The 72,089-nt window shown below is 43.5% G+C and overlaps 1 protein-coding gene across 1 annotated transcript; it reads right to left on the bottom strand.

Moving 5' to 3' along the window:
* Nucleotides 1-35,105: 35,105 nt before the first annotated feature.
* Nucleotides 35,106-66,330, bottom strand: LOC132818631 (vesicle-trafficking protein SEC22b). The gene is made up of 5 exons (XM_060829640.1): nucleotides 66,086-66,330; nucleotides 62,777-62,886; nucleotides 52,077-52,237; nucleotides 39,337-39,483; nucleotides 35,106-35,790 (listed from the first exon to the last, which is right to left on the bottom strand). Exons 1-5 carry the CDS (start codon nucleotides 66,158-66,160, stop codon nucleotides 35,636-35,638), a joined length of 648 nt encoding a protein of 215 aa, XP_060685623.1. The 5' UTR covers nucleotides 66,161-66,330; the 3' UTR covers nucleotides 35,106-35,635.
* Nucleotides 66,331-72,089: the final 5,759 nt, after the last annotated feature.

Genomic DNA, 72,089 nt, shown 5'->3' with positions numbered 1-72,089 from the left:
ACCCGGGTTCAATTCCCGACTGTGTGGAATTTGTACGTTCTCCCCGTGCCTGCGTGGGTTTCCTCCGGGTGCTCCGGTTTCCTCCCACAGTCCAAAGATGTGCAGGTCAGGTGAATTGGCCACGCTAAATTGCCCCTAGTGTTAGGTAAGGGATAAAAGTGTTAAAGCTCAATTGGAGTACTGTATAAAGTTCTGGGTGCCACACTTTGGGAATGATGTGAGTGCAATTGAGAGAGTGCAGAAGGAGTTTACAAGAGTGACTCCAAGAATGAGAAATTTCAGTTCTGAGGATTGTTTGGAAACAATGGGATTGTTTTTCTAGGAGAGGAGCCAACTAAGAGGGGATTTGATCAAAGATTTGAAAATCATGAAGAACTTATTCAGAATAGATAGTGAGAAACTGTGGGCCTTCCCATGGCTTGCCACTTCAACACACAATCCTGCTCCCAAGCCCACGGCACGGTGGCACAGTGGTTAGCACTGCTGCCTCACAGCACCAGGTACCTGGGTTCAATTCCTGCCTCAGGCAACTCTCTGTGTGGAGTTTGCACGTTCTCCCTGTGTCTGCGTGGGTTTCCTCCAGGTACTCCAGTTTCCTCCCGCAGTCCAAAGATGTGCAAGTTAGGTGAATTGGCCATGCTAAATTGCCCATAGTGTTAGGTGAAGGGGTAAATGTAGGGGAATGGGTCTGGGTGGGTTGCTCTTTGGAGGGTCGGTGTGGACTTGTTGGGCCAAAGGGCCTGTTTCTACACTGTAAGTAATCGAATCTACATGTCTGTCCTTGGCCTGCTGCAATGTTCCAGCGAAGCTCAGCACAAACTGGAGGAACAGCATCTCATCTTCCGACTAGGCACGTTACAGCTTCAACAACTTCAGATGATTATCCCATCTTGACCCCTCTGTTTTCATTCTGCTCTGTACTTTTATTTCATTTATCCTTTTTAAATTTTTTTTCACTATTCTGTATCTCTTTCTTGATTGTCTCTCTTTCTCTCGCTCCCCACTCTCTCATCCCCTTCTTTCTCTCCTCTTCCCCCTTTGCTACCCTTCTCCCCTGTTTTCCATTTTGCATCTGCTTCATCCATCCCCCCCATAGCACTGGCTTCAGCTTTGGTCATTCACAGCTCTTAATCTCCCTATAATCTCTCTATGCAATGTCATTATCACCTCTTTCTTGCTACCTTTGCTTCTGGAGCCATGACTCACCTTCTCTCAGCCTCTATAAATACCTCCCTATTTCTCCCTTTTTAAAGCTTTGACAAAGGGTCAGTTAGACTCGAAACGTCAGCTCTTTTCTCTCCTTACAGATGCTGCCAGACCTGCTGAGATTGTCCAGCATTTTCTCTTTTGGTAGTGAGAAACTGTTCCTGCTCATAAAAATCTTGAGAAAGGGGCTGCACAGACTTAGAGTGATTTGCAAAAGAAGCAAACGTCTTGTGAAAAAAAAAATTTTTCGCAGGGTGATTCGTTAGGTTTGGAATAGACTGTCTGGAAGGATGATGGAAGTATGTTCAATTGATGCATTTAAAACGTCACTGGATTACTATCAAAATGCAAATGGGTGGTGAGAAAAAGGCAGGAGAATAGCAATGAGTTATGAAGCTCATTTAGAGAGCGAGTGCAGACACAATGGGCCAGATGACCTTCTTCTGTACCATGATAACTCTGTAATTCCAAGTAACTTACCTCCCGTGTCTCCAAATCCCAGACAAAATCAGGAATCTGATACTTTGCTCGGTGTAGCTTCAATCATGCCAAAACACAATACTTGCCAGGACAAAGCAGCCCGTCAAATTCCATCAACAATCACCAACGTTCAGTAACAGCAGTCTACATGTTTACTATGCAACATCTGCATTATGCACAGCAGCAACTTGCCAAAGCTCCTTCAACTGCACCTTCTAAATCCACGACCTCTACAACCAAGGAGGAGAGGGCAGCAAATAAATACCTTTGAATACTGGACACTAACAAGCTATTAAAATAACCTTTTATACGTTCGGTGATTGCTGCTAAAAATCCTTTGGCATTCGAGGTACCTAACTAAATATGAATAAACGTCCAGAGAGTTCACAAACCTGTTTGTTTAAGGAAGGACCAACATAAAAGGACAGTGGAATTTATGGTCTGGCTATTTGTTTCCTAGGAGAAAGTGAGGACTGCAGATGCTGGAGATCAGAGTCAAAAGGTGTGAAGCTGAAAAAGCACAGCAGGTCAGGCAGCATCTGAAGAGCAGGACATATGTCCTTCATATCTCAGACATACGTCCTTCATCGAGAATGTGGGGAGGGGAGAAGGGGGCGAGGAGAAAAATAGGAGGGTGGAGGTGGGGCTAGGGGGAAGGTAATTTGGAAGGTGATCGGCAGATGGAGGTGGGGGAAATGTGATAGTTCGGAGGGGAGGGTGGAGCGGATAGGTAGGAAAGAAGATGGACAGATCAAGAGGGTGGTGCCGAATTGGAGAGTTGGATCTGGGATGAGATGGGGATAGGGGATGACGAAACTGGTGGAAACAATGTTGATGCATGTGGTCGGAGGGTCCCAATGTGGAAAATGAGGCCTTCTTACTCCAGGAGTCAGGTGGCTTGGATTTGGTGTGGAGGAGGCTGAGGACTTGCACATACTTGGCAGAGTGGCAGGGGGAGGTGAAGTGGTCGGCCACGGGGTGGTGGGGCTTTTGGTGCGTATGTCCCAGAGATGTTCTCTGAAACATTCTGTGAGTTGGCATCCTGTCTCCCCAATGTAGAGGAGACCATATCAAGAGCAACGGGAACGGTAGATAAGGTGTTTGGACGTGCTGAAAAATCTCTGCTGGAAGGATCCTTTGGGGCCTTGGATGGAGGTGAGGGGGAAGGTGTGAATGCTGGTTTTACACCTCTTGTGGTGGCAAGAGAAGGTGCCAGGAGTGGAGGGTGGGTTGGTGGGGCGCGTGGACCTAACAAGGGAGTCGCGGAAGGAATAGTCTCTACGGAATGCTGATAAGGGTGGGGAGGGGAATATCTTTGGTGCAGTGGACTCTGATTGTAGATGCTGGAAACCAGATTCTGGATTAGTGGTGCTGGAAGAGCACAGCAGTTCAGGCAGCATCCAAAGTGTAGTGAAACCGACATTTCAGGCAAAAGCCCTTCATCAGGAATAAAGGCAGTGAGCCTGAAGCGTGGAGAGAAAAGCTAAAGGAGGGTGGGGGTGGGGAGAGAGTAGCATAGAGTACAATGGGTGAGTGGGGGAGGGGATGAAGGTGATAGGTCAGGGAGGAGAGGGTGGAGTGGATAGGTGGAAAAGAAGATAGGCAGGTAGGACAAGTCCGGACAAGTCATGGGGACAGTGCTGAGCTGGAAGTTTGGAACTAGGGTGAGGTGGGAGAAGGGGAAATGAGGAAACTGTTGAAGTCCACATTGATGGCCTGGGGTTGAAATGTTCCAAGGCGGAAGATGAGGCGTTCTTCCTCCAGGTGTCTGGTGGTGAGGGAGTGGCGGTGAAGGAGGCCCAGAACCTCCATGTCCTCGGCAGAGTGGGAGGGGGAGTTGAAATGTTGGGCCATGGGGCAGTGTGGTTGATTGGTGCTGGTGTCCCGGAGATGTTCCCTAAAGCGCTCTGCCAGGAGGCACCCAGTCTCCCCAATGTAGAGGAGACCGCATCGGGAGCAATGGATACAATGAATTATATTAGTGGATGTGCAGGTAAAACTTTGATGGATGTGGAAGGCCCCTTTAGAGGTGAGGGAGGAGGTGTGGGCACAGGTTTTACAGTTCCTGTGGTAGCAGGGGAAAGTGCCAGGAAGGGAGGGTGGGTTGTAGGGGGACGTGGACCTGACCAGGTAGTCACGGAGTAGGTGATGGAAATGGCAGAGGACAATACATTGTATTCAGAGATTAGTGAGTTCGAAGGTGAGGACGAGAGGAGCTCTATCCTTGTTACGGTTCAAGGGGTGGGGTTCAAAGGCGGAGGTGCTGAAAGTGTAAGAGATGCGCTGTAGGGCACTGTTGACCACGTGGGAGGAGAAACTGCCGTACCTGAAATAGGAGGCCATCTGGGACGTCATAGTAAACAAATAGTGAACAAATTCAATCTGTGTCAGATACGTGAAAGGACACTATTAACTTTAGATGATATTACAATGGATTTCTCATCTGAACTAAACTGGATAACAATCAAATGTATTTAATAATGCAGGGTTTTGGAATCAGCATAAACACTACCCCTTATTTTGGATTGGGACTTCGAACTTGGAAAAGTGACATGAAGAAACCATGTCATAGTAATAGAGTCATAGAGTTATACAACACAGAAACAGACCCTTCGGTCCAACCCGTCCATGCCGACCAGATATTCCAACCCAATCTAGTCCCACCTGCCAGCACCCAGCCCATATTCCTCTAAACCCTTCCCATTCATATACCCATCCAAATGCCTCTTAAATGTTGCAATTGTACCAGCCTGCACCACTTCCTCTGGCAGCTCATTCCATTCAGGTACCACCCTCTGCGTGAAAAAGTTGTTCCTTAGGTCTCTTTTACATCTTTTCCCTCTCACCATAAACCTAGAACACCAGAACTAGAAAAGACTTTGTCTATTTGTCCTATCCATGCCCCTCATGATTTTATAAGCCTCTATAAGGTCACCCCTCAGCCTCTGACGCTCAAGGCAAAACAGCGTCAGCCTATTCAATCTCTCCCTATAGCTCAAATCCTCCAAGCCTGGCAACATCCTTGTAAATCTTTTCTGAACACTTTCAAGTTTTGCAACATCTTTCCGAAAATGAAGGAGACCAGAATTTCACGCAATATTCCAAAGGTGGCCTTACCAATGTCCTATACAGTTGCAATATGACCTCCCAACTCCTGTACTCAATACTCTGACCAATAAAGGAAAGCATACCAAATGCCTTCTTCACTATCCTATCTACCTGGGTCTCCACTTTTAAGGAGCTATGAACTTGCACTCCAAGGTCTCTTTGCTCAGTTACACTCCCTAGGACCTTACCATTAAGTGTATAAGTGCTGCTAAGATTTGCTTTCCCAAAATGCAGCACCTTGTATTTATCTAAACACCACCTGCCACTTCTCAGTCCATTGGCCCATTTAATCAAGATCCCGTTGTAATCTGAGGGAGCCTTCTTCGCTGTCCACCACACTTCCAATTTTGGTGTCAACTGCAAACTTACGAACCATATCTCCTACATTCACATCCAAATCATTTATGTAAGTAACGGAAAGTAGTGAACCCAGCACCAATCTTTGGGACACTCCACTGGTCACAGGCCCCCAGTCTGAAAAATAACTTTCCACCACCACACTCTGTCTTCTACCTTTGAGCCAGTTCTATATCCAAATGGCTAGTTCTCTCATGGTTACAAAACAGTCTCCCATGGGGAAACTTGTCGAACGCCTTACTGAAGTCCATATAGATCACTGTGCTCTCATCAATTCTCTTTGTTACTTCTTCAAAAAATTCAATCAAGTTTGTGAGACATGATTTCCCATGCAAAAAACCCTGTTGACTATCCCTAATCAGTCCTTGCCTTTCCAAATACATATACATCCTGTCCCTCAGGATTCCCTCCAACAACTTGCCCACCACTGACATCAGTCTATGGTTTCCAGGCCTTTCGTAAACCACCTTTCTTAAACAAACCACGTTAGCCAACTTCCAGTCTTCCGGCACCTCATCTGTGACTATCAATGATACAATATCTCAGAAGAGGCCTAGAAATTACTTCCCGAGCTTCCCACAGAGTTCTAGGGTACACCTGATCAGGTCCTGGGGATTTATCCACCTTTCTGCGTTTCAAGACATCCTGCACTTCTTCCTCTGTCATGTGGACATTTTTCAAGATGTCACCATCTATTTCCTTACGTTCTATATCTTCCATGTCCTTTTCCACAGTAAATACTGATGCAAAATGCTATCTTTGAGAGGCCCTATTCTCTCCCTAGCTAACCGTTGTCCTTAATGTATTTGTAAAAACCCTTTGAATTTTCCTTATCTCTATTTGCCAAAGCTATTTCATGTCCCCTTTTTTCCCTCCTGATTTCCCTCTTAACTAAACTTCTACTGCCTTTATACTCTCCTAAGGATCCATTCGATCTATCTGTCTATACCTGGCATATTCTTCCTTCTTTTTCTGAACCAAACCCTCAATTTCTTTTGTTAACCAGCATTCCCTACACCTAGCAGCCTTTCCTTTCTCGCTAACAGGAATATGTTGTCTCTGGACTCTCGTTATCTTATCTCTGAAGGTTTCCCATTTTCCAGCTGTCCCTTTACCTGTGAACATCTGCCCCCAGTCAGGTTTTGAAAGTTCTTGCCTAATACCGTCAAAATTACCCTTCCTCCAATTTAGAACTTCAACTTTTAGATCTGGTGTATGCTTTTCCATCACTATTTTAAAACTGATAGAATCATGATTGCTGACCCCAAGGTGACATCTCAGTCACCCCAAGAGTAGGTCACGTTTGCACTTTCTCTAGTAGGTACATCCACATATTGAATCCAGTAGAGTCCTACAGCATAGGGACAGGTCTTTTAGCCCAAATTAGTCCATGCTGACCAAAATGTCTGTCCACATTAATCCCATTTCTCTGCACTTGGCCTGTATTCTTCTAAACCTTTCCTATCTATGTATTTGTCCAAATGCTTTTTAAATGTTGTTAACATTCCCACCTCAACCACTTACACTGCCAGCTCATTCCATATGCATACCATCTTCTGTGTAAAAAGGTTGCCCCTCAGGTTCCCTTTTATTCTTTCCCCACTAACCTTAAACTGATGTTCTCAAGTCCTTGATTCCCCAGCCCTGGGAATAAAGACAGAATGCATTTACCCTATCCTTGCCTCTTATGATCTTATACACCTCAGTCTCCTACACTCAAAGAAAAAAACATTAGCTTGTCCAACCTCTCCTTTTTACTTAGACAATTGAGTCCAGGCAACACCCTTGTAAATTTCATCTGCACTGTCCGGTTTAATAACACCCTTCCTATAACAAGGTGACAAAAACTGAACTCAATACTCTATTACCTAGTTCCATTATCTCGAAAATACATTGGACTTAATTAAGATTAAATATCTATTACTGTTAGCTACGTGAACGCAGCATCTGAATAACTTTGAGATATCCTGAAAATGGATGAACACAGGTTAGTTCCTCCCAAAATTGCTATTGTACCTTGATGGTTAGCACTTATCTCACAGAATCAGTTAATCCTTTCAGGTAATGACTGTCTGAAACCAAGTATTGTATAATACCACCTTGTAGTGTTCAGTCGAATTCTGTTTTTAGAAGTGCTCCCTCCAAAGCACTTTGAGGTGTTTTTGTTATTTCAATGCCAGTTGTTGTTGGGAGATGACAAGTAACAGTTTGGTGTAAACTGTCTTTTAAACTTCTGCTTATTTCTTTGTTTGCATACTTTGGTACATTTTTAAATGTCCATTGCCGTTTACAGGTTGTAAAACCCAGAACATATCTGAAAATTCAAACTTGTTAAAATGTGTAATTCAAGGTTTGTGGTTAAGCAGTCAGCCAGATCAGGAACTACTTTTTCACAGTCCATTTTATCTGGTAGAATTCATCCATGCGCATTATAACAACTGAGTCAGGTTTTGGTTCTGGTTAAAATTGAACTGTGCCAGATTTTCCTTCCCAAAATTATAATTGTTTTCAACACTGAGGAAAGATGAAAGAAACAAAGGTTGTATCAATAGATGAGATGCTAATTTGCCTTGTAAAGTAAGTACTGGGTTGGAGGATTGAGCTACAGGGAGAGGCTGAATACGCTGGGGCAGTTTTCCCTGGAGCGTTGGAGGCTGAGGGTTGACCTTCTGGAAGTTTATAAAATCATGAGGATAGGATAAATAGACAAAGTCTTTTCCCTGGGATTGTGGAGTCCAGAACTAGTCGGTATATGTTTAGGGTGAGAGGGGAAAGGTATAAAAGGGACCTAAGGGGAAACTTTTTGCGTGTATAGAATGAGTTGCCAGATGAAGTGGTGGAGGCTGATACAATTACAGCATTTAAAAGGTATCTGGATGAGTATATGGGTAGGAAGGGTTTAGAGGGATATGGGCCAAGTGCTGGCAAATGGGACTAGATTAGGTTGGGATATCTGGTCAGCATGGACAAGCTGGACTGAAGGAGAAAGTGAGGAATTCCTGAAGAAGAGTTCATGCCCGAAACATAGATTCTCCTGCTCCTTGGATGCTGCCTGACCTGCTGCGCCTTTCCAGCAACACATTTTCAGCTCAAGCTGGACTGAAGGGTCTATATCCATGCTGAACATCTCTATGACTCTATCATTCTAAATGCAGCCTCACCAATGTTCTGTTTAACTGCAATGTAACTTCCCTACTTCTGCACTCAATGCCCTGACTGATGCAGACCAGTGTGCCAAAAGCCTTCTTCACTGCCCTGTCTACCTATGACTCAACTATCAGAGAACTGTGAACCTGAACTCCAAGATCCCCCTGTTCCACTATTTTCCACCACTCATTATGAAACTGCTACATTGATTTGACCTTCCAAAATGCAATACCTCATACTTATTTATAAAAAGAAAACTCCATTTGTCATTTCTCAGCCCACTTCCCCAGATGATCAAGGCCCTGCTGCAATTTCTCACTGTTCACGATACCTGGTATTTTAATATCATAAGCAAATTGAGTAATCATGCCTTGTACATTCTCATCCAAATCACTGATATAGATAACAAACAGTAATGAGCCCAGCACTGCCTCCTGAGGCACTCCACCAGTCACAGACCTCCTTCTCAAATCAGCCAGTAGCTGTTTGTTAGTCAAAAGAAGAAAATGGACTGATATTCAGTGCTCCAATCATTGAGAACCAATCATTATCTGGCTGCAAGTCTCCAAATAGTCAAAATGATTTACCAGGAACACTTTGAAATTGGAAGATCTCAACACAGAAGGACTCCCCACAAACTGTTCAGTGGTACAGGTTCACCTGAGATCCAACCTCCCTGAAATTTGACAAGAATACTCACAGCCTGTTGAGGAATGTTTCATTTTACAAGACTCCAGTCTTGATTTTAATGCATCAAAGTTACCAAAGAAACTATAGGCCTGCTACATATATCATAAATCAGGCACTGGAATAATTATAAACTGTAACAGTTCATTACCCTCATCTGTATCTTATCATTCAGTGTGAGGGCCTTTTGTTTAGTTCAGTCTGTGAGTCAGTGATCTTCTTTGTGTACTCTGAAAAAAAATTACTTCTCTTGCATCACAAAAAATACTGATTACAGACCATTGGAGAGCATGTGTATTCTGCCCGTGATTTTAAAATTACTTTGTTTTTTGTGCATCCCAGATCACATTAACTCAGCGTCAAAAACCATATTTCCTCAGAGTCAAATGGCATGGAAACAAACCCTTCAGTTCAACCAATTCATGCTGAATATAGATCTGAACTATCTAAGTGTTCCTTAAACATTGTAACTGTGCCCGCATCCACCACTTTATAGGTTTTTATTGAGATGTCTCTCTTGATTAGACTTTTAAAATATAAAAGGATGGGTACTGATCTGTATTTTTAGATCAGTAAGACTTTACTATTTTCTGGGTCTGTAGATAGTTAGGGTGCAAAGATGGCCTTTAGTAGAGTTATGTGCTCTTCCTGTTGATGTGGGAGATTAGGGTCAGTTTCCATGTTACTGATGATTATGTCAGCAGGAAGTGCGTTCGGTTGCGATTCCTATTGGATCACATTGATTGGTTGGAGAAGTAGTTCAAGCAATGAGGAAGTTACAGGAGCTAGGGGATGTGATAGATGGCAATTCCATGGAGAGAGTTAGTTGGGTTACATCCAGGAAAGATAGAAGCAGGAGGCAGGTAATAAGGGAGTCTCCTGTGGTCGTCCCCATCTCAAACAAGTTATGCTGTTTTGGAAAATAAAGAGGGTGATGGACTCTCAAGGGAATGTAGCACTGACATCCAAGTCTTTGGTACCAAGACTGGCTCTAATATAACAAAGGGGACCCTCTAGTCAGAGACAAAGACAAACATTTCTATGGCCGACAGTGAGACATCAGAATTGTGTGTTGCCTCCCTGGTTGAAGAGTGTGGTGCTGGAAAAGCACAGCCAAGCAGGGAGCATCCAAGAAGCAGGAGAGTTGACTTTCGAATGTTGTTCCTGATGAAGAGCATATGCTAGAAACGTCGACCCTCCTGCCCCTTGGGTGCTGCCTGACCAGTGGTGCTTTTCCAGCACCACAGTCTTCAACTCTGGTCTCCAGCATCTGCAGTCCTCACTTTCTCCCTGTTGTCTCCCTTGTGCCAGGATCAAGGATATCTTGGAGAGGATAGAGAATATGCTCAAAGTGCAGAGGGACCAGCAGGAATATTCTTATAACTAACAACATAGGAAGAAAAAAGGATGAGATTCTGAGGAGAGAATACAGGAAGTTAGGCAGGAATTTAAAAGTAGGTCCTTGAGTGCAGTAATTAATCCTGTGGATTAAGAGTGGATTAATCCTGGTGCCATGAGCTAGTGAAGGTAGGAGGAGGAAGATAGAGCAGATAAATGTGTGAGTGAGGAGCTGGTTTAGGGAAGAAGGATTCACATTTTCGTATCATTGGGATATCTTCTGGGGTAGAAGTGACCTGTATAAAAAGGATGGATTGCACCTGAATTGGAAGGGAACTGATCCTCGTGGGGAGATTTGCCAGAGCTGCTCAGGAGGATTTATAAAAAAGGGGGTGTGGAGGGAAGAATCATTCAGATAGTGAGGAAAGAGAACAGTTTGATACTGGTGCAGTTCGGAAACGGTGTGATTCAAATAGTCAGGGCAGGTAGAAACAAAGCAGAGAACGAGGTAGGACTGATAAATAAAACTACATTTATTTCACTGCAAGAGGCCTAACAGATAAGGCAGCTGCTGTCAGTGCATGGTTGGGAATGTGGGACTGGGATATCATAGCAATTCCAGATATGTGGCTCAGGAACGTACAGGACTGGCAGCTTAAAGTTCCAGGGTATAGATGCAAGAGGAAGGATAGAAAGGAGGGGAAGAGAGGAGGGGGAGTGGCATTTTTGATTAGATAACATTATGGTGGTTCCTGGGGGGATATTCCAGGGAATATATCCAGGGAGGTTATTTGGGTGAAATCGAGAAATAAGAAAAGGGTAATCAACTTACCGGGATTGTACTGTAGACCCAACAACAGTCAGCAGGAAATTGAGAAACAAATTTGTAAGGGGATCTCAGTTATCTGTAAGAATAATAACTTTTCAAATGTACTCTGGGAATGCCGTAGTGTTTGGGTGAATGGGCTTGGATAGAGAGGAATTTGTTCAAAGTGCACAAGAAAATTTTCTGATTCAGTATGTGAATGTACTTACTAACAGAAGGTGCAAAACATGATCTATTCTTGGGAAATAAGGCAGGGCAGGTGACGGACCTGTCAATGGGGGAACATGTTTGGGCCAGTGACCATAATTGTATTAGTTTTAAAATAGTGATGGAAAACGATAGTTTGGATCTAAACATTAAAGTTCTACATTGGAGAAAGGCCAATTTTGACAGCATTAAGCAAAATCTTTCAAAAGTTGATTGAAGATGGATGTTTGCAGGTAAAGGGACAGCTAGAAAAAGGGATAATGAGAGTCCAGAGACCGTATATATCTTTCAGGATGAAGGGCAAGTCTGATACGTGGAGAGAATGCTAGATGACCAGAGAATTTGAGGTTTTGGTTAAGAATAAGAAGGAAGCATATGTCAGGTATAGACAGAAGACATAAAAAGAATCCTGAGAAGGCTATAAAGGCAAAAGGAGTATATTTAACGGGAAATCAGGAGGGCAAAAAGGCGCCATGAGATAGCTTCGGCAAATAGGGGAAGGAGAATCCAAATGGATTCTACAAATACATGAAGGACAATGGGTAACGAGGGGGAGAGTAAGGCCCCTCAAAGATCAGCAAGGCAGCCTATGTGTGGAAGTGCAGATGACAGGGGAGATATTAAAGGGGTATTTTGCATCAGTGTTTACTATGGAGGAGGACATGGAAAATAGAGTATGCAGGGAAATAAGTAATGATATTTTGAAAAATATCCATATTTGAGAGGAGGGAGTGCTGGATGTCTTAAAACGCGTAAAGGTGAATAAATCCCTCGGACCTGATCAAGTATACCATAGAGCTTTGTTGGAAGCTAAAGAAGTGATTGCTGGGCCCCTTGCTGAGATATTTATATCATCGACAGCCACAGATGAGGTGCTGGAAGACTGTAGGTTGGTTAACATGGTGCCATTATTTAAGATAAATGGGAAGGAAATGCCAGGGAACTAGAGACCGCTGAGCTGAATATTAGTAGTGGGCAAATTGTTGTAGGGAATCCTGAGGGTCAGGATTGCTTGTATTTGGAAAGGCAAGGATTGATTAAGGATAGTCAACATGGCTTTGTGCCTGAGAAATTAGTTTTCACTAACTTGATTGAGTTTTTTGAAGTATTAACAAAGAGGATTAATGAGGGCAGAGTGGTAGACGTGATCTATATGGGCTTCAGTAAGGCGTTCGACAAGGTTCCCCATGGGAGGCTAGTTAGCAATGTTAGATGTCATGGAATACAGGGAGAGCTAGCTATTTGGATACAGAAGACAGAGGGTGGTGGTGGAGGGTTGTTTTTCAGACTGGAGGCCTTTAACAAACAGTGTGCCACAAAGATCGGTGCTGGGTCCACTTCTTTTCACCATTTATATAAATAATTTGAATGTGAATATGGGAGGTATGGTTAGTAAGTTTGCAGATGACACCAAAATTGAAAGTTTATTAGACAGTGAAGATTACCTCTGAGTAAAACAAAATCTCAATCAGATGGGCTCATGGGCCAAGGGGTGGCAGATGGCGTTTAATTTAGATAAATGTGAGGTGCTGAACAAAGAGAACTTGGAGTGCAGTTTCGTTAGTTCCTTGAAAGTGGGGTCACAGGTCGATAGGACAGTAAAGGCATTTGGTATGCTTGCCTTTATTGGTCAATGCATTGAGTATAAGAATCGGGAGTTCATGTTGGGGCTGTACAGGATATTGGTTAGGCTACTATTGGAATACTGCATCTAATTCTGGTCGTCCTGAATGTTGTTAAACTTGAAAGGGTTCAGAAAAGATTTACCACGATTTTGCCAGGGTTGAAGGATTTGAGCTATCGGGAGAGGTTGAATAGACTGGGGCTGTTTTCCCTAGACTGTTGGTGGCTCATAGAGTGTTGGTGACCTCAAAGATGCTTATAAAATCATGAGGAGCATGAGTAGCACAAATACACAAGATCTTTTCCCCGGGGTAGTGGAGTACAAAACTGGAGGGTAAAAATTTAAGGTGAGAGGGAAAGATTTAAAAGGGACCTATAGGTCAATATTTTCATGCAGAGGGTGGTATTGAATGGAATGAGCTGCCAGAGGAATTGGTGTAGATTGGTACAATTGTGTTGATGCTGCTCCTTTAAGCATGTATTGTCCTTGGTTGTTTTTCAAAAGTGTTTTACGAGATACTGGTTCCAACATGTCTGGCTTGATCCATAACAGATTGGGGACTCTTTGCGGGATTTATTCTATCATTCCAATTTGGAATTAGATTGCTGGATTCGAAGACAGCGAGTGGTCAGTGTTAGTGTCTTTTCTGGGAATTGAATTCAGTTGGTTTAATCAGTGCTTGGGATAAGACCGGCTCTTTCAGTCACTGAGAGGGTTTTGGGGGTGGAAAAGGTGATTAATGCCAAGCTGCTGGAATTAGCAGACAAGCTGCGGTTGGAGCTGCCTCCTTCCGTGAGGAAAGGAGAGATAATTACAGCAAAAGCTCAGCATTTGAATTTCCTGGGAATGCTATCAGAATCTTTAGAGATGGCTAAAACTCAATTGAAAGTGAAGCAACTTGAGTTAGAGGAAAAAGACAAAGAAAGGGCAACAGAAATGAAATGCTTTGAATTACAGTTAAAAGCAGAGGAAATGGAAAAGAACAAAAACAAAAAGACAAAGAGAGATGAGAGAGGGAAAAGGAGATAGAGGAAAGGAAGAAAGAGAGGGAGGTCGAACTTCAGAAACTGGCACTTAATCAGGAAAGGCAGCTGAAGAGAATGGAGATGAGGGCTGGAGGTAAGCTTAGTGAGGAACAGAGCAAATTCATGGCAGCCAAAGGCCTGGTGAGGATCTGTTTCAATATATTCATGCATTACCTAAATTTGGTGAGAAGGATGTGGAAGCCTTTTTCACCTCATTTGAAAAGGTGGCTAAACAAATGCAGTGACCAGTGACCATGGGGGTTTTGTTGATCCAAACAAAACTTGTACGTAGAGCTAGTAAGGTATTTGCATCACTATCAGAGGAGGTATCTGGGCGTATAAGGAAGTGAGGAAAGCCACCTTAAGTGCATATGAACTTCTGCCAGAAGCCTACAGACAGTCTTTCAGGAATCTAAGGGGGATCCTGGTCAAACCTACTTTGAGTTTGAAAAGATTAATCCCCTTATCCACCTGCTAAATTCATTTTGGTAGGTGGATAAAATGATTAAAAGTAGAGCAAATCTATGACAGTCTTAGAATGAGAGTTATTGTGGAGGAGTTGCTGGTGTAGTGAGAACCCGTGGGAGAGCAGAGAGTTAAAGCAGGAAGATCAGCAGGTGAAATGGCTAATGATTATGAGTTGGTTCATAACTCAAAGTTTGGCTTCCAAAATCAATTTCAATCTGTGAGGAATAGGAATTGGGGAAATTGATATATCCTCATGTGGATTTCAGTGATGATCACGAGGATAACTTACCACAGGGGAAGAAGGAAACGCTTGAAGGAGAAAGAGAAGCTAAAAAGCTCCAGTGTTTTCACTGCAATAAAACAGGCCACATGAAATCAAAGTGTTGTTGGGTTAGGAAAAGCACTGGGAAGGCAGATGTAGGAAAATAGGATAAGCCAGTGAATTTTGTTAGAGTAGTAATCTCAATCTTTGATATTGAAAGATAAGGAGATACCTACTTCTGAATAATTATTGCCAGAAAAGGTGCTAGTATTAGGAATTCACAGGGAGACAATAAGTGTTCAATTATGTAGAATGTGAGAATGTCCAGTGAGGACTGGACAAACTCTCAGCTCCAGGAATACGATTTGTCCTTACTAACCATATAGCTGGTTCACATGTGGGAGTGCCACCTATTGTGGTTGAAAAGCCAGTGGAAATGCAGGCAACTGAACTATTGCAGGACACATATCCTGGGATTTTACCTGACTATGCGGTAACAAGGTCACAAAGTCACCAGGAGAGATAAAAGAGTACAGATAAGAAAGTTGGAATTAGCAGAGACCCTGTAAGATCAAATGGTTGACACAAAACAGGAGCAAATAGATGCAAGGCAGACATTTTTAGCTCAGATAAATTAACCGAGTTACAGCAGAAAGGTGAAAATGAGTTTTGAGAAGATTTGTAGTTCAGATTGAGGTACTGGATGTAAGCTTGCTCACTGAGCTGGAAGGTTCGTTTTTACACATTAGGTCACCATACTAGGTGACATCATCAGTGAGCCTCCAGTGAAGCACTGGTATTAGTGACCCACTTTCTATATATGTGTTTAGATATCTTTGGGCTGGTGATATCATTTCTTGTGGTGGTGTCATTTCCTGTGTGATGTCATTTCTGGTTCTTTTTCTCAGAGGGTGGTAAATGGGGTCTAAGTCAATGTGTTTGTTGATAACATTCTGGTTGGAGACAAAATGCATCCAAAAATTCTAGCCACTTTCCCTACATCAAAGACATATTGGAAATGACTTTCAGACTATTCAGACCTTTTGGCATCATGGTAGTCCACAAACCCACCACTAAAACAATAGTTAATGAACTTGAACGACCCGATACAGACAACTAGTAAAAGTAATGTTATTTACAAAATATCTTGCAAGAACTGTAACAAACACTACATTGGACAAACAGGCAGAAAACTAGCCACCAGGATACATGAACATCAACTAGCCACAAAAAGACATGGCCCTCTCTCATTAGTATACCAGGGCATTCCAAACTAAACTCTATCAATAATCACATTGACTTTGACCCCATTTACCACCCTCTAATAAAAAGAACAGGAAATGACATCACCAACCCAAGGAAACCTAAACACATAAACAGAAAGTGGGTCACTAACACCAGTGTTTCACTGCAGGCTCACTAGTATGGTGACGAAACATCTGAAAATGAACTTTCCAGCTCAGCGAGCAAACTTACATCCAGAAAGATGAAAATTTAAATCAATTGGATCAAAAGGTATACACAGAGAAAGAATCTACATGTATTCCTGTATGCTATTATCTTAGAAATTATGTCTTAATGAGGAAGTGGAAGCCATCACATATTCAGGCAGATGAAAAATGGGCAGAAGTTCACCAAGTCGTATTGCCAGTGAGTTATAGAATGGAGGTGTTGCGGGCGGCGCATGATATACCAGTTGGAGATCATTTAGGGGTGAGAAAATGTCAAACTAAAATACAAAAACATCTTTACTGGCCTGGACTGCATAAGGATGTAGGTGAATTTTGGCAGGCATGACATATATATCAGGTAATTGGAAAACCACAGGCAGTAATGAAACCCACACCTTTAATACCCATTCCTGCAGCTGAGGAATCATTTATCTTAATTGATTCCGTTGGACCCCTACCTAAAACAAAAAGTATGAATCGCTATTTGTTAACAATAATGGATATTTCCACTGGATTTCCACAGGCCATTCCATTACACAAAATCACAGCTAAAAGGCTTGTAGAGGAATTAGTCAAAGCTTTCACCAGATACAGACTACCTAACAGGTATACAAACAGAACAAGGGTCAAACTTTAAATTAAATTTATTCAGGGAAGTTATGGACAGCTTAGGAATAAAACAATTCAAACCTACTGTGTACCATCCAAAGGGGCAGAGCGCTAGAAAGGTGGCATCAGACATTAAAGACCATATTGAGTGCTTACAGTTAAGACAATCCACAGGATTGGGATAAGGGAATTCTGTTTGTATTTTTTGCCATCAGAGGTGCGCCAAATGAATTGATAAAATTCAGTCCACTTGAATTAGTTATTGGGCAAGAAGTGAGAGAACTGCGAAAATTGATTAAAGAGAAATTGCTAACCCAGAATTCTGAAACTGCATATTTGGACTGCATGTTAAATTTTAGGGAACGATTAAATAGAGCAGGAGAATTGGCTCATTAGCACTTAAAAGTATTACAGCATACAATGAAATGGGAAGCAGACAACAAATCAGAAACTCTCAATTTTGATATGGGAGATAAGGTGTAAGTGCTACTTCCAGTGATACCTTTAAAAATAATTTTTAGTGAACTTTATCAACTCAAAAGGAAATTGAGTGAGGTGAACTATTTGACACAGACTCCAAACAGAAAGAAATCTCATAGAGTGTGTCATGGTGAATATGGTCTCAAGGCGTTTTGTTAGGGAAGGAAAGCAAGAGGAGACTGTGTTATTGGTTACAACACAGAGGGAAGAACTATGTTCAGGGGTTTCTGAATTAGATATTCCTCAAATTAAATTGAACAATGAGGAAGTTGTCAAAAATTGGGATCAATTATTGTGTTAGCTTCCAGAAGAAAATCAAAATAACCAGGAAGAGTTATTACTATCACATTACTATTATATATGTGGAAATAAGCTGGGAAGTACTAACCTAATTGTGCATAATACAGATAAAGGAGATGTTGTTCTGATTAAGCAACATTCTTCGAGGCATAACCCTCTGAAGGTTAAAAAGGAGATTGAACATATGCTCCAAGATGGCAAAATCGAATTGAGTTACAGTGACTGGAGCTCACCCATAGTAATGGTGCCAAAACCAGATGGTACCCAATGGTTATGTGTGGACTGTTGAAAAGTCAATGCATTCACAAAGACTGATATATATCCGATTCCATGTTTGGAAGACTGAGTTGAAAAGATGGGACAAGCACCTCATATTTTTAAGTTGCACTTGCTCAGAGGGTACTGACAGGTAACGTTGTCCGAAAAAGCGACACCAAATGGACTGGATCAATTTAACGTTATACCATTTGGTATGAAAAATGCGCTAGCTGCATTTCAGAAACTAACCAAGAAGGTCATTGGCTGATTACCCAATTGTGTCATATATACAGATGACCTGGTGATTTTTAGTCACACATGGAAGGAACATGTACAACATATATCTGAATTATTTGATTGATTTTGAAAGGGAGGCTTGGTGATAAACCTGGTTAAAAGTGAATTTGCCAAAGCTCAACTCACCTTCCTGGGCCATGTTTTTGCACATGGACAATTGGCCCCACGGAATGCAAAAACAAAGGCAATTGGGAGTTTTCCTGCCATTGACAAAAACAGCAGTATTGCGATTCCTGGGATTCAGTAGATTTTATCGAAAATTCATACCAAATTTTGACAGGGTGGCTGCTCCACTCACTGAATTGCTAAAGAAAGGTAAGAGATTTCGGTGGACAGCAAACTGCAAGAAGAAATTTGGTAGTCTGAAAGCTGTGTTAATCATTTCCCCAGTGTTAGCTACACCCAATTATGCAAAGCCATTCAATGTGGCTGTCGATGTGAATGATATGGGTGTTGGTGTTGTGCTCTTACAGGAAGGCGATGAGAAAATAGAAATAACTTTTGGGTATTTCACCAGGAAACTGAACACTCATCAACAGAAATATTCAACAGTTGAGAAGGAGGCTTTCAGCTTGTGTTGGCATTACAATATTTCAATGTTTATCTTACAGAAATGCATCTGAGACAATCATATACACTGATCATTACCCAATTAGGTTGTGGAAAAATTTAAGGACAAAAATTCCAGACTGTTTAGGTGGAACTTGTTGTTACAGCCATTCCATATGACAATTGTGCAGGTAGCAGGATGAGAAACCACGATTACCGACGCATTGTTGAGACTTGGATAAGAAACAGAGGTGTACTGACAGTGTAAGATTAAGGGGTTTTAAAATGAAGCCGTCTTTGGATAATGACGGTTCTTTTTTTTTAAGGGGGAAGGTGTGATGATGCTGCTCCTTTAACAAGGTTGTGTTTTCCTTGGCTTTTTTCAAAACTGTTTTATGAGATTTGGGTTCCAAAATGTCTGACTTGGTCTACTTGAAGAAGCTTTTAAGTTTAAAAAAAAATGAAAGGGGAGTGGCCGATTCTCTGGTTGGGTTTGGTTTGCGTTTTAGCAGTCTGGCTGGGTCAGTCAGCTTTGAGGCTGCTGGTCAATGAAACAGCGACATGGAAGGTGTTCCATGCTGAATCTCTGGAAGACCCTGTATTTGATTTTACCTTTTTGTCCAAGGGATGTTCATGGGGATTGTTGCAAATATTTGGGATAGCCTGTTGGGTTTTCAGATAAGTTAAGTTTAGATTAGATTAGACTTACAGTGTGGAAACAGGCCCTTCGGCCCAACAAGTCCACACCGACCCGCCGAAGCGCAACCCACCCATACCCCTACATTTACCCCTTACCTAACACTACGGGCAATTTAGCTTGGCCAATTCACCTGACCCGCATATCTTTGGACTGTGGGAGGAAACCGGAGCACCCGGAGGAAACCCACGCAGACACGGGGAGAACGTGCAAACTCCACACAGTCAGTCGCCTGAGTCGGGAATTGAACCCGGGTCTACAGGCGCTGTGAGGCAGCAGTGCTAACCACTGTGCCACCGTGCCGCCCACAAAGTTATTCTATGTTCTGTTCTATTGAGTTGTGTTTCATTCAATAATCTTGCAAATACATTCTGTTTTTTTTCTAACCAAGTGGTTAGGGCAGCTGCAGCAGTCCTGGAACATCCTGCTTAAAAAAACTTGAAAACTTAGAGTTGGGGTTACCTTCTTGAAATGTTTCGAGGGGGTCTGGCCAGGTCCATAACACAATTACAACATTTAAAAGGCACCTGGATGGGTATATGAATAGAAGAAATAGAAGAATATGAGCCAAATGCTGGCCAGATTAGATTAGATTGCTTACAGTGTGGAAACAGGTCCTTCAGCCCAACAAGTCCACATCAACCTGCCAAAGCACAACCCACCCAGACCCATTCTCCAACATTTACCCCTTCACCTAACACTACGGGCAATTTAGCATGGCCAATTCACCTAACCTGCACTTTTTTGGACTGTGGGAGGAAACCCACGCAGACACAGGGAAGAATGTGCAAACTCCACTCAGAGAGTTGCCTGAGGCAGGAATTGAACCTGGGTCCCTGGCGCTGTGAGGCAGCAGTGCTAACCACCGTGCCACCTTGCAGCTCATAGATTTATTTTGGATATCTGGCCAGCATGGATGAGTTGGACTGAAGGGTCTGTTTTCAGTTTATATCTCCATGACATATTCCACATGTGAACCACCCTTTGTGTAAAGAAAATTGCTCCTCATGCCTTTTATAAAATCTCTCTCCTGTCACCATCAAAATACATCCCCTCGTCTTGAAATCTGTCAACCTTGGGAAAAGACACCATTCATTCAACCTATCTATACCCCTCATGATTTTATAAACCTCTATAAAGTCACCTGTCAACCTTCAATGCTCCAAGGAAAGAAGTCCCAGCTTATCCAGCCTTTCCTTATAACTCAAACCTTTCATATCCATTTGCCCCTGACTCTTTTGTTGACTTATATTGTCTGGTTCCTGACCATTTTTGCCATTGGAAATTAAGACTTTTTATTTACTCCATCAAAATCCTTCCTAATTATGAAAATAATTCCTAACTTCTCTGCTCTGAGAAGAACAATTAATTTCTCCGACTGTCTATAGTCCCTCATTCCTGGTTCACCGCCTCTTCTATTTCCTAACTATGCTTCCCAATTTGAGCACAATATAACCATGCACTGACAGACATTTAATATTAAGTCAGTATAACTTCCTTCTGTGCATTACTTGTTCCTGTATTAGTGAGGATCCCAATGCCTTATTTTAACAACCTTCTCTGATTTGTATATGCTCCCCACCAAGATTCCCTGTTCTTCCATCCCTTACAAATTGTGCCATTTAGTGTATATTGTCTCTCCACATTCTTGCTACTAGAAAGGCAAAATCTTGAGTGTTGTCTCCAAAAGATTCCTCCATCACTCACTCTAGTCTGTCTGAGATGAGTGACCATTTTATTCCACTTCCATTTTCTAAGCAGGGATATTATGTTTGCAGTTCTTCAATCCTCTATCCCCATTCTCATGATTGGAAGACTTTGATCACAGCACCTCAACTACCTCCCTCAGTCACCTCAGGCATGCCCATCCAGATTAAGTTAACTTTCCTCCATCTTACTCAATTTCACAGTTACCTCCTCCACTAAAGTGTGGCACGGGTGTGATTTTCTTCAGTATCAGCAGATGCAATGTATGCAATGTATTCTTACACCATCCACAGAAATATTGAAAGTAGGAGAAGGAAGAGGCCATTTGGCCCTTCAAGCCTGCTCCACTTTTCAAAATGATCATGGCTGATCATCCAACTCTCCCCATACCCTTCGATCACTTCTGCCCTTAAAATCAGGAATATAGAGCACAGAACAGGAACTTCTGCCTACGATATTGTGCTAAAATCCCTCCATTCCTTGCACGTCTAAAAGTCCCTTTAACACCTCCATCACACTTGTCTTCATCACCATCCCGCCAGTGCATTCCATATTCCCACCACTCTGTGTAAAAAGTGTGTCCCTCACATCTCCTTTGAACTTTCCCCTTGTCACCTTAGATGCATGCCTCCTAACTTATTCTATAATCTAACATCTTCTTGAAAACATTCATTGTTTGTCATAAGCTGTTTTTGTTTTCTGTTTCCATTTTATGTCTAGCTTTGGATATCCTTCCTTCCACTTACAGGAACAAATTAACTTTACACCAGAACTGTGTCTTCTTTGAAGAGATACGATCGATTGTTCCAACCCATATGGGACAGATTATTTTTGAACTGACTGGCCTTAGCTCTGCTCCACCTCAGGATCTTCACAAGTTTGGCTTTTGACTCTGTCCAAAACCAAACCTATGGAAACTAGCTAAGGATTAGGAGAGGGGCCGAGAATAGAGGAATTAATCATGACTCTCTGGGTCTCCAAAGAATCCTTGTTGCATTTTAACAGCACTCTCAACCCATCCTGCCACCTGAAAGATCTGTGCAGGAGCAACACAACTTAATGGACAGAACAGAGAACAGAGACCATTATGGCGCAGGACAGGCCCTTCGGCACTCAATATTGCGCCGACCTGTGACACCAATCTAAAGCCCATCTTATCTACATTATTCCATTATCATCCATATGTTTATCCAATGACCATTTAAATGGCCTTAATGTTGGCAAGTCCACTACTGTTGCAGGAGTGCACTCCACGCCTTTAGTACTCTCTGAGTAAAGAATGTACCTCTGACATCTATCCGACATCTATCACCCCTCAATTTAAACTTCTGTCCCCTCATGCCAGCCATGACCATCTGAAGAAAAAGGCACTCACTATCCACCCTATCTTATCCTCTGATCATCTTGTATGCCTCTATTAAGTCACCTCTTAACCTTCTTCTCCCTCTGGGCGGCACGGTGGCTCAGTGGTTAGCACTGCTATCTCATAGCACCAACGTCCTGAGTTCGATTCCTGCCGGTCTGTGTGAGTTTGCATGTCCTCCCTGTGTCTGCGAGGGTTTCCTCTGGGGCTCTGGTTTCCTCCCACAGTCCAAAGATGTGCAGGTCAGGTGAATTGGCCATTCTAAATTGCCCACAGTGTTAGGTGCGTTGGGGTAAATATAGGGTAGGGGAGTGGATTTCTCTTTGGAGGGGCGGTGTGGACTTGTTGGGCCAAAGGGCCTGTTTTCACACTGTAGAGAATCTAAAACATCTGTCTCAAAAAAACAGTCTCAAGTCCTTCAGTCTTTCCTCATAAGACCTTCCCTCCATATCAGGTAAAATCCTGGTAAATCTCTGTACCCTTTCCAATGCCTCCACATCCTTCTTATGCAATCAGAATTGTACGCAATATTCCAGCTGCGGCCGCACCAGACCCTTGTACAGCTGCAACATGACCTCTTGACTCCTGAAACTCAATCCTTCTACCAACAAAAGCTAACACACCATAAGCCTTCTTAACAATTTTATCAACCTGGGTGGCAATTTTCAGGGATCTACGTACATGGACACCGAGATCTCTCTGCTCACATACACTACCAAGAATCTTATCATTAGCCTAGTAAACTAACTTTCCTGTGAATACAGAGTGAATCACCTCACACTTTTCCACATTAAACTCCATTTGCCACTTCTCACCCCAGTTCTGCAGCTTATCTATGTCCCTCTGTAACCCACAAACTCCTTCCGCACTGTCCACAACTCCACTGACTTTAGTGTCATCCACAAATTTACTAACCCATCCTTCTGCGCCTCATCCAGGTCATTCTAAAAAAAAAACTGGATTAACCAAGGTAAATATGGGGTCATTGCATACAATCATTTTCTACCATCATGCTAAACCTTATGATATAAGGATTGCAGTCGACTAAATGCTTCCACACTCACACTTGCACTACTTGATCAATTTTGGTTAAAGAATGAGGTCTAGATCTATCAGTGCATTTCTTGTTGTAAGACCATAAGACATAGGAGTGGAAATAAGGCCATTCGGCCCATCGAGTCCACTCCACCATTCAATCATGGCTGATGGGCATTTCAACTCCACTTACCAGCATTCTCCCCGTAGCCCTTAATTCCTATAAGACCAACCATTCCTATAATGGATATGAATTGCTGCAGGAAACTTTCCTGAACACAATTGAGGAACACCTGCACAACACAGCTCTTTCCAGTACACTATTCTGGTCTGTAGATTGGAAGGAACAAAATGGCCTTTAGTAAAGTGACATGCTCTTCTTGTCAGATGTGGGAGTTTTTGGAGAGTTTAAGGGCTACTGGGGATTATATCTGCAACAAATGTCATTGGTTGCAAATCCTGTCATATCGAGTGGATTGTTGGAGAGACAGTTACAGGCAATGAGGAATTTACAAGAGTTAGGGGGTGTGATGGATGGCAGGTATAAGAAGGGAGAAAAGCTGCAGATACAGTCAGGTAGATAGGTTAACTCCTAGAAAGGTAGGTGAGGTAGACAGGTGGTACAGGAGTCTACTGTGGCTATCCCCATTTCAAACTAATGTGCTGTTTTGGAAAATGTAATGCACTTTCAGGAGAATGTAGCATGAACAGCCAAGTTTCTGGTATCAAGACTGGCTCTAATGCAATGAGAGGTACATTGGTTTCTAAGCGATCGATTGTGTTAGAGTACTCTAGTCAGAGGCACCGACAGACGTTTCTGCAGCCAGTAGCGAAAAATCAGAATGGTGTGTTGCCTCCCTGGTAGCAGGATCAAGGATGTCTCAGAGAGGTTGCAGAATGTTCTCAAAGGGAAGAGGGACTAACAGGAGGTCATTGTACACTTTTGTACCAATGGCATAGGAAGGAAAAAAGGATGAGATTCTGAAGGTAGAATATAGAAGGTTAGGCAGGAATTTAAAAAGAAGGCCCTTGAGGTTAGTAATATCTGGATTACTCCCAGTGCTAGTGAGGGTAGGAACAGGAGGATAGAGCAGATGAATGTGTGGCTGATGAGCTGGTATATCAAATTTTTGGATCATGTGCATCTTTTCTGGGGTAGAAATGACCTGTACAAGAAGGATGGATTGCACCTGAATTGGAAGGGGGCTAATATATTGGCAGGAAGATTTGCTAGAGCTGCTTGGGAGGATTTAAATTAGTAAGGTGGGTGGGTGGGGGCGGGGGGAGGTGGTATTGGTGGTGGTGGGGACCCAGGGAGATAGTGAAGAAAGAGATCAATCTGAGACTGGTACAGTGGAGAAAAAAACCGAGTCAAATAGGGCAGGTAGGAACAAAGCAGAGAATAAGGTAGGACTGATAATTAAACTGCATTTATTTCAATGCAAGAGGCCTAACAGGGAAGGCAGATGAACTCAGGGCATGGTGAGGAACATGGGACTGGGATATCATAGCAGTTACAGAAACATTGTTCAGGGAAGGGCAGGACTGGCAGCTTAATGTTCCAGGATACAAATGCTACAGGAAGGATAGAAAGGGAGGCAAGAGTGGAGAGGGGGAGTGGTGTTTTTGATAAGAGATAGCATTACAGCTGTACTGAGGGAGGATGTTCCCCGAAATACACCCAGGGGAAGTTATTTGGGTAGAACTGAGAAATAAGAAAGGGATGATCGTCTTATTGGTATTGTATTGTAGGCCCCCTAATAGTCAGAGGGAAATTGAGGAACAAATTTGGAAGGAGATTTCAGTTATCTGTAAGAATAATAGGGTGGTTGTCATCAGGGATTTCAACTTTCCAAACATAGACTGAGACTGCCATAGCGTTAAGGGTTAAGATGGGGAGGAATTTGTTAAGTGTGTACAAGACAATTTTCTGATTTGGTATGTGGATGTACCTACTAGAGAAGGTGCAAAACTTGACTTACTCTTGGGAAATAAGGCTGGGCAGGTGACTGAGGTGTCAGTGGGGGAGCACTTTGGGGCCAGTGACCATAATTCTATGAGTTTTAAAATAACAATGGAAAAGGATAGATTGGATGAAGTTCTAAATTGGAGGAAGGTTAGTTTTGACGGTATTAGGCAAGAACTTTCAAAAGATGATTGGGAGCAGATGTTCGCAGGTAAAGGGACAGCTAGAAAATGGGAAGCCTTCAGAAATGAGGTAATGAGAATCCAGAGACAATATATTCCTTTTGGGGTGAAAGGAAAGGCTGGTAGGTGTAGGGAATACTGGATGACTAGAGAAATTGAGGGCTTGGTTGAGGAAAAGAAGGAAGCATATGTCAGGTATAGACAGGAGAGATAGATTGAATCCTTAGAAGAGCATAAAGGCAGTAGGCATATACTTAAGAGAAAAATCAGGAGGGCAAAACATTGACATGAAATAGTTTTGGCAAATAGGGTTGAGGAGAATCCAAAGGCATTCTATGAATACATTAAGGACAAAAGGATAACTAGGGGGAGAATAGGACCCCTCAAAGATCAGCAAGGCGGCCTTTGTGTGGAACCGCAGGAGATAGGGGAGATACTAAATGAGTATTTTGCATCGGTGTTTACTGTGGAGAAGGTCATGGAAGATATAGAATGTGGGGAAATAGATGTTGACATCTTTAAAAATGTCCATATTACAGAGGAGGAAGTGCTGGATGTCTTGAAATGCATAAAGGTGGATAAATCCCCAGGACCAGATCAGGGGTACCCTAGAACACTGTGGGAAGAGTGGGAAGTGATTGCTGGGCCCCTTGCTGAGATATTTGTATCATCGAAAGGTGAGGTGACAGAAGACTGGAAGTTGGCTAACGTGGTACCATTATTTAAGAAAGATGGTAAGGACAAGCCAGGGAACTATAGACCGGTGACACTGACGTCGGTGGTGGGCAAGTTGTTGGAGGGAATCCTGAGGCACAGGATTTGCACGAATTTGGAAAGGCAAGGACTGATTCGGGATAGTCAACATGGCTTTGCGCAAGGAAAATCATGTCTCTCGAACTTAATTGAGTTTTTGAAGAAGTAACAAAGAGGACTGATGAGGACACAGCAGTGGACGTGATTTCAGTAAGGCATTCAACAAAGTTCTCTATGGGAGACTGGTTAGTAAGGTAAGATCTCATGGAATACAGGGAGAACTAGCCATTTGGATACAGAACTAGCTCAAAGATAGAAAACAGAAGGTGGTGGTGGAGGGTTGATTTTCAGACTTGAGACCTGTGACCAGTGGAGTACTACAAGGATTGGTGCTGGGTCCATTACTTTTTATCATTTTTATAAATTATTTGGAGATGAATATTGGAGGTATAGTTAGTAAACTTGCAGATGACACCAACATTGGAGGTGTAGTGGACAGGGAAGAAGGTTACCTCAGATTACAACGGGATGTTGATCAGATGGGCTAATGGGCTGACGAGTGGCAGATGCAGTTTAATTTAGATAAATATGAGGTGCTGCATTTTGGGAAAGCAAATCTTAGCGGGACTTAGACACTTAATGGTAAAGTCCTCGGGAATGTTGCTGAACAAGGAGACCTTGGAGTACAGGTTCTTAGCTCCTTGAAAGTATAAAGAAAGAACAAAGAACAAAGAAATGTTACAGCCCAGGAACAGGCCCTTCGGCCCTACAAGCCTGAGCCGATCCAAATCCACTGTCTAAACCTGTCGGTCAATTCCTAAGCATCTGTATTCCTCTGTTCCCCACCTACTCATGCATTTGTCCAGACGCATCTTAAATGAATCTACTGTGCCTACCTCTACTACCTCTGCTGGTAACTCATTCCAAACATCCACCACCCTCTGTGTGGAGTACTTACCGCGTGTATCCCCCTTAAACTTTCCATCTCTCACCTTGAAAGCGTGACCTCTCATTATTGAATCCTTCACTCTGGGAAAAAGCTTGTCTCTATCCACCCTGTCTACACCCTTCGTAATTTTATAAACCTCAATCAGGTCCCCCCTCAATTTCCTTTTTTCTAATGAAAAATAAACCTAACCTACTCAACCTTTCTTCATCTTCCATACCAGGCAACATCCTCGTAAACCTTCTCTGCACCCTCTCCAAACTGTCCACATCCTTTTGGTAATGTGGCGACCAGAACTGTACACAGTATTCTAAAGGCAGCTGAACCAATGTCTTGTACAATTTTAACATGACTTGCCAGCTCTTATACTCAATACCCCGTCCAATAAAGACAAGCATACTATATGCCTTCTTGACCACTCTATCTACCTGTGCAGCAATCTTCAGGGTACAATGGACCTGCACTCCCAGAGCTCTCTGCCCATCAACTTTTCCCAAGGCTCTTCCATTCATTGTATAATTCGCTCTAGAATTAATCTTGCCTAAATGCATCACCTCACATTTGTCTGGATTGAACACCATCTGCCACTTTTCTGCCCAACTTTCCAGTCTATCTATATCCCTGACAGTCCCTTTTGCTTTCTGCTACTCCACCAATCTTCATGTCATTTGCAAACTTGCTGATCATACCAACAGTGCTCTCTTCCAGATCATTTATGTATATCACAAACAACAGTGGCCCCAGTACTGATCCCTGTGGAACACCACTGGTCACCTTTCTCCATTTCGAGAAATTCCCTTCAACTACTACTCTGTCTCCTGTTGTTCAACCTGTTCTTTATCCACCTAGCTAGAACACCCTGCACACCACGTGACTTCACTTTCTCCATTAGTCTACAAACGCCTTACTAAAGTCCATCAACAGCCCTTCCTTCATCTATCAACTTAGCCATTTCCTCGAAGAACTCTATTAAGTTGGTAAGGCATGATCTCCCCCGCACAAAACCATGTTGCCTATCACTGATAAGCCCATTTCTTTCTAAATGTAAATAGATCCTATCCCTCAGTACCCACTCCAGCAACTTACCCACCACCGATGTCAGGCTCACTGGTCTATAATTACCCAGATTATCCCTACGACCCTTCTTGTACACAGGGACAACATGAGCAACCTTCCAGTCCTCCGGCACCTTACCTGTGTTTAAGGATGCTACAAAGATATCTGTCAGGGCCCCACCTATTTCCTCTCTCGTCTCCCTCAGCAACCTGGGATAGATCTCATCCGGTCCTGGGGATTTGTCCACCTTAATAACCTCTAACCTACTCAACACATCTTCCCAACTTACGTCAACGCGATCCAGACTAATCAAAATTCTATCTCTAATCTCAAGAATCATCATGTTCCTCTCCTCAGTGAACACTGGATGCAAAGTAATCATTCAGAATCTCACCCATTCTCTCAGGTTTGACACACAGCCTTCCTTCATTATCCTTTAGTGGACCAATCCTTTCCCTCGCTTCTTATATAAGAATAAAATACTTTGGGATTCTCCTTAATTCTGCTCACTAAAGCTATCTCATGGCCCCTTTTCGCCCGCTTGGTTCCTCGGTTAAGACTTGTCTTACTCTTTCGATATCCCTCCAGAGCCCAGTCTGTTCTTAGCTGCCTAGACCTTATGTATGCTTCCCTTTTCCTCTTGGTTAGTGGTACAATTTCTCCTGTCATCCATGGTTCACGAATCTTGCCCTTCCCATCCTTTGCCTTCAACGGGACATGCCTATCCTACACTGCCGTTAAACTATCCTTGAAAGCCTCCCACATCTCAAATGTGGTCTTCCCTTCAAATAGCTGTGTCCAATCTACATTTCCGAGCTCCTGCCTAATTTTGATATAATTGGCCTTGGCCCCGTTTAGTACTCTTCCCTTAGAACCACTCTCATCTTTGTTCTAAGTATATTCTAAAACTTACAGAATTGTGGTCACTGTTCCCAAAGAAATTCCCCACCCCAACTTCTACCTACTTCGACTGCAAATTCTAGAGTTGAAGGTGGATAGGATAGTGAAGGTGGTGTTAGGTATACTTTCCTTTTATTGATCAGAACATTGAGTATAGGACTTGGGAGGTCATGTTGTGGCTGTACAGGGCATTGGTTAGGACACTGTTGGAACATTGCATGCAATTCTGGTCTTCCTATTGGAAGGATGTTGTGAAACTTGAAACGGTTCAGAAAGGATTTACAAGAATATTGCCAGGGTTGGAGGATTTGAGCTAAAGGGAGAAGCTGAATAAGCTTGAGCTGTTTTCCCTGGAGTGTCAAAGGCTGAGGGGTGACCTCAGAGGTTTACAAAATTATGAGGGGCACTAATAGGATAAATAGGCAAAGTCTCTTCCCTGGGGAGGGGGAGTCCAGAACTAGAGGGCATAGGTTTAGGGTGATAGGGGAAAGATACAAAGGGATTTTCATCCTGATGAAGGGCTCTGGCCCAAAACGTCGAACTTCCTGTTCCTTGGATGCTGCCTGACCTGCTGTGCTTTAGCCAGCAACACATTTTCAGCTCTGATCTCCAGCATCTGCAGACCTCACTTTTTACTAGTAATTAAATACCCAATTATCACTACTCTATGATGTTCACTCCTCTCTATAATTTCCTTGCATATTGATACAGAGATCTATGAATGTACAGCACTGTACCAGCCCTTTGGCCCTCAATGTTGTGTTGACCTTTCATCCTACTCAAAGATCAAATTAACCTGCATACTCTTCAATTTACCATCATCCATCTGCCTATCCAAGAGTCGCTTAAATGTCCTTAATGTCTCTGACTCTACTACCACTGTTGGCAGTGCATTCCATGATCACCACTCTCTGTGTAAAGAACTCATCTCCCCAAAACCTTCCTCTAATCACCTTAAAATTATGCCCCCTCACAATAGACAGTTCTGTCCTGGCTATCCACTCTTACGTATGCCACTTTATCATCTTGTACACCTCTATCAAAACGCCTCTCATCCTTCTTCGCTCCAATGAGAAAAACCTTAGCTCCTCAACCTTCATAAGACACGCCCTCCAGTTCAGGCAGCATCCTAGTAAATCTCCTCTGCACCCTCTCTTAAGCGGAAATGAACACAATATTCCAAGTGTGGTCTAACCAGGGCTCTATAGAGCTGCAGTATAACTTTGCAGCTCTTAAACTCAATCCCCCTGCTAATGAAAGCCAACGCACCATAATCCTTCTTAATAACCCTATCAACCTGGGTGTCAACTTTCTGGGGCCTATGGACATGGATCCCAAGTCTTCCCCACTGCCAAGAATCCTGCCTTTAACCCTGCATTCTGCATTCAAATTCAACCATTTAAAATGAATCACTTCACACTTCCCCAGGCTGAATTCCATTTGCCAATTATCAGCTCAGTTCTGCATCCCATCAACGTCTTGTTTCAATCCAGAACTCCACCAACCTTTGTGACATCGGCAAATGTACTAACCCATCCTTCCACTTCCTTATCTGAATCATTTATAAAAATCACAAAAAGCAGAAGTCCCAGATCAGATCTCTGCAAAACATTACTTATCACTGAGCTCCACGCTGAAGACTTTCCATTTATTACTAACCTCTATCTTCTATGGGCCACTCAATTCTGTATCCAGACAGGCAAATTTCCCTGTATCCCATACCTCCTTAACTTTCTGAATGAGCCTACCATGGGGAACCTTATCAAAGGCTTTGCTAAAATCTACGTACACCACATCCACTGCTCCAGCTTCATCAATGTGTTTTGTCACAACCTCAAATAATTCAATAAGGTTTGTGAAGCATCACCTGACCCTCACAAAGCCATGCTGACTTTCTCTAATCAAGCTATGGTGTTCCAAACAATTGTACATTCTATCTCTCAGAATCTGCTCCAATAATTTGTCCACTACCAACGCAAGACTGACTGGTCTATAACTCCCAGGATTCTCTTTCTCAAACAAGGGAATAACATTGGCAACCTGCCAAGAATCTAGTTTTTGCACTCATTCTATGTAATTACACCTTTATGCTTCCCAGTTATAGCCAAATCGGCTCTGTCCTCTAACCTTTTGGACTATCCTCATTAGGCAATGCTTGCTTCCTAAGGGTTTCATTGCATTTTCTAGTTTCTCCATCTCTGTCACATCCAAGAGTTTTCTGGTTAGTGAGAACCATATGGTAGCTGCAGTGGGATAGCCTTCCCCAAGTTTGAAAACTCCCTTTGCAGATTCTTGCCGTAAGTCAGCAGCGTTCTCGAATCGAGGGACTACTTGGGAGATCGTGAGCTCCTCCATCATCTTGATCTATGATTGCATTTTTTACCCTTTTTTCTTTCTTTCTAATCAACGCAGGTCTAGCTGAACTAATCTGTCCTCGTAGGACAGCACAGCAGGTCAGGCAACATCTGAGGAGCAGGAGAATTGACGTTTCGGGCATAAGCCCTTGATCAGCAGTGAGGCTTGTGGGCCGGGTACTGAGAGATAAATGGGAGGGCGGTGGGGTTGGGGGAAGGTAGTTGAGAAAGCGATAGATGGATGAAGGTGGGGGAGAAGGTGCTAGGTCAGAGGAGGGAATAATGGACAGGTCAGGGGGGCTGTGCCGAATTGGAGGCTTGGGGGTGAGGAGGGGAAGGTGAAATGAGGAAGATGTTGAAATTCACATTTATCCTGTGGAGGGTCTCAAGGCGGAATATGAGATGTTCTTCCTCCAGGCTCTGGGTGGTAAAGTTTTGGCAGTGGAGGTGGCCCAGGACCTGCATGTCCTTGATGGAGTGGGAGGGGGGAGTTGAAGTGTTCATCCATGGGGCAAGTGGGTTTGGTGGGTGCGGGTGTCTCAGAGATGTTCTCTGAAACGATCTGCAAGTAGGCATCCTGTCTCCCCGAGGGAGAGGAGACCACATTGGCTATAACAGAAGCAGTAGATGGCATTGATAGAGGTACAAGGAAAATTCTAATGGATGTGGAAGGATCCCTTTGGATAGAGGTGATGGGAGTGGTGTAGGCACAGATTTTGCACTTGCTGCAGTAGCAGGGAAAGGTGCCAGGACTGGGTGTGGGCTGGTGGTGGGGGGCATAGACCTGATGAGGGAGTCATGGAGGGAATGGTCTCTCTGGAACACTGATAGGGGTGAGGAGGAAAATATATCTCTGGCAGTGGGATCTGTTTGGAGGTGGCGGAAGTGGTGGAGGATGATGCGATGTATGCGGAGGTTGGTGGTCATTTATAAAGTTTGGACCCAAGCACCAAACCCTGTGGTAGACCACGAGTCACTCTTAAAAAGACCTGTTGATACCCATTCTGTTTCCTTTCTGACAATCATGCAAACACATTATCCCCATTCCCAGATGTCTCATTTTAAGCAGTAATGTACCCAATGTATGTCCTCGACAAAATCATAGGACAGAATCCCTAGTGTGGACACAGGCCATTTTGCCTAACAAATCCACACTGGCTCCCCAAAGAGTAATCCATCAATACCCATTCTCCTACCCTACTACTGAACATTTACCCCTGAATAAGGCATCTAACCTACACATCCCTGAAGAATATAGGCAATTGAGCATGGCCAATTCACCTGAGCTGCACATCTTTGGATTGTGGGAGGAAACCTGAGCACCTGGAGGAAACTCATGCAGACATGGGGAGAATGTGCAAACTTCACAGAGTTGCCCAAGGTTGGAATTGAACGTGGGTCCCTGAGCCACGGTGCTGCGTGTCTTGGTCATGATCAGGTTACTCCCCACATTTACAATTCGGCCCTCTCGTCTGGCTCTTGCAATAAAGGCCAACATTACACATACCATCCTAATCACTTGTTAGTATATAGATACAGCATTTTCACGTCCCAGGTCACCCAGATCCCTGCAAATTCCTCTCCATTTAATAAAAAAATGATGTTTTGTAGTCTTTTTGCCAAAGAACCCTAGTTCACATTTTCCCACAATTTATTTCATCTGCCATTTTTTTGCCAACTCACTTCAATCTATATCCCTTTGCAGAACGCATCTTCCTCCTCCTCACTTTATTTCCTCACCTGTCCTTGCGTCAACAGCAAATTTAGCAAACATATTTAGCAATCCATTGATAAATTGCAAACGGTTAAGGCTCCAGCATTGGTCCCTATGACACACCACTGTCTGCAGCCTGAAAATGACTCATTTACTGTTTCTCTGCTTGTTAGCCAAATAATCCTTTATCCATGATGCCATTTCAACCCAAACCATAACCTCTCATTTTGAGTGCTAATCTTCAATGCAACGCCTGATCAAAGTCTTTTTAGAAATCCAAGTACAGCACATCTATAGGTTCCCCTTTACTCATTATTTGTTGCTTGCAATGATTCCTCTAAGCTGTGTGGTGCACAGTTGCTTCAAGGCTTCACATATGCCAACTGGCATGCTGACGCATTGATTCGCAGTTTCTGTGGTTATTGCTGTGCCCAGACCTCAGAAGTTCATGCACTGAACAACAAAACAGAATACTGGCTATTCCCTCAAAGAACCTTAAAAATCCCTTTCAGTCACGTTGACTCTGCCCTCCATCCCTTCCTATAACCTTATTGATAGATTTCATCTGTGACAGATATTACCCTAATATACGTCTCCTCCTCTTGAATAACATTTGCTATGTTCCAATCATCCTTATGGCCTCTAATCCGTTAAGACACTCCATCAAACCTGCCTCTTTCACCAAGCTTTTAATCATCTGTCGTTGTGTCTCCTTTCATGGCTTGACATTAAATTATGTTTGAGTCTCCCCTACAATGATGAATTACATTCAAGTGTCATTGTAAAGTCATATTCATAGAGATGCACAGCACAAGAAAACTCACCCCTGACAACCAGCTATTCTAAATTAATCTAGTCCCATTTGCCAGTACTTGGCCCATGTCCCTCCAAACCCTTCCTATTCATACACCCATCTTTTAAAATTTGTCATTGCACCAGTCTCCACTACTTCCTCTGTCAGCTCATTCCATAAATGCACCATCCTTTATGTGGAAAAAGTTGCCCTTCAGTCCCTTTTAAATCTTTCCCCTCTCACCCTAAACCAATGACCTCTAATTCTCGATTCCCCCACCCCAAGGAAAACATCTTGTCTATTTACCCTATCCATGCTCCTCATAATTTTATAAATCTCTAAGGTCACCCCTCACTCTCAGGGAAAACAGCCCCTGGCTATTCACACTTCCCCTGTAGCTCAAACCCTCCAACCCTGGCGACATCCTTATAAATCTTTTCTAAACCCTTTCGAGTTTCACAACATCATTCCTGTGGGAAGTGCCCAGAATTGCACACAATTTTCCAAAAGTGGCCTAAGTGTTGTTGAATTCCTTATTGCATTTATTGGTGATTATTTTATGCTTGCAGTTTTGGCCGATCCTGAAGTGGAAACCTCTCTGTAACCATCTTTTTTAAAATAAAAATTAACATTTTAACTTTTTTCTTTTTCAACTAAATTGATGTAGTCTATTTCAACCTTTTCATTCTTCTTTCCTGTTCTACATCTGTCTAATGTTTACTGACAGAGTATCTCTCTACTTGTGTTCTATAGCATCAACCAGAACCTCCACCCACAAATGCTTAAAGAAAACAGTTGACCATGTCAGTTTTTACTGAATCTGACGATAATTCCTCCATGGCATCCACTAGCCTAGCTCTGGATGAGCTGAGCCCGATGAACTTCACTGGATAGCGCTGCAGCAAATGCATGTGGAGGGGTGCTGACAAGCATGGTCTGTTCCTAAAATCAACAAAGACGTTCTTAACGTAAGTGATTTTATTCAATGACTATAAGAGCACTGTTGATATCTACACAGTCACAGCACAAATCATATTTTTCAGGCAGTAATCTGGTCCTCCTCAGCAGTTTTCCCAGGATGTGTGTGTAAAGAGTCATGGATAGAGACAGGAAGAGAGATCACAGACATTCCATTCATTCTTTCTACAGAGCATTTAATAATAAGAGTATTTTTCACCACTTTAGCTCTTTATAATGATTCTATTTGTTTTAGCTATAGTTTGTAATATCAGAATGCATTGGGATGAAAGAAAGAATTCTTCATTTCGACAAGTCAGAATGAAATGGAATCTGACAGAGCCAACTTTGGCAACCCATCACACCCATACAAAATTACAACAAAAATAAAAGGGAGCTTTCAACGTGACTGACTGAGCAAAAAAACTAATGGCTTTGGAAAGGTAATGAGTGCTCATAGTTCGAGCACGCCATTGCAGGGGGACTGACACATAGCAAGAGCAAATCAACGCTCGTCAGCATGACAGTCAATCTCAGAGCCACCAGAAGCGTACATACACGATTAACATGATTGAGAAGACTGCAACAGCTGCTAGCTTGGCGTAGGTTGAACGCATATTCAAATACTTGGCATCTTGTCGGTACTTCTTCGACAGGTTGGAGAGGCTACTGGCCTTGCTGTCCAAAGCTACATCAAAGAGAACAAAAGCAAGTAATTACTTTGAACACTGCCTGCTGATATAACACCATCAGGCTTCAGCAGCACAAACTGAAATGTGAACGCTGGTAAATCCCAAACTGAGGAGAAAGACAGTGGAAACTTCACATTACAGGAATTCTCATTCGATGTCCTGAGGGAAAGTTCTAAAAACCTACCACGTGACCCAAAGGAAAATGAAGCTAAATTCCAGAAAATCAAACATCTCAATCCAATGATTAATCGCTGCTCAGCTGCTTTTGAATATATGCAGTGCCAGTCCCTTGTGGAACTGATAATAAATAATACACAATATATTTATCTTCCTTTATCCCTCCACTGCAGAAGTGTAGAGATAGCATTCTGGGTAATACAAGATGGAAGACAGGAAAAAATTGTGGCTATAAGAGCTGCTCTTTATTGGAGGTATGTTAAGTGTTGGATGTGATTGCCTTGAATTCCAGGAATAGCAATTACTGTTTTATCAACTGTTGCATTGTTTGGAACTTTGGGAGAAAAAAAAAGAGAACAGCAGCAACAAGACAAAGGCAGTGACAACATGGTGAGAGAAAGAAATCTATACTGCTGTCTGACACAGCAGTGAATCTGCAGTAATTGTCTTTGCTGTTTGAGCTCAAGTAATTCTAGACATCGGAGTCAGTCTAGGAAAAGTTAAAAATAGTGAAATTCATAGCTGACCTTGGAGGAACCGGTGTGGGACAGCTCACAGCACAGGACCACAAAAGTGCAAATTTTTGAGTGTAACCTTTCTGTAAATCTACATTCATGAGTAGAGTGGGTTCTTTTTGATCCGATTTGTCTCTATTACATTTTAAAAATACAAACTGTAAGTACTAAGTTCGCTGGAGCAGGTGCTCGTTTTAGAATAAGGTTATTTTCTGGGCCTGTAGATTGTGAAGGAACAAAGATGACCTTTAGTGGAGTGATGTGCTCTTCCTGTTGAATTTGGGAATTTAGGGAGAATTTCCATATTACTGATGTCTGCAGAAAGTGTCTTTGGTTGCAAATCCTATCAGATCACATGGATCGGTTAGAGTTTCAGTTAGAGACAATGAGGAATTTACAGGAGCGGTGGGTGTGATGGATGGCAGTTATGGGATGAGAAAAAAGCCACAGATACGGTCCGATAGATGGGTTACCTCCAGGAAAGGTAGGAGAGGGAGGCAGGTGGTGCAGGAGTCTTCTGTGGCAATCCCCATCTCAAACAAGTATGATGTTTTGGAAAATGTAGGGGATAATGGACTCTCAGAGAAACTTAATACAAACAGCCAAGTTTCTGATACAGAGAATGGATCTGATGCAGTGAGGGGTACGTCAGATTCCAAGTGATCGATGGAGAGGGGGGACTGTCTAGTCAGAGGCACAGACGTTTCTGCAACTGACAGCGAGAAATCAGAATGGAGGAGCAGGAAAATCGATGTTTTGGGCAAAAGCCCTTTATCTGTTGCCTGAAACATCGATTTTCCTGCTCCTTGGATGCTACTTGACCTGCTGTACTTTTCCAGCACCACTCTAATCGAGACTCTGATCTCCAGCATCTGCAGTCCTCATTTTTGCCTAGAGAACAAGGTAAGACTGATAATTAAACTGCATTTATTTCAATAAAAGAGGTCTAACAAGGAAGACAGTTGAAATTCGGTCAGAAACATGGGACTGGGATATCATAGCAATTACAGAAATATGGCTTAGGGATGGACAAGACTGGCAGCTTAATGTTCCAGGATACATATGCTATCGGAAGGATAGAATGTTTGGGGGTGGGGGGGGGTGGGGGGGGGGGGGGGGGGGAAGGGGAGAGAAGATAGGAGAGGGGAATGGCATTTTTCATAAGGGATAGTATTATGGCTGTTCTTAGGGAGGATATTCCAAGGAATAGATTCAGAAGTTATTTGGGGAGAACTGAGAAAAAAGAAAGGGATGATGACCTTATTGAAATTGTATTATAGATCCCTTCAATAATCAATGGGAAATTGGGAAACAAATTTATAAGGAGATCTCAGTTTTCTGTAAGAATAAAAGGGTGGTTATGGAGAGGATTTTAACTTTCCAAACATCGACTGGGACTGCCATAATGTTAAGGGTTTAGATGGAGAGGAACTTGTTAAGTGTGAACAAGAAAGTTTTCTGATTCAGTATGTGGATGTGCCTACTAGAGAATGTGCAAAACTTGGAAAATTCTTGGGAAATAAGGCAGGACAGGTGACTGAAGTGTCAGTGAGGGAGCACTTTGGGGCCAGAAACCATGATTCTATTAGTTTTAAAATAGTGATGGAAAAGGATAGACCAGATCTAAAAGTTGAAGTTCTAAATTGGAGGAAGGCCCATTTTGAGGGTATTAGGCAAGAACTTCCAAAAGTTGATTGAGGCAGATGTTTGCAGGTAAAGGGAAGGCTGGAAAATGGGAAGCCTTCAGAAATTACATAGCGGGAGTCCAGAGACAGTAGTTCTCGAAAGCAGAGTCATAGGGTGATAGGATAGTGAAGGCGGCATTTGATATACTTTCCTTTATTGGTCAGAGCATTGAATGTAAAAGTTGGGAGGTCATGTTGAGGCTGTACAGGACATTGGTTAGGTTACTTTTCGAATAGTGGGTGTAAATCTGGCCTCCCTCCTATCGGAAGGATGTTGTGAAATTTGAAAGGGTTCAGAACAGATTTACAAGGATCTTGCCAGGGTTGGAGGATTTGCGCTATAGGGAGAGGCTGAATAGGCTGGGAGTGTTTTCCCTCGAGTGTCAGAGGCTGAGGAGTGACCTTATAGAGGTCTATTAAATCATGGGGGGGAATGGACAGAGTAACTAGACAAGATACTTTCCCTGGGATTGAGGAGTCCAGAACTAGAGGGCATAGGTTTAGGGTGAGGGGGGAAAATTTAAAAGAGACCTAAGGGGCAACATTTTCACACAGAAGGTGACGCATGTATGGAATGAATTGCCGGGGAAGTGGTGGTGGCTGGTACAATTACAACATTTAAAATGCATCTGAATGGGAATATGAACAGGAAGGGTTTAGAAGAATATGGGCCAAATGCTGGCAAATGGAACTAAATTAGGTTGGGATATTTAGTCGGCATGGACGGGTTGGATCAAAGAGTCTGTTTCCGTGCTGTACATCAAATAGTGAGCAGTAATGGAGGGTTTGTTAGCTGATGAATAAATCCAGAAAACTTGAGCAGAAATTTCACAGTGAGCAGTGTGAGAATGTGAATCCAGTCAAGATCAAAGCTTCGATCAGTAAAAGATCAAAGCTGATGAACTGATGTGCTGCCTGCTCTCAACCAATCTGGGTCAACAGATGACTTGAGACCCACATGCCAAGATTGATCAACAGTCAAATGGAGACTGAAGTGCACCAACTTCTGAGTTCTACCCAGATATTTTCATCAACCAGGCTCAGTGTAGTGCTGGCCAAAGGGTCATTACATTTACACCAAAACTCATAACAGAAATCCTATTCCTGTTAAATGAACATGTCAGCACAGCACAAGTTGATGTCTGCGCAGAGGTGAAGGGTTTACCTGACAGTGCCTCTCCTCGCTGTAAGACCTCCTCGATATTTGCCACCATTATTCGCTGCACATCCTGAAGTTCAGTGTTTATAGAACCCAGGTTCCTGCGTGCTCGACTGTCGATGTAAGATTTCTTTGTTTTTTGGATGTATGTGTCTGAAAGCAAGCAGCAACAAAGTTAATCTCTCATCTTCACAGTTCAGATAAAGCCTCGTGGCACAGTAATTTAACTATGAGCATGGAGACACATGCAGAACAGGAGGTGGACAGCAGGAGGTAGCAGGGATGTGCGTGTGGGTGGGAAGAGGAAAGCTCAAGCACAAGTTGGAGGAGATGCAGGAGGAATGGTGACATAGGAGGAGTTGATGATGTGAGACACAATCATGTGCTTTGTTTTCAGAGGAAGACTAGACATGTTGAGAGAGTGATGCACAAAACAAATGGTCCTCCAAAGCAAATGGGATTTTGGGATTCATATATAAGATACATTGAGTAAAGAAATTACTTGACTTTCACAAAGCTCTGGTTACGTCCCACCGAGAGGATGGAGTCCAATTATGGTTCCACATGCTAAGAACATGAGGGCCCTCGAGAGAGGGAGAGAGAAAAGGAGACTTTTCTCCATGGAGCAGTGATTTGATCATGATGGACGAGATTATAATGGATTTGGATGAGACACACAAGGAAAGCTGTTCCCATTGGCTGATAGTACCGGGATTAGGTGACCCTGACTGAAGGTTTTGGTGGGGAGATACAGGGGGTATTGTGGGGAAGAACATTTTTCCACAGTGAGTGGTAATGACCTGGAACTCTGACCACGAGGGGCTGGGGGTGGAGAGGGTGAATGATTTCAAAAAGAAATTGGAGATACACTTGGTGGAAACAAACTTGCAGAATAATGGAGAGAGCACGGGGTACAGGAGGGGGATGTGACTGATTGGATTACTCCACAGAGAGCCAGCAGTGACTGGACGTATAACTCCTTATCTGCTATAAAATTTCTGTGTCTTGTACATTTTCTCCTGAAAATCTTCTGGAAGCTGTGAAGGCCTGGCCCCTTGCTCTGGACCAATGCTAGCTGCCAGGTATTGTCACACGACACTGAAAGTTCTCTCCAGTGATTCAGCTCATCATCATTTGCCAGTCTTGCTGACGTAAACCTTAGAACTCATACCTTTGGCTGCTTGTTTCAAAGCTCATTTCTTCTGGTAATATGTCCAAATGAGTATAGAAAGAGAAGGATAGACTAGATAAATTCATGCTAAAGATAGAGTCCAGGAGGAGGACTTCAGATTCCTGGGACATTAAGATGCTGGGGAAGGGATGGAAAGTGCTGATGGGACCTGGACAGACCAGATGACAGCTCCTAAAACAGAGCAGCAAATGCTTTTCTACAAGGTGACTTGTAGAACATATGTCCTTCAGCCCTCAATGTTGTATCAACTTTTTATCCCACTAAGATTAAACTAACCTTCATTGTACTATCATCCATGTGCCTATCAAAGAGTCACTTAAATGTTCTGAATGCATCTGACTCTACCATCACCTTCTGTGTATAAAAACTACCTCTGACATCTCCCCTACACCTTCCTCCAATTACCTTAAAATTATGCCCCCTCGTAATCGTCATTTCTGCCCTGGGAAAAGGTCTCTGGCTATCCACTATATCTACACCTCTTATCAACTTGTACATCTCTATCAAGTCACCTCTCATCCTTCTTCGCTCCAATGAGAAAAGCCCCACCTTCCTCAACCCTTCTTCATAAGACATGCCCTCCAGTCCAGGCAGCATCCTGGTAAATTCCTCTGCACACTCTCTAAAGCTTTGACATCCTTCTTATAATGTGGCAACACAATATTCCAAGTGTGCTCTAACTCGGGTTCTGTAGAGCTGCAGCATAACCTCGTGGCTCTTAAACTCAATCCCCCTGAAAGCCAACACACCATACACCTTCTAAACAATTCTACCAACTTGGGTGGCAACTTTGAGGGATCATGAACTCCAGGATCCCTCGGTTCTTTCACATTGCCAAGAATCCTACCTTTAACCCTGTATTAAATTAGATTAGATTCCCTACAGTATGGGAACAGGCCCTTCGGCCAAACGAGTCCACACCGACCCTCCGAAGAGACCCACCCAGACCCATTTCCCTACATTCACCCCTGACTAATGTACCTAACACTACGGGCAATTTATCATGGCCAATTCACCTAACCTGCACATTTTTGGATTCTGGGAGGAAGCCGTAGTACCCGGAGGAAACCTACGCAGACACAGGGAGAATGTGCAAACTCCACACAGACAGTTGCCCGAAGCGGGAATTGAACCCGGGTCCCTGCGCTGTGAGGCAGCAGTGCTAGCCACTGAGCCATCTTATGAAGGGCTTGATGAAGGAGAGGCGCTCTGGAAGCTAGTGCTTCCAATTAAACCTGTTGGACTATAACCTGGTGTTGTGTGATTTTTAACTTTGTACATTCCAGTCTAACACCAGCATTTCCAAATCCTCTCTAATTGAGCTTTGGTTTTCCAAGTAATCATAAAGCCAGTCTCTCAAATTCTTCTCCAATAATTTGCCCATTACAGACACAAGACTGACTGGTCAGAAATTCCCAGGATTATCCCAATTCCCTTTCTTGAGCAAGGGAATAACAATTGCCACCCTCCAATCATCTGGCATTACTCTAGTGAACAGTGAGGACACAAATATCATTGTCAAAGGAGCAGAAATATCTTCCTTTGCTTCCTACAGTAACCTTGGCGCGGCATGGTGGCTCAGTGGTTAGCACTGCTGCCTCACAGCACCATGGTCCCAGGCGACTGTCTGTGTGGAAATTGCACATTCTCCCCATATCTGTGTGGGTTTCCTCCGGGTGCTCCGGTTTCCTCCCACAGTCCAAAGATGTGCAGATTAGGTGAATTGGCCATGCTAAACTGCCCGTTGTGTTAGGTGCATAAGCCAGGGGTGAATGTAGGGGAATGGATCTGGGTGGGTTGCTCTTTGGGGGAGAGGGCGGTTGGTGTGGACTTGTTGGGTTGAAGGGGCCTGTTTCCACGCTGTAGCTAATCGAATCTAACCCTGCCTGGCCCAGGGAACTTATCTATCCTTATATTTTTCAAAATATTCAGTACATCCTCCTTCCTAACATCAACCTGTTCAAGCATATTAGTCTGTTTCAAGCCATCCTCACAAACATCAAGATCCCTCTCAGTACTGAATACTAAAGCAAAATATTCGTTAAGGACTTCTCCAACCTCATCTGATTCTAGGCACAAGTTCCCTCCAATATTCCTGACCGGCCCTACCCTCACTCTGACCATCCTATTGTTCCTCACGTAAGTGTAGAATGCCTGAGGGTTTTCTTTAATGCTCCGCTAAAGCTTTTTCATGCCCCCTTTCATTTTCCTAAGTCTGTTCTCTAGTTCCTTCCTGGCTACCTTATAACCCTCTCAACCCCTCTCTGATCCTTACCTCCTCAATATTCAGTAAGCTTCCTTTGTCCTTTTGACTGGATGTTCCACATCCCTTGCCACCCACGGTTCTTTCAGCCTACCACCCCTTCTTTGCCTCAGTGGGACAAACCTATCCAGCAATAACAGCAAGTGCTCCTTAAACAACCTCCACATTTCTTCATGCATTTCCCTCAGAACATCTACTCCCAACTTAGGTACCCCAGTTCCTGCCTAATAACATTGTAATACCCCTCCCCCAATTAAATCCTTTCCCGTATAGTCTGCTTCTAACCCTCTCCGCGAGTATAGTAAAGGTCGGGGAGTTGTGATCACTATCACCAAAATGCTCTCCCTCTGAAAGATCAGACACCTGGCCTGGCTCGTTGCCAAGCACCAAATCCAATATGGCCTCTCCTCTAGTCGGCCTATCTACATACTGAGTCAGGAATCCTCCCTGGACACACTCGACAAAAACTGCTCCATCTAAACTATGTGAATTAAAGAGGTTCCAATCAATATTAGGGAAATTGAAGTGACCTATGACAGCTACCTTGTTACTTGTGCATCTTTTCAAAACCTGCCTCCTAATCTGCTTTCAGAGCTCTCACGATTGAATTTCCTATCACTGTCGCTCTCCTATTCTTCTCCCTTCCCTTCAGTGCCAGAAACCTGGCCACCGTGGTTTCCCCTGGTAGGTTCACCACTCCACCACCACCGCCCCCACCCCCCAACAAACAGTACCCAAATCATTATTAATATTATAGCCAATTATTGAGGGGAACAGCCACAGGGATTCCATGCACTGTCTGCCTACTCCCCTTTCTTCTCCTGACGATCACCCAGCTACCTTTACCCTGTAACTTAGGTGTGACGGCCCCCCCATAACCCCCTCATCTTCTCGAATGATCCGAAGTTCACTCAGCTTGAGCTCCAGTTCCCTAACGCAGTCTTTGGGAGGGTTTAACCAGAGAGGTGAGAGAACCAGGAGGCAAATTGCACCGGAAAATAGAAAGAAATAGCAGGTAAGCTATTCGGTGGGGTCATAAGAGGGAAAGGAATCAAGAGTACATGAAGGGCTTTTGTCCGAAACATTGATTTTCCTGCTCCTCGGATGCTGCCTGAACTGCTGTGCTTTTCCAGTACCACTCTAATCTAGAATCTGGTTTCCAGCATCTGCAGTCCTTGGTTTTACCTACATTAGGGTTACAGCACATGTGTGTGAATGTGCAGAGATAAATGAGCTTGGTGCATACAGACTGTCCCATTGAGATACGATGCTCTGGGATTTTAAAGACTTGTTAAAGAATGTTAAAGACTAGAAAGGAGGGCTGGACTGGATGTTAAATCATCCTGAAACAAGATGCTCAGAAAAGTTAGTAAATTAATAAAGGGGAGGGAGGAGTTTTGGTATTGATCGAGGAGAATAGTGCTGTGCTGGAGAGGTGGGATTCCAGAGGAGACAGGCACCGAACTGAATTGGCTGGATTTTTAAAAAAATGCAAAAACATTGCTCAGTACAGCGTCTAGTCATTAACAAGTTGTATTGGGAAATGTGAATTATTTCAACATAAACTGGGAAAAGAGGAATGTGATAAGCAGAAAGGGGAAAGAAATTCCAAGTGTGTTGAGGAACATTTTCCATCTCAAAATATTCCACAGCAAAAGAAGCATTTATAGGGTTTAGGAAGCCAAAAATTGGACAGGGTCCATGAGGAATACGAAGCAAACAGGAAAGATCTCAGGTCGGGAATTAAGAGAGTAAGAAGGGGCCATGAAATGTCACTGGCATGTAGAATCTCAAGGCATTCTTTACAGACAAGAAAAACAAGAGGATAATTCGGGAAAAGTTAGGATCACTCAAGGATAAAGCAGGGAACTTGTTTGGAGGCAGATGATGTGGGCAAGATCCTAAATGAGTACTTTGCATTGGTGTTCACCCAGGAGGAGGATATGGAGGACATGAGATTAGTGTTGAACATGCTTTTGCATTCTGACATTTTGAGATAAAGAAAGAAGTGGGTATTGGGTCTCTTAAAAAGCATTAAGTGGATAGGTTGCCAGTGCTCCAGGTAAATGAGACAGACAAGAAAGGAGATTGCTGGGGCCTTGCACAAAATCTCACTAGTCACTGAGAAGTCCTGGAGGACTGGCGAGTAGCTCATGTTTTTCCTCCATTCGAGACGAGAAATTAGAATAATCCAGCAAACTATATCGGTGGCTGGGAAACTATTAGAGATAATTCTTAACGGTTAGGATTTACATGCATTGAGGAAGCATGGCCTAATTAGGGACAGTCAGAATGGCTTTCTGCGGAACACGTCACGTCTCAGCTCAACTAAGGAAAGAATTATTAATACACGAACAAAATAAACACCAGATGTGAGATATAGTATACTAAACTCCTTAAATAGCTACCTGAACAATGGATAACTATTTCACAGTAAACAGTTATTTCTTAATTATTCTGCAAAATTAAGCAACAGTTTCTAGTTAGAGATTCTCCACTATAAATATAGATTCATGCAAGAAAGTTAACTAGCTCCAGGAAATACCATCATGCACCTTGAACAAAATAGATTGCTTACATGCTATTCATCACAAAGCTCTAAGAGTATGGAAAGCTATATTTAACCTTACACTTCATAATTAATTTCTGAAGAAAAATCAATTTTACGCATCTTATACCAACTAGTTGAAACTGTCTTTGGCATATTTGCACACGTAATTAGGAGAGTGGGTAATATAAGAGAGTGATAACTGAATTTTATAAAGATAGCACACGAGGTACAATAGATCAAATTCAAACAGTCTCCACAGATAAAGCCAGGCTGAGAGGAGCCAAGGAGTCTAGCAATAAACTTTGGAATGTGAATGAACAGGATGCAGAGAAAGATCCCAAGGCCGAGAGATAATTGTGCCTGCTAAACACCATGAGAATAGGAGAACCCAAGCTTGGACACAATAATGTCCATCATTAATTAGATGCTTTACCAGATTGGGTGTATGGATTAGGAGGGAAGTTGTGTGTGATCCAAGTTATGTGATCATTACAACACAAATGTATAAAAATACTGCTTTTTACTGGACAAGTTACAGTGGGTCATTGATCAATCTTCTGAGCTGAGCCAAAGATTAGGCAAATAATTGAGTATTTAAGTCAACACTAAGTTCAGGGAAGATCCTTACGCCCTCTCCCTGCTTTAATCAGTTTCTGCACGAATAAACTTTCACTTGCCTGAGTTCCGCCTGCCTCCTGCATTTTCATTCGCTATTCCATAGGGCTCTGAATTGGGACCTCTGCTGTTTGTGGTTTATATAAATGACTGGGACGAAAATGTAGATGGGTGGGTTAGTAAGTTTGCAGACGACACAAATGTTGGGTAAGTAGTGGATAGCGAAGATTATTATCAAAGAATATGTTGGGGTATAGATATGGGTGCAGAAATAGCAGATGGAGTTTAATTCAGCTAAGTGAGAGGCGCTGCACTTTGGAAGATCAAATGTTAAGGAAAAGTATACAGGTAATGGCAGGACCCTGAACTGTACAAAGGGATCTTGGGATTCAAGTCCCTGGAAGTTGCCATGTAAGTAGATCGGTTGTAATGAAGGCGCTTGGCATGCTTGACTTTATTAGTCAGGGAATTGGCTACGTGAGTCAGGATGTCATGTTGCAGCTTTGTAAGACTTTGATTAAGTCACACATCAGTATTGCATTCAATTCTGATCACCACATTACAGGAAGGCTGTGCAGGCTATGCAGAAGTAGTTTACCAGAATGTTGCCTAAATTACAGGGTATGAAGAAGAAGCGAGAAAAACTTGTGTTGCTTTCTCTGGAGTGGCGGAGGCTTAAAGGAAATTTGATAGAAGTCCATAAAATCATGAGATACATAAATAGGTTTGACAGTCGGAATCTTTTTCCCAGAGTTGAAATGTTGGAGGCATGCATTTAAGGAGAAAGGGGGAAAAGTTCAAAGGAAATGTGAGGGGCAATTTTATCTTAAACACAGATGGTTGGAGTCTGGAACGCACTGCCAGGGTCGTGGTGCAGCTGGATACAAAAGGGTCAATAGACATGAAGCTAGAAGTGCACAGCAGATAGCATGCGAGGAGCAGGAGAGTGAACATTTCTAGCCGAAACCCTTCGTCAGGACTGGTGAACCAAGTGAAACTTGGCCAAGTTTGCCAGCACTGTCTATTTGTATCTCAGATATCCAGTATTTTGCTTCCGTATTAATGAGTGTGTCCTGACCAGAGAGGATGATATTTAGGTTAGAATTATACACGACAGAAGAGGATCTCAGCCTTTCGAGTCTGTACCGTCAAAAATACACAATCTACACAAGTCCCACTTTCCGGTTCTGGGCCTGTAGTCTGAGGATTGTTAGGAAGGCATATGGTGTATTAGCTTTTAGTGGTCGAGGAATTCAGTTTCGGAACTGTGAAATCATGCTGCAGCTGTACAAAACCCTGGTGCGGCCACATTTGGCGTTCTGCGTACAGTTCTGGTCACCGCATTATAGGAAGGATGTAGAAGCTTTGGAAAGGGTTCAGAGGAAATTTACTCAGATGTTGTTTGGCATAGAACGGAGGGCTTACAAGGAAAGGCTGAGGAACTTGAGGCTGTTTTCGTTAGAGAGAAGGAGGTTGAGAGGTGACTTAATTGAGACATCTAAGATAATCAGAGGGTTAGATAGGATGGACAGCGAGAGCCTTTTCCTTCGGATGGCGATGGCTAGCATGAGGAGACATATCTATCATCCCTCGATTTAAAGCTATGGGACAGATATCAGAGATAGTTTCTTTACTCAGAGAGTAGCGGGGCATGGAACACACTGCCTGCAGCAGTCATGGACTTGCCAACTTTAAGGGCATTTAAATGGTCATTGGATAGGCATATGGATGAGAATGGAATAGTGTAGGATAGATGGGCTTCAGATTGGTTCCACAGGTCCGCACAACATCGAGGGCCGAAGGATCTGTACTGTGCTGTTATGTTCAAGCGCTCATCCAAATAATATCTAAGGTTGTGAAATTATTATCTCAACTACCCTCTCAGGCAGTGCATTTCGGGCCCCACCATGACCTGGGTGAAAAAATATTTTATAGAGTCATATTGCATAGAAATAGATCCTTCGGTTCAGCTGGTCCATGCCAACCATGTTCCCAAACTAAACTAGTCCCACCTGCCTGCGTTCATCCCATATTCCTCCAAACATTCTTATTCACATATCTATCCAAATGTTTTTTAAACATTCTAATTATAATTGCATCTACCACTTCCTCTGGCAGTTCATTCCATACACGACCCACACACTGTAAAAAAAAGTTGCCCCTCATGTATTTTTAAAAACTTTTCCTTCCCACGTTAAAAATATATCCTCATGTTTTGAACTCCCAAGTTCCCTGTAGACCTCCTGCCTTTCAACTAAGGGGAACAGCTGCTTTCAAACCATCCTATCCTCTCCTCTCAATCTTTAACAACTCTATCAGGTCCCTCCCCTTAACTTTCTGCACTTCAAAGATAACAATTCAAGCTTACTCAGCCTCTCTCCATAGCTGAAACATCCCAGGCAACATCCTGGTTACTCTCTCATCCAGTGCAATTGCATCCTTCTGACCGTACAGTGATCAGAACTGCACAAAGTCCTCCAGCTGTGCCCTACCCAAAGTTCTGTTCAGCTCCAATACAATCTCCCTCCTCTGATAATCTGTGCTTTGACTGATAAAAGCAAATATCCTGTTTGCCTTCTTAAGACTAGAAGAAATAGAAATAGGTGGTCTTTTGGCCTCTCAAACCTGCTCTGCAATTCGATAGGATTACGGTTGACCTTACATAAGTGAGGCTTTTCCCTTTACCTATTGACGTCTCAACTGATCATCAATCAATCTCAGCCTTAAATTTACCAAGGGATTGACCAGCGCTCTGTCACAAGGAATTTCAAAGACTCCGAACCCTCATAGAATCTCCGTGTTAAACAGCCACTCTTATGTTGAGACTATGCCCTTGAGTGTTCCCATGAAGGGAAACACCCTCTTAGCATTTATCCTATGTGGGATATAAGTAAATTAGTGTTATTTCTGCAATTATAATTGCTTATACAAAGTAAATGAACTCACCAGTGTGTAATTGTTTCAGCCAAGAGCTGAGTCAACAAGAATGGAAACTACGTGGAGGAAATGCATAATTTTTTTTTGTATTAGCTAAAAATGTATGCAAGAAAGAAACGGGACTGCAAAACAATGGTAGAAATACAGGCGACTAGATAAGATGCTGTGAGGGGAGGCAGTTAAGCTAGATACGCCTGTACAAACAGTAGGTATAAACATCTGTTTCCCACTTTTACAGAAACACAGGAACAAACCCCAATTAAAAGGGTCTTAATGATAAGATGCTGAGAGGAAAGGAACAGATGGAGGGAGTAGATAATGGTAAGGCAAGGATGTGCCTAACAATGACCCACAGCAGGATGAGGTCAAATAGCCTTGTGAACCAGAAATAAGCATTTTGTCACAGACAAGGCCGGATAAGGCAAGAGATAAACAGGAGTAATGGGTACCGGTCTTAGGGAAGTGGAGGATGTAAACAGGGGAGGAGCAATGAAATAAAAAAAATTATAGGAACCAAATTATATAAATATTGAGTATTCGTTGAATTCAGTGTGTGAGTCCCTTGCCTTGTACACAGACAGACAGTGGACTTCACACCCTCTTGCAAGAGTAAAATAAAGGACACTACTGATTCAGATTTTGTCTCGGACTGAAATTATTGAAGTGTGAGAGCTTAGTTTCTCACATCCTATCAAAAATTTTTGCTTCTCTTACTTTTTCAGTTCTCCTCAAAAATCCTATACTTCAATGAGATCACTTCTTATTCAGCTAAACTCCTATGAATAAACCAGTTTCGCCTTTGCTCAAAAGACAATCCTTCTATATTGGGATCATCCTAGTGAACTGCCTCCAAAGAAATTAGATATTTTCTTCAATATGGAGACCAAAGCTAGTCCCAGTACTTTGGATGTGCTCTCACCAGCACCTTGTTCAGTTGAGTAAGATTCAGACACTCTAATCTCCTGATTAGCTGCTAGTTTGTGCCCAAGTCCCACCCTGCAGATTTTCTCCATTTAAATAATATCCTGTTCTCTTATTCTCCCTTCCAAATTGAACAACTTCACATTTTATACTCATTTTGCAAACATTCTCCCCCTACTTGGTTAACTGATCAATAGTCATCTGTAATCAGTTTGAATTCCTCTTGCAAATGGTCTTCCACCTACCTTTTGTGACTACAGTACATTCAGTTCCTTCCTCCAAGCCATGAATATGGTTGTGGTCCCAGCACTGATCCCTGTGGAGCCCCACTGGTTACAGGTCGCTAACCTGAAAAGGAATCCCTTATCCCCATTTGGTGTTTTCTGGCCATTAGCCAATTCTCTGTTCATACCAGTACACTCCCCCCAAAACCATGGGCGAATCTTATGACTAAATCTTTGATGAGGAACCTTACCTGGGAGTCTAATTAATTACTGATTCCTATGCAAAACCCCAGTAAGTTACTCAGACATGACTTCCCTTTCAGAAAGCCATGCTAACTCTGCTTAAATAGAATTTCTAACTGGTTCTATAAGTAGTATCAGAACAGAGTTACAGTTAAACAGACTGTTCGGTCTAATTCATCCACACTGAAGAGATATCTTTAATTAATATAATCCCATTTGCCAGCATTTGGCTCACATCCCTCTAAACCTTTCCCACTCATGTACCCATCTGGATAACTTTTAAAAGTCGTAATTGTACCAACCTCCATCACCTCCTCTGGCAGCTTATTCCATTCATGCACCAGCCTCTGTGTGAAAACATTGCCACTCAGGTCCATTTTAAATCTTTCCCTTCTCACCTTAAGCATATACCCTCTAGTTTTGAACTCCCCGACCTTGGGAAAAAGAACTTGACTTTTCACCCTATCTCTGTCCCCTATAAAGGTCACCTCTCCGCCTCAACAGCTCCAGGGAAATCTGCCCCAGCCTATTCAAACTCTCCCGACAGTTCAAATTCTTCAAGTCCAGAAACACAATGTTTTCTCAAACCTTTCAAGTGTAATAACATGCTTCGTATAGCAGGGAGACCAGAATTGAATGTAGTACTCTAAAAGTGGTCGAACCAAATGTCCTGTCCAGCCACAACATGACACCCCAACGTCTATAATCAGTGCACTGACCAATGAAGGCAAGCATGCCAAATGCCTTCTTCACCACCTGTCTATCTGTGACTCCTGCTTCAAGGAGCTATGTAATTATCCACTGTTAGCACTGCTGCCTTACAGTCCCAGGGACCGGAGTTTGATTGAATCTTATACAATTGTCTACATGGAGTTGGCACATTCTCCCCATGTCTGCGTGGGCTTTATTAATCAGAGCACGGAATACAAAAACATTGTTTTTTTTTCATAAAACCAGTATAAAACACTGGTGTGGCCTCAACTGGAGTACTGCAACCAGTTCTGCACACAACTCTTCAGCAAGGACATGAAGGCAGAAAAGGTAGTTCAGAAAAGATTAATGAGAATGCTTTCAGAGATCAGAAGTTTCAGTTCATCAGAGAGTTCTCCTTCGAAAAGGAAGCCCAGAGATTTGATCAAGGCATTGAAAATCATAAGGAACCACAACAGAGTAGAGAGAAACTGCCTCCATTGGTGCAAGGATTGAGAATCAGAGGGAATACATTGTAGGACATTGGTCAAACAACTTACGGCAATGTTCGGGAAAACATTTCCACACACAGAGTGACTAGCACCTGGAATGCACTGCTCAAAGTGTGGTGGAGGCAGGTTTAAACAAAACTTTCAAAAGGGAATTACATCATTACCGAAATCAAAAAAAATGTTACAGGGCTACAAGTAAAGGGCAGGAGATTATCTCAGCTAAGAAACATACAGATATGAGCAGCTAACTGGGCTCCGTGTATTGTGACTATTGTTTTGTTTGTTTCCTCCCTCCATTGGGATATTAATCATGTGTAGATTACATGAAAATCAAAAATCAAAACGATTTTTCCTTGAAACCCTGTTTGGATAGCAGAGTCACTATTGAATGATTCCATGTGGCATATTCATGGTTAATCATCCTTCTTAGCCCTATGTAAAAATTATTCTCTTACTGCTACTCAGAATAAGAACTTTAAATTGAGCCAAGGGACTGGGATTCACTGAGATAACTTGAGTTCCTACCTCTTGAAATGCAAAGGGTGTGAGCTATTCAAGGGGTAATAAAACAAATAAGATTCATGAATTGTACACTCACCAAATTCAATGAAAGAGTAAGGACGAGAGACTGTTGGTACTCTCTTCCCATGTTGCTCATCAAACTCTGCCTGCAAGTCCTCCAGATACGCAAAAGCCAACTTCTTTGGGTATGCTGCCTCACATAAGACCAGATAGCAAACACCTTTTTCTATGACGTAGCTGCAAAACAGAGATATTCGTTAAAGGAACAGCTGGGGAAAGTGAAATCACAACTTGCGTTTATAGCTGTTCGATCACAGACCACATGACCGTGAATGACCTAAGAGAATAAGTGAAGTTTACAACACAGACACTACTCTGCCCACTGCATCTGAGCCAACATTTCAACCTAACTCCTCTTTCCAATTGCCTGCAAATCATCCTATAGGTCACAGTACTTATGCGGATATTCAAGCTTTGACTAAATACGAATGATTCTGCTTCTACTAGTTTTTCAGACAGGAGTTCTCAACATTGTCTCTTCCACTCTCACCAAAATATTTCCACCAGTTACTTTAATTCTAAGCCTTTGTAAGGAAAATACCTGCTTACTTTCATTTCAATTGAAACTCCCCTCAGGTTTTTGGTTTGTAAGAAATCCCCTAGCAAACGCAAAATTTAAAACAAAATGTGCTGGAAACTCAATTGGTCAGACATCATCTATGAAGAGACAAAGTTAACATTTCATGTTGCTGACCTTGTACAAGAATTCAGAAAGTTTAGTAATGTAACAGACCAATGGGGCAATGTAGCAAAATAAAACAGGAAAATTGGTGTAAAAATGTTTTGTTAGGCCACATTTGGAGTATTGTGTGCAGTTCGACCTGCTACAGAATAGGAAAGACGTGGAGGCTTTGGAGAGGATGCAAAACAGGTTGACCAGGATATAGCCTGGATTGGAGCATTTAGCTATAAAGGAGGGGTTGGACAAATTTATATTGTTTTCACTAAAGCATTAGAGGTTGAGGAGGGACCTGATAGAAGTACATAAATGGATAGGGTGGATAGTTGGAAATGTCAAAAACTGAGGGTGTCAATTAAAGGGAGAGGGGAGAATTTTAAAGGGGGCGTGCAAGACACCTTTCCTTTCACAGAGGGTGGTAGGTTCCTGGAACATGCTGGCAGGGGTGGCAGTACAGTAACTTTAAAGGATCATTTAGATAGACAGGCAGAGAATGGAGGGATGAGGAACATGTGCAGGCAAATGAGTTTGATGAATAATAGCATCATGTTGGGCCCAAAGGCCTTGTTCTGTACGGTTTAGTTTCATGCTCCATGTCCGAGTATAACAAATGGAATTCATTACGTGATAAAAACAAGTTGGGAATGCATAGCCAAAGGGTATGGCAATGACAAAGTGAAGAAACAAAAGATGGGCCTGGAGCAGGTGTGAACACAAGCACTGGTTATCCAAACATAAAAAGGAGATAAACAATATTAAGGCACGCCACATGCTGAATATCTTTAGCATTTCCAGCTTTTATTTCAAATTTCTATCACTGTGTTAGCTTGTTTCTGTCTTGGCACATTCAGTATTTCCTCAATGATAAACTTCTCTATTCCTGTCAATATGGTTGGGGCCGCACTGTAGTTGGGGTAGCACAGTGGCTCAGGGGTTACCACTGCTGCCTCACAGTGACAGGCACCCAGGTTCAATTCCAGCCTCAGGTGACCAGAGTTTGTAAACATTCTCTTGCGTGGATTTCCTCCGGCTGCTCTGGTTTCCTCCCACAGTCCAAAGATGCGCAGGTTAGATAAAGTGGCCATGCTAAATTGCCCATTGTGTTAGGTGCATTAGTCAGAGGGAACGGTGTCTGGGTGGGTTGCTCTTCAGAGGGTTGGTGCGGAACTTGTTGGGCCGAAGGGCCTGTTTCTACACGGTAGGGAATGTAAACTAATCTCCTCTTTTCCTCTCGCATGCTGTAGGAAATCTGTGTAAACACTTCAGAAAAATCATAAAACAATCTGATTGAATATCGATTTTCCTTTGGTATGCTTTCGTTCATTGGTCAGAGTATTGAGTACAGGAGTTGGGAGGTCATGTTGCGGCCGTACAGGACATTGGTTAGGCCACTGTTGGAATATTGCGTGCAATTCTGGTCTCCTTCCTATCGGAAAGATGTAGTGAAACTTGAAAGGGTTCAGAAAAGATTTGCAAGGATGTTGCCAGGGTTGGAGGATTCGAGCTATAGGGAGAGACTGAACAGACTGGGGCTGTTTTCTCTGGAGCTAAGGCTGAGGTTATAGAGGTTTACAAAATTATGAGGGGCATGGATAGGGTCGAGGAGTCCAGAGATTTAAGGTGAGAGGGGAAAGATATAAAAGAGACCCAAGGGGCAATTTTTCACACAGAGGGTGGTATGCGTATGGAATGAGCTGTGAGGGAGTGGTGGAGGCTGGTACAATTACAACATTTAAGAGGCATTTGGATGGGTATATGAATAGGAAGGGGTTGGAGGGATATGGGCCGGGTGCTGGCAGAGGGGACTAGATTGTGTTGGAATATCTGGTTGGCATGGACGGGTTGGACCAAAGGGTCTGTTTCCATGCTGTACATCCCTATGACTCTAAGAGTAGCACACTTTTCTCTCTCATAAGCAAGCATACTGAGCTGACAAACATGAAGCAGCAAAGGCCATTATCTCTGCCAGGGACATATCGTTGCCACTGAAACAAGAAACTGCAATATTATGGAGGGGAAGGGAGATGACCTCATGACCCACACACAAACAGGAGTTCCAAGCTAGAGATGTTTCATTGGCAAACAGAAATATGAAAGATTACCTAAAATATCTGTCACTTGCCAATGGACAACTGAGTAAATGACTGGTATATAAACCGTGAGGGAACAAAGAACGAAGAAAAGTTACAGCCGAGGAACAAGCCCTTCGGCCTCTCAGCCTGAGCCAATCCAAGTCCACTGTCTAAACCCGTCATCCAATTCCTAAGCTTCTGTATCCCTCTGCTCCCCCCTTACTCATGCATTTATCCAGGCGCATCTTAAATGAATCTACCGTGCCTGCCTCTACCATCTCTGCTGGCAACGCGTTCCAGGCATCTACCACCCTCTGTGTAAAGTACCTTCCATGTGTATCCCCCTTAAACTTTGCACCTCTCACTTTGAAAGCATGACCTCTCGTTATTGAAACCTTTACCCTGGGAAAAAGTTTGTCTGTATCTACCCTTCATGATTTTGCAGAGCTCAATCAGGTACCCACTCAATTTTTTTTTAATGAAAACAAACCTAACCTACTCAATCTTTCTTCATAGCTAGCACCTTCTATACCAGGCAACATCTTCATGAACCTTCTCTGCACCCTCTCCAAAGCGTCCACACCCTTTTGGTGATGTGGCGACCAAAACCGTACAGTATTCTACATGTGGCCCAACCAATGTCTTGCATAATTTTAACAGGACTTGCCAGCTATTATACTCAATACCCTGTCTGATGAAGGCAAGCATACCATATGCCTTCTTGATCACTCTATCCACCAGTGCAGCAACCTTTAGGGTACAATGGACCTGAACTCCCAGATCTCTCTGCTCATCAACTTTTCCCAAGGCTCTTCTGTTTACTCTATAATTCGCTCTTGAATTATACTTCCCAAAATGCATCAACTCACATTTGTCTAGATTGAACTCCATCTGCCACTTCTCCACCCAACTCTCCAGCCTATCTATATCCTCTTGTACTTCTTTGACAGTCCCCTATGCTTTCTGCTACTCCACCAATCTTCATGTCCTCTGCAAACTTGCTGATCATACCAACAACGCCCTCTTACAAATCACAAACAACAGCTTCCCCAGCACTGATCCCTGTGGACCACCACTCATTACCTTTATCCATTTCGAGAAAATTCCTCCAACTACTATCTCTGTCTCCTGTTGCTCAACCTGTTCTTTATTCACTTAGCTAGAACATCCGGCACACTATGTTACTTCACTTTCTCCATTAGTTTACCATGGGGCACCTTATCAAATGCCTTTCTAAAGTCCATGTACATGACATCTACAGCCCTTCCTTCATCTATCAACTTGGTTACTTCCGCAAAGAACTCTTAAGTTGGTAAGGCATGATCTTCCCTGCAGAAAACCTATCACTGATAAGCCCATTCTTTTCCAAATATAAATAGATTTTATCCCTCAGTCCCTTCTTCGCAACTTACCCACCACTGATGTCAGGCTCACTGGTCCGTAGTTACCCGGAATATCCCTACTACCCTTCTTGTACACGGGGACAACATGAGCAACCCTCCAGTCCTCCGGCACCTCATCTGTGTTTAAGGATGCTACAAAGATATCTGTCAGGGAACAAAACTCACTCCAGACAGGAGCTGGACTTCACTGGCAAATACCTTGGTTAACTCAAGAACAGGTGAGTGTTCTTCAATATGATCCAGACTTAACACTTTGGTTCACTTAACATGACTAAATTAAACAGAAGAAACCACTCCTCCCTCACATGGAGATGAGATTCCCCCACCATCAGTTTTCTTGGCTCCGAATCAAACAAATGATTTCACCTATGAGGGATTGTACATCTTATCTGCCTATTTAATTTCATGTCTAAATTGTTGCTTTTTATTAGACTTAAATTTGCATTCTCACCCAGGTTTTTGGGTTTGTGATTCCTGAACCCTAAAACTGATAATGTGATCACATTCTTCGTTTAATATGATGACCAGGATTGCACAGTTCTCTCGCTGAGCTATTCTGCTCACTAGACTGCACACTGTGCACTAGACTGTTGCTTGCCTCTAATTGGGGTTTTAGACAATTCCAGCACAACCCTTAGTTACGAAAAGGTAATAACCCTGAATGCTTTCTTTACCAGTAGGTCAGGCATCATCCAAGAAGCAGGAGAATCGACGTTTCGGGCATGAGCCCTTCTTCAGGAAGAAACGTCGATTGTGAACTCTTTTTACCTTATTTATCAGCCATGCTGCGTGCTCGGAGGTTTCTCCAGATTGAACTCTATTTGTCACTTTTCTGCTTACCCAACCATTCCATCGACAATTTCCTGCAATCCACAGCTCTGCTCCTCACTACCCACCACATGGTTGATTGTGATACAGGAACAGTGTTTCAAACTGGTCACCCGAATACTAGTCAAGTCCCAGAATCATGTTATAAGCTGCCATCCTGACCTTCTCTCTCTCTGGCATCTGGCAACTTCATGCAGCTGTTCCCACTTCAACAATTCGGCCAAGTGCTTATTTACATACGAAAACAGAGCTTCTGTCACGTTTCCTGCAAAGTGACACAGCAGATCTGATCAAAGCAGCTCCGGCAAACTGAACTAGTTCATGGCATTGCCTGAATTTCTTGCAAATCTGTCCTCGGCAATCCTTACTGGTATGACAGACAGCTGGCACATGTCAAAAATCTAAATCGAAAGGTTTTGGCTTGAATGTTGTCAGTTTTGATACACAGTCTTCGCATTGAGTGTCAAACTCTGCTTGTGCAGCAGTGATTGATTATTTACACCATGCCAGGCTCTGCTGTACCCCTGAGAGTATTTGCAGTCAGGCTCAGCAGTAATTATTTATACAGTGTCAGACTCTGTGATAACTTATATAGTGTCAGCTCTACTGTACACCATTCATCATATATAGTGAGAGACTTGATGTACATCAGTGATTATTTACAATCTATTCAGTAGAGATCAATTATTCACTGCCAGGTACTGCCTTTATATTGGGACAGACTTAATCAGTGGAAGACACTGCCTGTTTATTCACTGCCAGACATAGTCTGTATATCGTTAGGTATTTTTTCCCACTGACTGTCTCTTGGGTGTAGTCACACATCACTAGTATATCAGGAAACACTTACACGCTGTCAGACTCTGTCTGTCTATCTAGCAGGGGTCATTTACTGACTGCCAGACAGCCTGTATATCAGGAGGTCGTATTTATACGATGTCAGACTTTGTTGTACACCAGTGATTATTTATAGCATCAAACTCTGCCTATACATCAACTATTTATACAACGTCAGGCTGTTGTGTACCACTAATCATTTACAAATGATCATTTACTGAGTACAGAAAAATTATTCACAATCACTGCTGTAATTGGGGTGTATTATTCACTGCAAAAATCTACTTGTGTATTGGGAATGATTTATTCACTCCTCGACACTGCCTGTATCTCAATTAGTATTTATTCACTGGAAGAGAGTGAAAGATGATAGTTTTTTTTGGAGAAAAAGGTTGGATGGAATTAGAATTGGTACGGGGAAGAAGTCACTGATAAGTGTAGTCTACAGGCCACCAAATAATAAAGAAATAGCTCATACTACAGCAATTATCATAAGGGATTTTAATCTACAGATTGATTGGTCAAAACAAGTCAGTCAAAGGTAGCCTAGAGGAGGAGTTCATAAAACGTATCTGTGATAACTTCCTCAAACAGTATAGAATGCAACCTACGAGGGAGCAAGTTATCCCAGATCGGATCCGGTGTAATGAGACAGGAATAATTGCTGATCTCAGTTAGGGATCCTCTCGGAAGGAGCGATTGCAGTATGGTTGAATTCAAAATAGAGAGTGAGAAGGAAATATCCAATATCAATGTCTTGTGCTTAAACAAAGGAGACTACAATGGGATGAGGGAGGATTTGGCTAAGGCAGACTGGGAGCAAAGACTATATAGTGGGACAGCTGAGGACTAGTAGAAATCTTTCAAAGCAAACTTTCATGGTGTTCAATGAAAGTACATTCCAGTTAAGAGAAAGGATTGTCGGAAATCAGCCATGAATAAGAGAAGAAATAAGAGAGTGTATCAAATTGAAAACAAATGCACATAAAGTGGCAGAAATTGGGGGATTGGGAAATCTTTAAAAGCTAACAGAAAGCCACAGAAGCAGCTGTAAAGAAAAGTTACATGGATTATGGATTCAAAACATTAAAAAAAGCAAAAGTTTCCACAAACACAAAACGAAAAAGAGTGATTAAGGCAAACATTGGTCCTTCAGAGGATGAGAATGGTGTGACAACGTTACTCCTTTGACAAGGCTATTCTGTCCTTGGTTTTCTTTGAGAGGATATGTAAATATGGAAGTTCCGAGGTGTCTGGTTTGGATGGCTTTTCGGGTCAATTTGATTTTATCTAACAGATACTGCCTCTGGAAAAGGGCTTTCAAGTTTAAAAATAAAACTTGTACAATGAAAGGGGAATGGCCCGTTCTCCCAGCTCGGCTTTTCTCTGGTTTGGTTTGTGTAAGCAATCAGTTTTTTTGAGGCTGCTGGTCAAAGAAACAGTTCCATGCTGATCCTCTCTCTCTTACATCTCTCTTGTAAGAACCTGTCTTTGATTTTACCTTTTTTGCCAAGGGGAGTTTATGGGGACGTTGCAAATATTTGGCACAGCATCATTAAGTTGTGTTTTTAAATAATTATGTTATTCTAAATTCAGTTTTCCTTTGTTCATGTATAAATAAATTATGTTTTGTTTAAAACTGAGAGATTGGATATGCTGCATCACTCCTGGAATATCCACTTTGCATCTGCTTAAAATAATTTAAAAAAGTTAGGGTCTGGGCTACCTTCTTGAAAGGTTTTGAGGGGAGTCTGGCCTGGTCCATAACAAGGGGGATTTAATAATGGGAAAAGAAGAAATGGCAGAGGCATTATACAGATATTTTGTGCCGCTCTTCATGCAAGTAATGTGCCAATTATTGATAACAACAAAGCACTAGGAGGTGAGGACCTAGAAACTATCGTTATCATGAACGTGGTAGCATTAGGCAAGCTAAACTGGACTGAATGTAGACAAGTTTCCTGGCCCTAATGCAATGCACAAGTACTAAAAGAGATCACGACAGAAGTAGCAAATGTGCTTGTGGTAATTTACCAAAATTTCATAGACCCGAGGGCAGTTCCGGCAGAATGGAAAACAGCAAGTGTGACACCACTGTTTAAAAAAGGATGTAGACAAAAGGTGGTAACTGTTGGCCTGTAAGCTTAACTTCTATAGTGGGGAAAATACTTGAATTTATAATCAAGGAAGAAATAGCAGGAGAGCTGCATAGAAATTGTCCCATCGGGCAGATGCAGCATGGATTAAGCAAAGCTGGTCATGTTTAACTAATTTACTGGAATTCACTGAGGAGATTACGTGCATAGTGGATAATATGGAACCAGTGGACGCCCTTCCAGAATCTATTCGACAAGGTGCCGCACCAAAGACTGCTGCATAAGGTAAAGGCACATGGCATAGACAGAAGATTGGTTAACTAATAGAAAGTAAAGAGTGAGGATAAACGGGTGTTTTTCTGGTTGGCAATCAGCGGATGGTGGTGGGCCTTAGGGATCAGTGTTGGGACAATTGTTTACAATCTACGTAAATTATTTAAGTTGGATACTAAATGTAGTGTGTCAAAATTTGTTAATGACACTAAAATGAGTGGTAGAGCCAAGTGTGCAGAGGACAAAATCTATAGAGGGTTATAGCTAGATTAAGTGAGTTGACAAGAGTCCTGCAGATGGAGTACAATGTTGGTAATTGAGCGGCCATCCATCTTTGGGAGGAATAACACTAAAATGGACAACTATTTAAATAGTGAAAAATTGCTGCATGTTGCTGGTCGTCCTGCACAAATCATAAAATGTTGGTTTGCAGGTAATTAAGGTGGCAAATGGAATATTGTCCTTCATTGCTATAGAGATGCGAGTTTAAAAACAGGGAGGTTATGCTATAGCTGTACAGAGTGTTGGTGAGGCCACACCAGGAGTACTGTGCATAGTTTTAATCTTCTCACTTCAGAAAAGATGTACTGGCACTGGAGGGGGTGCAGAGGAGGTTCACTGGGTTGACTCCGGAATTGAAGGGATTGGTTTATGAAGAAAGATTGCATAGACTGGGACGACTTTCATTGGAATCTAGAAGAATGAGGGTGGATCTTAAATGACCATATAAAATACTGAAGGGAATAGATACAATAGAAGCAGGGAGCATGTTTAGAACGGAGTTGAGGAGGAACTTCTTCACCCAAAGGGTTGTGAATCTGTGGAATTTACTGCCCACTGAAACAGTTGAGATTACCTCTTGTATATTTTTAAGGGAGAGTTAGATATATTTTTGAACAGTAAAGGAATGGGCAGGTAAGTGGAGTGGAGTCCACGAAAAGATCAGTCATGATAGGCTGCTCCTATTTATATTCCAAGCCACTGCCTGTATATTAAGGAGTACTCACTGCCAGAAACTGTCAGTGCATCCAAGAGTATTGATTCACTGCCATGTACACCACCCTTATATCAGGGAGCATACAAACAACTCCAGACACGGTCAGTGAGTACTTAGAGTGTCATAAATTGAGGGGGTCTGGTCTCTGTTTGGAGATTTAGAATGGTAGAATATTGTGGTTACAATACAGCAGGACGCCATTCCACCCATGATACCTTTTGCTGGCCCTTCAACACAGCAGTTCATCTGGTCTCATTCCAATGTGCCAGAAATTCTTCCATTTTGAAGCTGATTGCCAACTAGAAAAACACCCATTTATCCTCACTCTTTACTTTCTATTAGTTAACCAATCTTCTGTCTATGCCATGTGCCTTTGCCTTATGCAGCAGTCTTTGGTGTGGCACCTTGTCGAATAGATTCTGGAAGGGCGTCCACTGGTTCCATATTATCCACTATGCACGTAATCTCCTCAGTGAATTCCAGTAAATTAGTTAAACATGACCAGCTTTGATTCACCCATGCTGCATCTGCCCGATGGGACAATTTCTATGCAGCTCTCCTGCTATTTCTTCCCTGATTATAAATTCAAGTATTTTCCCCACTATAGAAGTTAGGCTTACAGGCCAACAGTTACCACCTTTTGTCTACATTCCTCTTGGAAACCTTAACTGAAGTCGATTCGCCCACAGTGCTTTCCAAAATAATGCTGCCCAAAACTGGGTGCGCACAATACAAGGCCAAACCAGTGTTTCAGACTGTTCTAGCATAACTTCTTCGCTTGTGATATATTAGCCATTATTAATAAACTCTAGGATACCTAATGTTTACTGACTGCTCTCTCAAGCTGTCCTGTCATCTTCAATAACTTATGTACATATCCAGGTGTCTCTGCTCCTGCACCAGCTTTAGGGTTCTACCCTTCATTTTAGATTGTCTCTGCATGCTTTCCCACCAAATAAATCATCTCATTGTTGCCAGCATTAATCTGATTAGACTTACGTGGCTGCAGATGACATCTTCCACAGTGAGATGATACAGTTTTGAGGTTCGGATTCCTACCTACATTTGACACCTTTGTGCTTAAATGAATGAGTTGCCTCCAGGAGAGGGAGAGATATAGAGGATATAACATACTCATTGAACACTGAACCACGCATTGGGTGGACGGTAGCTAGCACTGCTGCCTCTCAGCACCAGGAACATGGGTTCGATACCAGCCCCTTGGGCAATCGTGTGGCGTTCACTCATTCTCCCTGTGTCTGCGTGGGTTTCCTTCGGATGCTCTGATTTCCTCCCATAGTCCAAAGATGATGTGCAGGTTAAATTGAATTGGCCGTGCTAAATTGCCCATACAGTTCAGGGTTGTGCAGGTTAGGTGTATCAGTAATGTAGAGTAATAGGGTAATGAAATGGGTCTGGGTGGGTTATTCTATGGAGGGTTGGTGTGGACTTCTTGGGCTCAATGACTGTTTCCACACTGTAGGGAGTCTATGATTCTATGATTCTAACAGCATGGAAGGGTAACACTTACTGAAAGGTCATGGATCCAGCTTGCAGTGTGCAGCGTGTGGGAGACTGCTCATTCAGCTTGCGGAACAATTGTTTGGCCTGGCTTTGGTAATGCTGCAGGTCACGTCCAGACTGAAAAGTGAAATCACATACTGAGCAACAACTGAAGACACAACATGCAATTTGAAGAGTGGCTAATTTCAGCTTCTTTGGAGCTTAACACAAACTTGTGAGATTATTCATACCTTTACACATTGGAATATGTGAGAAGACAATTCTGGGCAATGAATGGACAGAGAAGTGCGACAGAAGAGTAAATTACTAGTAGTCAATATTATCATCGTAGCAAATGAAGAATGAAGCGAAGTGGAAGAGAGGGGAAGACAAGAGGGGAGACCACCAGACCATAAGAAATAGGAACACGAGACTCTGACAGGGCTCTTAGCCATGTCCGATCCATTTCCCCCAGTTCTGCTCCTCCATCCCCAACAATGCTCGGGCCCCTTGGCCCTGACTTTCCACTCTGCTAGTACCTGTATCCAAAGAGTCATAAACTGCCATTTCTATTACCTCCAGCAGGACGCTACCACCATTCCATAGAAGCTGTGCCCTCCCGTACATTCTGGCCCACTCTTCCTTCACTCCTAACACCACCCATGGCACCTTCCCATGCAATCGCAGGAAGTGCACCATTTGCCTCCTCCCTCCTCACTACTGAAGGCCCCAGTCACACCTTCCAGATGAAACTGTATTTCACTCAATCTAGCCTATTGTATTCATTGCTCACCCTTCATAATTTAGTAAACCTCTAAGGTCACCCCTCAGCCTCCGACGCTCCAGGGAAAACAGCCCTAGCCTGTTCAGCCTCTCCCTATTGCTCAAATCCTCCAACCCTGGCAACATCCTTGTAAATCTTTTCTGAACCCTTTCAAGCTTCACAACATCTTTTGGCAGGGACGGGTTGGACCGAAGGGTCTGATGCCATGCTGTACATCTCAATGACTCTACTGATCAATGGGGAGATGAAACACAGGCTGCTCCAGGTTGTGACCAATCTCTGACCATAAAATGACTCCAACCTTCCTGTTGCCTGCCACGTCAACAGACTACTGTGTTCTCTAGCCAACATCAATCTCCAGCCCTCTGCAACGTTCCAGTCAGCTGGAGGAACAGCATCCCATTTTCCACTTGGGGAATCAAGTTTAATAATGTTACAGCATGAATACCCCCTTCCCTGTCCTTTAATCACCCCCACATCCCAGATACTGCCATGACATGGGTTACTTCCAGCACAGCCAAATCAATTTCACTCACTCATACCACTTATCTGGCTGATTATTGCAATTGCTTTGCTTTGCCAGACATTATTTTTCTCTCTGTGCTTCCTCTTCACTTAACTGCTCATTGCTTACCCCCCCATCCCTCTGTCAAAAACATAAATACCACTTTTTCTTAGCTGCTATCAGTTCTGAAGACTGGTCTCAACATTAACTCTGTCTCAGATGACCCTCTTGTGGAGTTTGCACATTCTTCCCGAGTCTGCGGGTGCTCTAGTTTCCTCCCACAATCCAAAAACATGCAGGTTAGGTGCATTGGCCATGCTAAATTGCCCTAAGTGTTAGGTGAAGAAGTAAATGTAGGGGAATGGGTCTGGGTGGGTTGCACTTTGGCGGGTTGGTGTGGACTTGTTGGGCCGAAGGGCCTGTTTCTACACTGTAAGTAATCTAATCTGTTTGCATCCACAGATGCTGTCAGACCTGCTGAGTTTCTCCAGCAATTTCTGACTCTGAGAGGAACTGGAAGCAATTTTTCAGCTTCTTCACCCTATTCCACCATTCAATAGGATCACGGCTGATCCAATAATCCTCACATCCACTTACCTACCCTTGAATCCCCTACTGATCAGGAATCTATCTATCTCAGCCTTAAATGTACACAAGGACTTGGTCCTTGTGGATCTCTTTAGCAACGAGTTCCAAAGACACTCAACCCTCTGAGGGAAGAAATTTCTCCTCATCTCAGTTTGAAAGGAACCCCTTCATTCTGAGATTGAACCTTTTATCATAGTCTGTCCCAAGAGAGGAGAGAGGAGCAAAGATTAAAGCTGAGGGAGTGAAGTAAAAGGGGATGGAATGAAGATGGCATGAAATGGAAGGAAGAGGTGAAAGTCAAAGAGTAGAGAGGAGTAAGGTGGAATGAGAGAACAAGGAAGAAATGCAGAGATGAGGGCTGGGGGGGTATCCTCAGGGCAAGGCCAAAGTGAGAGTAAAAATGGGACACTAGGGAATGGAATGAAGATCAGGAGTGTCAACTGTAACAACGACATAAATTTTACTCTGATTTCATATTGATAACATATACATATTTATATTTCTCTCCAGCTCAGTCTGTATTTTTGAGTTAGGTAGCACTGGTAAGGCTATATTCAGAGAAATGTCATTTGGCTGGGCAATATTTGGTCGAATTCAGAATCTTGCAGAACAGAAGGAATCCTTTCGAATCATTGTGTCTGTTTTAAGTACCTAAAACCAAACTTAATTTGTTGTCTTTTAGCCCAAGGTCTGGAGGCTGTGGCAACATAAGAGAATATTTAAATACTGCTCAATATTATATTTCTGCCCCAACCACCCTTTCAGGCAGTCAATTTGAGACTCCCAGTTCCCTCTGAGTGAATAAATTATCTTCAACTCTCCTCTGAACCTTCGCCGCTGCAAGGAAAATATCCCCAGCTAATCCAATTCCTTCTCGTAGTTCAGATGCTCTCCAGCCCAGGCAACATCCTGGTAAATCTCTGCACTCTCTCTAGTACAGTCACATTCTTCCAATAATGGAGTGACCAAAATGACATAGGGTTGTGGCCTTTAGTCAGCTGGGTAATATTTGGAAGGATGTGGTTTGGAGGGATATTATCTGAAGGATGTTAATTCAGGCAGTGTTTGGAGGAACATTATCTGAAGGGTCTTATTTAGGGCAGTATTTGGAGGGGCATTACTCACATGGTTATTATCGCAGGCAGTATTTGGAACAGCATTATCTGAAGGGTGTTACCTCAGGCAATACTTGGCATTGTCTGGAGGGTCTTATTTAGGGCAGCATTGTTCACATTGTTATTATCTCAGGCAGTACTGGGAGGGGCATTATCTGAAGGGGAGTAGCTCAGGCAATACTTGGAGAGGCGTTACTCACAGAAGCATTATCTGAAAGGTCTTATTGAGGGCAGGATTTGGAGGGACTTTACTCACAGGCCGGTGATCAGGAGGACGTTATTCTGATAAGATTACACAGCTCCCTGCCTGTTGAAGAGGTCTGTCTGTGGCCCTGCCTCTCTCACCTGCTCATCCTCCTGCATGGAGGCGGCCAGAGGGAGGCCATCCGCCACCCGGGCGATCATCGTCAGGAGAACCATGGCAGCGGCAGCCGGAGCGGGGCTCAGGCTGGGCCCCGACCTCAGGTCGCTGCGGGACTTCTCTCTCTCTCGCTCTCAGGACGGGCCTGGGCCTTCTCCACTCCCCCCGGGCCGATTCGACCCCAGTTTCCGCTTGTGTCACCCTTTACCACTCCGGGTGTCCGCCCACTCCCCGGCATTCAGGCCCCGCCCCCCGCGCGTCCAAACCCCGCCCCCCGCGCGTCCAACCCCCGCGTCCAAATCCGACCCCGCCCCCCCGCGTCCAATCTCGCCCCGCCCCCCGCGTCCAAACCCCGCCCCGCCCCCCGCGTCCAAACCCCGCCCCCCGCGTCCAAACCCCGCCCCCGCGTTCAGGCCCCTCCCTCGTGCTCACGCACCGCTCCGCGCTCAGGCACCCTCCCACGCGCGTGCAGGCCCCGCTCTGTCTGGAAGCTCCTCTCCAGTTCCGCGTCATGCGCGCTCCCCCTAACGGCGAGAAGTGATCACACAAGCGGGGCACGGGGTGGGGAATGTACCTGGCACAGCAAGATCCCACACCGGACACAGCAAGATCACGTACCTGGCACAGCAAGATCACACACCAGGCAAAGCAAGATCCCACACCTTGCACAGCAAGATCCCACACATGGCACAGCAAGATCCCACACCTGGCACAGCAAGATCACACACCAGGCAAAGCAAGATCACACACCTGGCACAGCAAGATCCCACACCTGGCACAGCAAGATCACACACCAGGCAAAGCAAGATCCCACACCTTGCACAGCAAGATCCCACACATGGCACAGCAACACCCCACACCTTGCAAAGCAAGATCACACACCAGGCAAAGCAAGATCCCACACCTTGCAAAGCAAGATCCCACACCGGGCACAGCAAGATCCCACATCTTGCAAAGCAAGATCCCACACCGGGCACAGCAAGATCCCACACCTGGCACAGCAAGATCACACATCAGGCAAAGCAAGATCCCACACCTTGCACAGCAAGATCCCACACCTTGCACAGCAACACCCCACACCTTGCAAAGCAAGATCACACACATGGCACGGCAAGATCCCAGAATCTGGTCAAGCAGGCGAGATAAAAAGAGAGCCCGCGCTCAGCATCGCTGCACGGTGCTGCAAACTGACGGGGGTCGGCACAGCGGGAATCCACAGATTCCTGATGAAGAGCTTTTGCCCGAAATATCGATTTCGCTGCTCCTCGGATGCTGCCTGAACTGCTGTGCTCTTCCAGCACCACTGATCCAGAGACAGCGGGAATCCCACAATTAGCGCAGCAATATCCCACACCCGGCGTCAGGAAATCCCCACAGGAAGATCCCCAGAAGGTGAGAGGCTGTATCCTGCAGAGCGAGTTCCCACAGCCCGGCACAGGAAAAGGATCCTGCAGGCTGCAGGCAAATTGCTGAAGACCACCAAGTATCCCTCAACCTTGTGGAGGGAGACACAGTGTGATCCCACTGCCCGGCACTAGGAGGTCCCACGGCCAAAAACAGGGAAATCTCACAGACAGCAGGTCAAGATCCCTTAGCCCCAGCACAGGATGATGGCACATCCCGCAGAGCTTGACCCGAAACCCAGCACAGGGAGATCCAACAAGCCATCCAGCATGACCGACAAATCAGACAGCTCTGGCAGCAGGTTCCAAAAAGGTCCTGCAGCCTCACACGGCACCGTGAGATCCCGCACCGGCAGAGGAAGATCCCAGAACCCGCACAACGGGATCACACATGGTTAGTTAGTTTGCTGTTGACACCAAAAAAAAGAGTGGTGTAGTGGACAGTGAAAAAGATGAGCTCAGAGGACAAGGGAACCTTGAGCAGATGAGTCAATGGACAGAGGTGCTCAATACAGTTTAATTGTGAAAATATGTGAGGTGTTGCAATTTGGTAAGGCAAACTAGGGCAGAACTAACACAGTAATGGTAACACCCTGGGGAGCGTTGCTGAACAAAGAGACCAAGGGCGCATAGTTCCTTGAAAGCAGAGTTTAGAGGTAGACAGGTGAAGAACGCACTTGGCACACTTGCCTTCACCAGTCAGATCACTGAGTTTCAGAGTAGAGACGCCAAGCTATGGCTGGAGAGGACATTAGCGAGGCCACTTTTAAAATACTGGTCCCCCTTCAAAAGGAAGGATGTTGTTAAAACTTGAGAGGGTGCAGAAAAGATTGATAAGGATGTTGCCAGGACTGGAGGGTTTGAGTTATCAGGAGAGGCTGAATAGGCTGGGTCTTTTTTCCCTGGACTGTTGAAAGCTGAGGGTTGATCTTCCAGAGGTTTATGAAATCATGAGGGACATGGATAGGGTGAACAGCCAAGGTATTTTTTCCTAGTGTGGACGAATCCAAAACTAGAGGGCATAGATTTTGGGTGAGAGGGGAAAAAGGAGCTGAGGGGTTACTTTTTCACACAACTGTGAATGGCATTAGCTGGTGGAGCCTGGTATACAATTATAACTTTTAAAAAGGCATCTAGATGGGTATATAGGAATGGTTTAGAAAGATGTGGACTAAATAATGGCAGTGGGACTAGGTCAGATGAAGATGTCTGGTTGGCGTGAACGATTTGAACCGAAGGGTCTGTTTCCATGCTGTGACTCTATGACTTGCACTTAGACATCCCCATCTCAGTACAGCAAGGGTTCATTCCATAAGCTACCATGATAATGCATGCTCAATACTGCAAGAACCCATGAAACAAGGCACCTCAACGACCCACACAAGAGGCAGAAAGAGTTCGCACGTGGCACAGGAAGATCACACAGTCTGATGCAGCTAGATCCCAGAAGCAGCACTGGTACATCCTGCACCGAGCTCAAGGAGAGCACACATTCTGTACAGTGAGATCTCATGACCAGTACTGTGTTATCCCCCAGATTCCAGCACGGGAAGGTCCCATGTCAGATAATAAGGAGATGCCAGGAAGAAGTGAGGACTGCAGATGCTGGAGATCAGAGCTGAAAATGTGTTGCTGGAAAAGCTCTGCAGGTCAGGCAGCATCCAAGGAGTAGGAGAGTCGACGTTTCGGGCATGAGCCCTTCTTCAGGAGATGCCACACAGGATTTGACACTAGCAGTGGGAAATCCGATACACTCAGTCCAGCACAACCACCACAAGGAGATCCCACAAACAGCCAAGAGATATGATCCAGACTTTGGTGATAATCTTTGCCTTCCCTCCCATTTAAAGTTTGAATTCTCTCATTCTTGTTTTGCTCATGAGCACGGAATTGACCAACATTTCCCATTGCTGTCTCATACAGATCTGAAGTCAGATGTGGCTCCTCTCCTTACAGCCCAATGTATGCTGGTGTGTTAAAAACAAAAAATGTTACTGTTGTCTCTCACACACGCTGACCAATTCCCACTCATCACCAGTTCTGATGTACAAGGTAGTTGCCAGGCTCCAGTCGGAATTAAAGAATGTATGAACTTCCTTTACAGGGAGACTTTGTTCCGAAGTTTGCACTCAGGAAAAAACCAAAGCAAGTTAGAATAATCCCACAAATATTGGCAGTGCTCATGTGGCTCACCTAACATAACATAACCGTGGGTGGAACGGTGGCCCAGTGGTTAGCATTGCTGCCTCACAGCACCAGGGACCCCGGTTTGATCCCTGTCTCAGGCGACTGTCTGTGTGGAGTTTGCACATTCTCTCTGTGTCTGTGTGGGTTACCTCCGGATGCTCCGGTTTCCTTCCACAAACCAAAAATGTGCAGGTCAGGTGAATTGGCCATAGTGTTAGGTGCATTAGTCAGGGGTAAATATAGGGTAGGGGGAATGGATCTGGATGGGTTGCTCTTTGGAGAGTCTTATCTAATCATATAACAGTCAGATTGATAAAGGGATGCCAGTAAATGTCATGCATTTGGATTTCCAGAAATCATTCCAAAAAGTGTCTTGTAAAAGACACAAGGTAGGAAATCACAACATTGGGCTAATGTATTAACACAGAATTCAGTTTAATTCACTCTTGAAGCTGGGCCAACATTTGTTGCCCTCTCCTGTTCTTCCTTAAACTACTGTAGTCCATGTGAGATAGGTTGACACATAATGCCCTAAGGGAGGGAATATCAGGATTTTGACAAAATGACACCGAAAGTACAGAGATATATTTACAAGTCAGGATGGTGAGTGGCTTCGTAGAATCATAGAATCCCCACAGTGTGGAAACAAGCCATTTGGCCCAACAAGTCCATACTGACCTTTGGAAGAGCGACCTACTCAGACTCATTCCCCAACCCCATTACTCTACATTTATCCCTGATGAATGTACCTGACCCTCACATCCCTGAACACAATGGGCAATTGAGCATGGCTAATTCACTTAACCTACACATCTTTGCATTGTGGGAAGAAATCGGAGCACCCAGAGGAGACCCATGCAGACACGGGGAGAATGTGCAAACTGCACACGGTCATCTGAGGCTGGAGTCGAACTCGGGTCCCTGGGGCTGTGAAGCAGCAGTGCTTGAAGGGGAACTTGTCGTAGTGGTGTTCTCATTAAAACGTTGCCCTTGTCCTTCGACATAGAAGTGGTCTTGGGTTTGGAAGGTGCTGTTGTCAAAGCACTGGTGAATTTCTGCAGTATATCTTGTAAATAGTACTGAGCATTAGTGCTGAGCATTAGTAAGAGTAATAGCATTAGTGGTAGAGGGAGTGAATGTTTGTGGATATGGTGCCAATAAAACAGGTTGCTTTGTCCTGCATAATGTCAAGCTTCTTGAGTGTTGTTGGAGCAGCAGCCATCCAGGCACATGGGAATGTTCTATCACATTCCTGACTTGTGCCTTGTAGATGGTGGACAGGGAGTCAGTTGCAGTAGGATTCCCAGCTCTTGTAGCCATTATATTTACATGACAAGTCCAGCTGAGTTTCTAGATGTTGATAATGGGGGATTCTGTAATGGTATCACTATTGAATATCAAAGGATGGTAGTTAGGTTGTTTCTTATTGTAGATCAGAAGACCACAAGACCATCAGAGTTTGATGAGATTTGCCATGGTAGGTTCATTCAGAAAGTAAGGAGGCATTGGATACAGGGAAATCTATCTGTCTGGATGGAGAATTGGCTCGACCACAGAAGACAGAATGTGGTCGAGCCAATGGCAAGTATTCAGCGTGGAGTTCGGTGACCAGTGGTGCTCTGCAGGGATCTGTTTTGGGACCTCTGCTGTTTGTGATTTTTACAAATGACTTGGATGAGGAAGTGGAAGGGTGGGTGAGTAAGTGCCGATAACACTTTTGGTGGGCGGCACGGTGGCACAGTGGTTAGCACTGCTGCCTCACAGCACCAGAGACCTGGGTTCAATTCCCGACTCAGGCGACTGACTGTGTGGAGTTTGCACGTTCTCCCCGTGTCTGCGTGGGTTTCCTCCGGGTGCTCCGGTTTCCTCCCACAGTCACAAAGATGTGCGGGTCAGGTGAATTGGCCATGCTAAATTGCCCGTAGTGTTAGGTAAGGGGTAAATGTAAGGGTATGGGTGGGTTGCGCTTCGGCGGGTCGGTGTGGACTTGTTGGGCCGAAGGGCCTGTTTCCACACTGTAAGTCTAATCTAAAAAAAAACACGAAGGTTGGTGGAGTTGTGGATAATGTAGTGGGCTGTTGGATGTTGCAACAGGTCATTGACAGGATGCAGAGCTTGGCTGAGAAGTGGCAGATGGAGTTCAACCTGGAAAAGTGTGAAGTGATTCATTTTGTAAAGTCGAATTTGAATGCAGAATACAGGGTTAAAGGCAGGATTCTTGGCAATGTGGAGAAACAGGAGGATCTTGGGGTCCATGCCCATAGATCCCTCAAAGTTGCCTCACAAGTTGATTGGGTTGTTAACAAGGCTTATGGTATGTTGGCTTTCATGAGTAGGGGAATTGAGTTTAAGAGCCATTAAGCTATGCTGCAGCTCCGTAGATCCCTGGTTAGACCAC

This window comes from Hemiscyllium ocellatum, chromosome 9 (genome assembly GCF_020745735.1).
Source record: "Hemiscyllium ocellatum isolate sHemOce1 chromosome 9, sHemOce1.pat.X.cur, whole genome shotgun sequence".
NCBI lineage: Eukaryota > Metazoa > Chordata > Chondrichthyes > Orectolobiformes > Hemiscylliidae > Hemiscyllium > Hemiscyllium ocellatum.
Note: the sequence above shows the minus strand (reverse complement) of the source record. Positions and strands in the feature narration are given on the sequence as shown.

Coding starts and splice junctions, on each gene's coding strand:
- LOC132818631 (XM_060829640.1), bottom strand. CDS start 66,160: ATGGTTCTCCTGACGATGATCGCCCGGGTGGCGGATGGCCTCCCTCTG. Junction 62,887..66,085: donor CCATGCAGGAGGATGAGCAG/GTGAGAGAGGCA, acceptor TTCACTTTTCAG/TCTGGACGTGACCTGCAGCA. Junction 39,484..52,076: donor TTACTCTTTCATTGAATTTG/GTGAGTGTACAA, acceptor GCTTGCTTTCAG/ACACATACATCCAAAAAACA.